The following is a 68,800-nucleotide window of genomic DNA, read 5'->3' as shown; positions in this document are numbered from 1 at the left end:
ATAGGTCTAAGCATTCATAATTTATGCTAATTTGATACTTTGACTTCACAATTTTCGCACTTGTGAATGTTTCTCACACATGTCTACAATTTTAAATTTATTTTTTTAACTCTAGTGTAACAAGATTATCTTGGCATGTACTTTACTATTTGATATCTAAAAATTTTTATTCATTACAGAATACTTAACCATTCATCTTTCAATTAATTTGCATACAGTTATGTAAATGTCTCAATTGTTTCCTTAAAACTCAAAACAAATAATTAAACCAATATTGTCTTAATTTTATAATTTTTTTACCCAAAAAAAAAAAAATTTTTAAAAATGGTTTGGGTCGCGGGTCAAGTTGACCCGTAAAAAAACATGGGTCGGGTCATGGGTCAACCCGTTTTTACTTCTGGTAAAAAAAATCAAGTTCGGGTTGGGTCAAAAAATTCTAACCCATTTTGCCATGTCTACCTACAACAATGTCAAATGAACCTTGAAGCCCATTGCACTTCGAACTTGCCTTCAAAGAAATAACTTTAATTGAATTAAGTTTTATCATGATAACTAGAAAACCTTATTATGTGTCGATCTCAAAAGGTATTCTATGTGCTCTAGCTAGCCCTAAAAAGATACAAAAATAATGTACCTTTGTTCGACCCCATCCAAACGGCCTTTTTTTAAAACGGATAAAATGAGTGGAATAGAATAGATTGAAATGATTTTTAAAGAATGTTCTAATTATTTATTTTCATAGGAGTTTGCTTGGAATAAATTTTATGGCTATGAGGAAACGCAATGGAACATTCATTTTTTTAATGAAATAAAGGTCAAGTATCTATTGATAGCGATCAAGGAATCAGTTAGTTGAACAGCACGGATCACGATGATGTTGAGGGCCTGAAAGATAAGAAATAAGAGATCAGAGGAGACCGGGGTTGGCCGGTCAAAAATCCTCCGATGATGAAGTTAGCAATTCTCTTCTTAAAGAAATATAGTGTCTGGAAAGAAGAAATACTTAGCCTTTTCTTGTCAGAGATTCACCCCCTTTTATAGGTTTAGGAAACGGTTATCCGTTGGATAACTTCCCCCTATTTCACGGAGTCCGGAGCGTACAACCTGATAACCGCTACAGTGGTTATCTTTTCATGTCAAAACTGCCTTGGTCTCGTCCTAAGTGCTATTGGACGAGAAATGGTACATCAGTCAGTAGACGTCGTCCAGAGGTTTCTGTGGACGACAGGCGGGTAATCTATGCCTTGTGAACTAAGGACAACTTACCTTTTCTATGGACGACATCTATGGACGAATAAGGAGTTGGCTATTTTTTTAGACACCATCATCTATTATACTCAAATTTTGAAAAATTATAATAAAAGTTGAAGGGTACTAAGTAAACTTACATATTTCTTTCTTTTTAATTCCTTCTTTCATCTCTGACGATTGAATAAGAGATTTTGGGCTCAATCCCCACTTACACTAAAAACTGATTGGTGTCTTAGTCTGATGATAAAAAGCTATCATTAAGAGCGAACGCCATTAGTTGAAACTCTCTCCAAAAAAAAAAAAAAAAAATTCTTTCAAAAATCTCAAATATACTAGGAAAAAAATGCATTCTATTCATTTAATTCGTTTCATCCTTTTTTTTTTTATGATATATGCTCATTCAATTTAACTAGATTGTTTATATAAACTCTCCCGCATGAAAAATGATCTTCTTCATTTGAAATTGATCTTTTTCATATTTTAAATTAAAATCTTATAAATCTAAAGGTATATAAATGGTTAAGTTATTTAAAATTTTAAATAACATAACAATATGTACACAGTTGGATTTAAGAAATAAAATTTTAACCATGAAACAGACACAGATCATTTCCAATGAAATAACTTATCTCCATTTTCTAGTGAATTGAAAAAGATCACCTGCATCTATTCATCTTCCCACCCACATGGTGTAAATTGTTTGACGCATAAAAGAGGTAAAACATCAAAGATAGCATGTCATGTGCAATTTGCACCAGAGACTGGAAGCATAAAATTATAAATAGAACAGGACATAAAGTACTATATTGTAATTAAATTATAAAAGAATATTGAAAAGAAAGGGGAAGAACCTGTTTTCCAGGGCAGTGAAGTACTATTTTTTTTTTCTCCCAGAATCATTTTCCTTTTGGTAATGAGATTTTTTTTTTTTGGAAAGCCATAATCATGAGCCAACTGCGTAGACAGTTAAGGTCAATGCATGCCAATCATCTTTTACCATATTTATTAATGTTATCGTTATTGATCGCATCACATGCAAACAATAGGCCAATTTATTATTTTAGTGACTCATGAAGAGCTGGAAAATAATAGGGACATGCCTCGAATATTCAGTAGAGACTAGGGGGTTGTTTGGATTTTTTTTTTTGTCATCGCTCATCACTCCTCGCTCAATTTTCGTCACTCATCACTCATTACTCATCACTTAAAATACCCAAATTTCCCCAACTCCACCCATTTGGCACTCATCACTCAGTTCTGCCGTTACTTTTTGTTTCAAAAAAAAAAAAAACTGAAAAGTCAAGCTTTGCTTCAAAAGAAAATTAAAATTCACAAAAAACCCAAAAGTCAAACATTGCAGCTGAATAGTAAGAGAGTTGTGAGTTTAATTATAAAAATGCCATTGAAAACAGAGTTATGGAAACTGAAAACACCTAAAATGTGTTTTTAGTTTCCTTAACTCATCACTCAAAAATCAAAGAATTGAGTGATGGAAATAAAAACTGGAAACAAAATCCAAACGGATTTTTCAGCCATGAGTCCCACCATTTTTGAGTTATGAGTTATGGAAGCAGGAAATCCAAATAGCCCCTAGAGAGTTCTAATTTTATTTTATTTTATTTTATTTTTGGCTACAATATTCAGTAGAGTTTTTTGGAGTCATAAGAGGAGTCCAAATCTTCTATCCTAGTCTTTCTACTCCACTATAATTCTTTTTAAAGGGGATATAATTCTTTTTAAAGGGTATATTTACGATTTCTAACACACAATAATAAGGTATGGGATCATTTATCCTACAAAGAGCATTGAGTTGTGTACGGTGGGTTCTCAATATTCTCTTAATGAATGATCATAGAATACAAACAAATTAAAATAAGTATTGATTTGTGTACTTATGCACGTGTTTTATAACTAAAAACATGAGTTCAACCCACAATTTTTAAACACAGAAATATATGTAATAAGTTTTAGCCAAAGGCCTTTTGACAACTAAATGTAATTATTGGCATATTTGGCTCTCCCAAAAAAGTGAACTTATACTCAATCCACCAATTTTATCAATGAAAGCAAGCTTGACTTTCCGTAGCAAAGAAATTAAAATAAGTATATACTCTAATTTTGAGCCCACAAAAAAATAAATAAATAAATAAAATAAAAATAAAAAACCTCTTCCGAACAACATATGATAATGGAGTAGGACTATTCAATATTCATTCTAAGGAGCAAGGATAGTGCATTTAGTGCTGCCACTTCGGAGATCCACAACTTCATTGTCACATATATGCCTAGCCCCCTTTGAATTGACACTTTGCTGGTATCTCTAGGATGATTACATAGATTGCATGAGCCCTTTTACTCAAATTTCAACTTTGTAATAAAAGAAAATAGACCCTCTTAAGGGGAACTCAATCAGGACAAGATAAGGCACCCAAAGGTATCAGATCAGAGCCTATGAAGCACGGGTGCATTTCTAGATTCAGGTGCGGGTGCAGATGCGAGTGTGGGACTTGACAATTTTTGAAAAAGTAAGATGTGGGTGCGACGGGATGCGGCAATTAAAAAATTATTAAAAATATTTTTATATAGTGAATTCAATATTTTTTATATAAAAAAATTTAAATAAAGGGGTAAAGTTTATTATTAAAAAACAATTATTTATGATTTGTTTTTAATAAAATCAATATTTTTGGTAATTGTAAACAAAAAACCACCTTTCAAGAAGGTTCCTTTACTCCTTTTCCAATTCCCAAGCCTACCCACTTGAAATAATGACTTTCTCACCCTTTTTTTTTTTTTTTTTGAGAATCAACATCAAGAACTTTTATTAACTAGTTGCATAATCTAAAACAACAAGTTGTTCAACATCAGATGGAACATGCTCCATCCACACTAATAAAGGAAAAAGAAATAATAGCTCTCTTAGCTAAAACATGGGCAACACAGTTTCCCTGCCGCCTAGTATGAGAGAAAGAAAAGGTTCTGAGTGAACCCACAATAGACAGAGTGTCTTTTATAATCTGACCAATGCACGGGTGGCTCCAATCCGCTGTCCGCAATGCCCTGTACACAACCTCCGAATCCCCTTCAAATTCCGATACAGATATGCCCAATTCCATAACAAATTTTGCTGCCCGTCTTGCAGCTAAGGCTTCTAGCATTAACACTGACCCTAGGTATGTAATTTTTTCAGCAAGGGCTGCTATGACCATCCCCTTTGCATCTCGCACTACAACTTTGATACCTGCCTTGCCCGACTCATTGAAAACAGCCCCGTCATAATTTGTTTTGAATAATTCACCCAGCGGAGGTCTCCACCTTACTCTCGCCTTTGACAGATTTGTTACGGTCTGCGGAAATTTCACCTGAAAGTCCGACAGATACTCCTTGGCTGCGTTGAGAATTCTCTCCGTCGCTATTCCCTTCTCATTCAGTCTCAACCGATTTCTGTGGTTCCAAATAAACCACGCCACTACTGCAAACAGCTCCAGATCAACAGTCTGCTGCCCCATAAGGTGAATAAGCTCCTGCATATCTTGAACTCGAGGATGCTCTATTCGGACCCAGCCGAAATAGGGGCTCCATATTTGCTGTAACAACTCGCAACTCCAGATGGCATGAAATGTGGACTCTTGTTCCGTGAGGCAAGCACAACATTTAGCATCATCCAGGATCTTCCTCCTTTTCAAATTTTGCTTTGTGGGCAAAGCATTAGAACATGCTCGCCACAGGAACAATTTTATCTTATTGGGTACCCGTAGTCTCCAAATGCGTTTCCAGAAGAGAGCCTACTCCAACCTGTCCGAGCTAGATGCGGCACCCAAGTCTTCATCCTCACACAAGAGCTTATACCCCGTTTTGACTGAGTATTCTCCATTACCACAAAACGGCCATAGTAGACGATCACTCTATACTGTCCAACATAGTGGGATGGTTTTTATCCTGTCCGCCTCAAAGCTTAAAAAATGCTGTTGTAATAGATTCTGATTCCATTATTTTTTCAGCAATTCTGGTCGACAATTAGAGATGAAGTGGCGGAGGCTGTTCTCACTTGTCTCAACACAAGCTCTATACCTCCATCAATAAACCGGACATTTGTCACTTTCATTCCAAAGGTCAAAAGTCCGGTAAGAGTTTCTGAATACCGCCCTATTGCTCTATGCAACATTCTTTATAAGCTTATATCTAAGGTGCTAGCAAATAGACTCAAAAAAATTTTACCGTATATTATTTCTGAATCTCAAAATGCTTTTCAATCTAGTAAAGCAATTACTGATAATATACTAGTTGCTTTTGAGACTTTGCACCATATGAAGAACCAAAAATCCAAGAAATGGGGGTTTATGGCTATGAAGTTGGACATGAGTAAGGCGTATGATCGGGTGGAGTGGAGTTATTTGGTGAAAATTATGGAGAAGTTGGGTTTTTGTGAGAAGTGGGTGTCCATTGTTAGGGAGTGTATTAGCACGGTGTCTTACTCAATATTGGTGAATGGAGAGCCGAGGGGAGATATTAGACCTTCAAGGGGTCTAAGGCAGGGGGACCCTCTGTCTCCATATCTTTTTCTGTTATGCTCAGAAGGGTTGAATAGAATGCTACAAAAGGCAGCAACTGATGATAGTATAAGGGGCTTCTCTTTATGTAAGAGGGGGCCAAAAAGCTCACATTTATTTTTTGCAGATGATAGCCTATTGTTTTGCAGAGCCACTTTGTCAGATTTACAGGTCATTCAAAATATTTTATCACTGTATGAGACTGCATCGGGCCAAAAGCTGAACCGGGAAAAGACAACCATTTTCTTCAGTAAAGTAGTTAGTGAAGATACCAAGATCCTAATTTCCAATTATTTGGAGGTACCTAAGGTAAAAGAATATGAAAAGTATCTTGGTTTACCGGCCGTGGTGGGGAGGAAGAAGAAAGAAAGCCTCAGCTATATAAAAGAAAGAGTATGGACCAAACTCCAAGGGTGGAAACAGAAGCTTTTGTCCCAAGCGAGTAGAGAGATTCTACTCAAAGCGGTGGTGCAAGCAATACCCACTTTTGCGATGAGTTGTTTCAAACTACCAGGGGGCCTTTGCGATGAAATTGAAGCGTTAATCCGGAAATTTTTTTGGGGACAAAAGGGGGAGCAAAGAAAAATTCATTGGAAGAAATGGGAGGTTTTATGTAAGCCTAAATCCGAAGGGGGGATGGGATTCAAGGACTTGGGAAAATTTAATGATGCTATGTTGGCAAAACAGGTTTGGAGATTACTAAAGGACAACCACTCCCTATTTTTCCGGGTTTTTAAAGCAAAATATTTTCCAAGGGGGTCGATTTTTGAAGCTCATGGGACAGGGGGGTCATATGCCTGGCAAAGTATTCTTAAAGCAAGGAAGGTGATTTCAAAGGGTATGAGATGGAGGATAGGGGATGGAAAAAACATAAATATTTATAATGATAATTGGCTACCTGGGAAAGGCTCGGCCAAAGTGGTATCTCCCCATGTGCATGCACTGGAAGGTGCACAAGTTGCTGCTCTCATCAACCTGGACTTTCTCACCTACTTAATTTATATTCTTTTATTATATACTTTTATTTTTCTTCCTCACCTCTTCTAAGTTCTAACTATTTCTTTGTGTCTTCTCGTCTTCTTCTTCCTTTTCTCTTTTTTTTTATTCCTCTCACAAGACCACATGAAGCAGAAGAATGGCAACTAGCGGCCATTTCGGCCTGTTTCGGCAATTGTATCGGCCGAAACTAGGGCGTATCAGCCTGTTTGGCGATTGTTTTGGTTGGAATCAAGCCGAATTGGAGTGAATCGGCCAATTTTGGCCTGAATCAACGCAAATAAAAAAAATAAAAATAAATAAATAAATAAATAAAAGAAGAGAGGAGAATCGGCTCGTAAGAACGAGTCCGGTGCGAATGCGGCGGCTCTGGAGCCACACCCATGCTTTCTTGATCAAAGCACTACAAGAGGATAGATTGAAATGAAAGCACACAAAAAACATGCCAAATGATATTTGGTGCTGGTTTTTTTTCCCTAATTAATTTTTGAGTCAGATCCATATTGTGTGATTCCTGATCAACTAGATCTGTTTTTTTAAGTAGTTCTAGTTTGTTGTGTTCTATTCTTTTTGGGATATGAATAATGATTGTCCCTTTACTTTTCTAAATTATTATTATTTATTTATTTATTTATTTATTATTTTTTTTTTTTAAGTCACACCAAATCACCAATACATGGGAAGTCTAAAAGCCATAAGGGCCAATAAGCGAGCCTGCAATATCTATTGGACAAGCCAGAAAGTAAAACCAATCTTCTATGGAATTTTGGACTCGAGAATTAATATAAGCTCATATCTGTGATCTGTGTAATGACAGCTTAGAAGTGGTTTCCTCCCGAATGTGCAATTATAAAGCCCATAATCCCATCCAGAGAACTCTTTGAACTTTCTTTTTTTTGGATTGGCATGAGGGGGATTCATAAAGACATATACATTGCATGAGTTTTACAGTGTCATCTCAATTTATTGATGTAAGGAGGGGAAGAAACATTTGAACTACATTTCATCTATCATTCAGAAACATTTTGGCTGAGTAGTTTTTAAAACCTCATGATATCCATAAAGCCTAGGTTTGAAATCATTAACCAGCGTTTTGGGACTATTTCCAAGAGATAACTACAACTAATAGTTCTCACCATGAATTCCTGACTCATGAAGTATTGACTATTAACTTAGAGTACTTGAAATAAAATGCAACAACCTACACCATTTGATTTTTAACAAAAAATTACTTAATTTCTAATATCGGCCTCATCTAGGATTCAAATCCCCCTACCCCCGAGTTGTAACTATCAAATTATAAAAATTAAAAAAAAAAAAAAAAATTTGTTACTGGCTTTATAGAATATCGGCCTCATCTAGGATTCAAATCCCCCCTCCCGAGTTGTAACTATCAAATTATAAATAAAAAAAATGTTGTTATTGGCTTTATAGTTATTTTAATTGTTATTGTTATTGTTGTTGTTATTGTTGTTATTAGAGGGACATTTATTCTCCATCAATTATACTATTTTATTTGTGTATTTTTTTCCCGTTTCAAAATTTAGTTTTTTATATAAAAAAAAGTAAAACATATTGCATTCTAAATGTATGTAATTTCAATTTCAGATTCAAAAATTAACAAGTATATACTATTTTATTTATAATCACAAGTTAACTAGAGAATTACTCCCTCCATCCCACTTTGTTTGTCCTCTATTCCATTTTGGGATGTCCCAAAATATTGTCCTATTTCTAAAAATAAAAGTCACTAATTTACTAATGTTCCTATTATACCCTTATTTTATTAATAATTCAATTTTTTGATAAATTTATTTAAGGGTAGTTTTGGAAACTTAAACATTTTTAAAAGGTAGACAAAACAATAAATGATATTTCTTTAAAAAGTTTAACTTTTCAAACAGGACAAACAAAGTAGGATGGAGGGAGTATGTTTATTACTATTGACCTACAAATTATAAAGCAAGATCATAAAGTAAAACTATTTATATTATAATTATTCAAATGATTTTTTTTTTTTTTTTTTTGTTGTTGGGGTGGGGGGGGGGGGGGGGTAGGGGAGCAAACACATAAAAGTCAGAACGAATCAATGGTGAAATATATTGAATGAAAGATCTATATATATATATATATAGAGAGAGAGAGAGAGAGAGAGAGAATTCACCAGCAAGGAATTTTAAGGAAATGAAATTCCTCGGAAATCCAAAGAGCCCTTTTGAGAAAAAAAGAGAGGTGTGGAGGTGGTGGTAATGGTATTGGAATGGAATGTTCAGACCCTTTGGGGATGGAAACTCAGTTTTTGTTGGATATATAAATGTGCTTTTTGTTTTTGTTTTTCTATTTATTTACTTTTACTTAATTTCGAAGAGTAAGAGGCGGGAATATATAAAAGGACACGCACACACATATGATAATATATTGTATGTATGAATTAATCAATGGAACTCGGAATTGTTTTGTCCGCCTTACCTTGAATCCCTTACCCCACAATGAAAATGATAGAAAGTACATATCATCTCACCTAATTACCATGTTCCTCATCTTCTATGATCTAAAACTCTACTTCCTACAACAATGTCTAATGAACCTTGAAGCCCATTGCACTTCGAACTTGCCTTCATAGAAATAACTTTGATTGATTTGAGTTTTATCATGATAACCGCCAAACCTTATTATGTGTCGATCTCAAAAGGTATTCTATGTGCTCTAGCTAGCCCTAACCAAAGAAACAAAACTAATGTACCTTTGTTTGATCCCATCCTAATGGCTTTGTCTAAAATGGATAAAATGAGTGGAATAGAATAGAATGAAATGATTTTTAAAGAATACTCTAATTATTTATTTTTGTAGGAGTTTGCTTGGAATAAATATTATGAATATGAGGAAATAGAATGGAACATTCTTTTTTTTTTTTTTTTTAATAAAATAAAAGCCAAGTATCAATTATACTCAAATTTTGAGAAATTATAATAAAAGTTAAAGGGTACTAAGTAAACTTACATATTTCTTTCGTTTTAATTCTTTTTAAAAATCTCAAGTATACATGAAAAAAAAATGCATTATATTCATTTTCATAAAAATGCATTATATTCATTTTCATTTCATCATTTTTTATGATATACTCATTCAATTTAACTAGATTGTTTTTATAAACTCTCCCACATGGAAAAGACCTTCTTCCTTTGAATTTGATCTATTTTATATTTTAAATTAAAATCTTATAAATCTAAAGGTATATAAACAATTAAGTTATTTAAAATTTTAAATGATGTTACAATTTACACATAGTTATATTCAAAAAATAAAATCTTAATAATAAAACAAACACGGACCATTTCCAATAAAACAGATTGTCACTATTTTATAGTGAATTGGAAAGGATCATCTTCCCTCCCACATGGTGTGATTGTTTGACGCATAAAAGAGGTGACACAACAAAGCTAGCATGGCACGTACAATTTGTACGTGAAACTGGAAGCATTAAAACAGAGCCTGTTATCCGGGGGAAGAGATGTTTTGTTCACAATATTTTCACAACAAATTATAAATAGTTAGTTGTTATTAATTCTAATTTAAACTTTTTATTAAAAGTACTTTTTTACCCTACCAATAACAATCCGTAACAACCTGTTATATAGGATTTGTTGTGAAAATGTTATAAAAATGTTATAAATATAGCATTTCTCTATCTAGAACAGTTAAGTACTATTTTTTTTCCCTTAGAATAATTTATATTTTCTTTTGGTAATGATTTTTTTTTTTTTTTGAAAGCCATAGTCATGAGCCAACTGCTTAGACAGTTAAGGTCAATGCATGCCAATCATCTTTTACCATATTTATTAATGTTATCATTATTGATCATATCACATGTTTGCCATTTTAGTATTCTAGTGACTCGTGAAGAGCTGGAAAGTAATAGGGACATGCCTTGAATATTCAGTAGAGAGTTCTAATTTTATTTTATTTTTATTTTTTTTCTACGATATTCATAGAGAGTTTTTTTGGAGTCATAACAAGGGGATATAATTTTTTTTTTGTAAAAGGGTATTATTTTATATTTCTAACAAACAATAATAAGGATGTGATCATTTATCCTAAAGAGAGCATTGAGTTGTATACGGTGGGTTCTCAATCTTCTTTTGACGAATGATCATAGAAGACAAGCAAATTAAAATAAGCACTGATTTGAGTACTTACACACATGTTTTATAACTAAAAACGTGAATTCAACTCACAATTTTAAACACACATATGTATGTAATAAATTTTAACTAAAGGCTTATTGACAACTAAACATAATTATAGGCGTATTTGGCTCTTTCAAAGAAGTGAACTTAAACTCAATCCACCAATTTTATCAATGAAAGTGAGCTTGACTTTCCCTAGCAAAGAAATTAAAATAACCAAATACTCTTATTTGAAAAAGAAAATAAAACCTCTTCCGAACAACCTATCAGGTGATAATGGACCATTCAATATTCATTCTAAGTAGCAAGGAGGACAGTGCGTTTAGTGCTGCCACTTCGGAGATCCACAACTTCATTGTCACATATATGCCTAGCCCCCTTTGAATTGACCCTTTACTGGTATTTCTGGATGATTACACAGATTGCATGAGCAATTACATTAATTTTAACTTTGTTATAAAAGAAAATTGACCCTCTTAATTAAGGGGAACCCTCAATCAGTACAAGATAAGGCACCCAAAGGTATCGGAGCACTACGAGAGGATAGAGTGAAATGAAAGCACACAAAAAACATGCCAAATGATATTTGGAGCTGGTTTTTTTCCCTAATTAATGTTTGGGTCAGATCCATATTGTGTGATTCTTAATCAACTAGATCTGTTTTTTTTTTTTTTTTTTTTTTTTGTTCTAGTATGTTGTGTTGTATTCTTTTGGGGTATGAATAATGATTGTCCCTTTTACTTTTTAAATTATTTGTTTTTTTATTATTATTTATATGTCACACCAAATCACCACTAATACATGGGAAGTCTATAAGCCCTTAGGGGCCAATAAGTGGGCCTGCAATGTCTAATCTATTGGACAAGCCAGAAAGTAAAACTAATATTCTATGGAATTTTGGACTCAAGAATTAATATAAGCCCACATTTGTGATCTGTATAATGACAGCCTAGAAGTGGTTTCCTCCTCAATGTGCAATTATAAAGCTCATCATCCCATCCAGAGAACTCTTTGTACTTTTTTTTTTTTTTTTTTTGGATTGGCATGAGGGGGATTCATAAAGACATATACATTGCATGAGTTTTACCATGTGATCTCAATTTATTGATGTAAGGGGAGGAAGTAAAATTTGAACTACATTTCATTTAGTATTTAAAAACATTTTGGTTAATTGGTTCTTAAATTATAATTTAAAATGGCTTCAATTATGCCAAGTATCATTTCATTTATCATTTTGACCAAGTTTACATATACAAATTTGAATATGTATTACTTCCAAATTGTTTGAAACCATTTTAAGTCAATCTAAAACTACTTCTACTCTATTCAATGTAGATTTTATGTGAAACCACTTAATTATTTAAAACTAATCTGGATCTCTTCCAAAAACTATACCATGTTTTAAAAATTTAAGACATTCTCCTCTCCTCCCATATGTGTGTTAAAATACTTAGTACTCTAAAAAAAAAAAGTTCTAAAAATGAGTTTAATCAATAGTGTATTTTATTTTTTATAATATAGCAGAAGTTAAAGTGTAGCTCAAGAATATTTTTAAGAAATTACATTTCTATATAACACTAAATACCTATATTAGAATGGGCATGCGTTGAATTCAATAACCCAACGCCTGTGAAGGCTTAACGGGGACTTTTCTCGATCATATATCTTCTTCTTTTGATGAACCTCAATCATACATCTTGAAGACACCAAGCCAGCCTTGAACATTAGTCCTAAGAAAACACAGCATTGATTAAATTATTCTACTGGCTACTATAGTGCCACAACAAAAGGACAACTACACTTGACAAAGTAGAGCATCTTTTGGCTTTGGCCATTACAAACTTTAAAAATATGTAATGCTGCAAGAATCCCATTGAAAGGGCTTCTTAATTTGTATTAACCAAGGGAATCAAACTTGTCTCATTTGTCATTTAATAACACAGAAAAATGATAACTACCATTCAAGCTCCATCTAAAAAACTGGTCAATAAAAAAAATATTTTAAAAAAAAAGGCCAAGTTCCTAGCATCAAAAGGCTGATGCAATTTTCATGAAACAGGAAGTCATAGCATCAAGCTTAGTAGACCTCAACATGCCATTGTTTGTTCTTTTTGAGCTGTGAGAGCTTCTCTTCCCAATTCTCCCCTCGTTGGTCTGCAACTCTCTTAAGCGTTTCTTGGATCCCAGGCATCATTCCCTTAAGACCACAGAAATAAATGTGGGCACCAGTATCCAACAGTTTGAAAATTTCATCACTGTATTCCTCAATCTTGTCCTGAACATACATCTTGCCTCCACTCTTACTCTTTTGCTCTCTACTAAGGGCCAGGTCATAGCGGAAGTTATCTGGATAGTCCTTAAGATACTTTTTAAATTCATCATCGTAGAGGAGACTATCAGAATTGGCAACCCCAAGGAACAGCCAAGCAAGGCCATTGAACTTGAATGTAGGAACAGCCTCCATGAACATACGACGAAGATAGCCTCTATATGGAGCAATGCCAGTTCCAGTAGCAATCATTATGTGGGTGGCATTTGGGTTGTCTTCAGGCAAAAGCATTATCTTGCCAGAGGGACCTTCCATAAAATTCAGATAAGAGAAGATAAGAAGCCAAGTCTAGACCAAAATTACAATGAAAATCTATGATAAACCAACACCAGAGAATCAACAACATCAAATAAATTTATCTATCCATTCCTCCAAATATGGTGATCATGGATAAAACAAATTGAGCCACGGTATATCCTAACTAAACAAGCATTAAGACAAACTGCTAAAGCAGCACCAGCATGAACCTCTCACCCTCCACCTTATTCATACAAAGGGAAGGAGGCATCATTTGAGCTAGAGCTCATTAACTGTAGAAAACATAAGCAAAACCTTAGGATAATAAACCAAAAAAGGTTAAACAAAGCAATTTAACCATAAAAAAAAAATTGGCTAAAATGCACTTTACAGCCTCTAGAAATTTTAAATAAAGAGTTTTTAAAAAATAAAATAAAGTTTCACTTAGGATAAGAACAAAATCCTTGGCATAGGGTAAAAAGTCTTCCCTTCAAATTGTACTCATTTATGTGCCAGATTTGGTTGGAAAAGGCAGGTAATGTTTTAACTATTTATGTTAATTATGAATAACATGCTAGTTAAGCCCAATGATACATTACTGTAGTTAAACCTAAATAAAAGAAAAACTCCTTTAGCTGTAAAAACTTTTTTGGCACATGATGTAAACCTCTTTCTTCCAAAGGGAAGGAAGAAAATATACTGAAATTTAAGCACATGCATGTTAAAATTACCAGTCAAATAAATTATATGAGAGTTTATTTCATCTTTCCTCCTGACCTTCAAATGCTGATATCATCAAAAGCAGCTAAATGTCAAAGTTTGATGAAAGAACCATTGACCAGTAGATCCTGATCCACCAGTTTAAATTAAACAAATAATCCGGGCTATTGACCATCTGGACAGTAGCAACTAGTTATCTTGCCCACCTTTTACTACCTAAATTACCCCTATCAAATTATGAAACTGCATTAATAATTTGTTCATTTTATACAGCTGAAAAAAACCCTATATGGTGTTTAAAATAGCAATGAAAATCACTTTTATCCACATCCTAAACCACCAATATCATGCCTTCTGTTGCACAAATTTCAATTGGGAACCTATATCAAGCTGCAGATTCTCTGTTAATATCAGCTAATCAGTGCATATGAAAAATTAATTATGAAAGATTTCGTGAACAAGTGATGTGATTCTTGACTACTTGTGTGGGAAGTTTTCAAAAACATTAAATATGTTTTTTATGTAAAGCACACCCTACCTGTGACCCTAACTTTATCTCCAGGCTTTGAGTTGCATAAAAAATTGCTGCATACACCATTCTTGGAAGGATCCTCCTTTCCAGTCTCAGGGTCATAATAAACAGCACGACGAACGCAAAAGCTGGCTGTTTTGCCATCAAAAGTGTCTCCATACCTAGTGGAGGCAATTGAGTACAAACGAACATTTTGTGGACTCCCTGGTTTCTTTGGGTTTTCACCCTGTGGTGCAACGAAATGATTATATAGATTTTACAACGGAACGCTTGTACTTCACAGATACAACTATTAGCATGGCAAGAACATTATTATTAATATATGGATAGAGATATGAATTGAGATCCTCTGTCAAATGGAATTGAATGCAAAAACTAGATTATCATTATTATTAATTTAACGCTCTTATCCTAGCCAGCAGCATGACAACATCATTTATAATGCTATAGATCTTGGTTATAATAAGCTTAGAAAGAGAACCTAAAACTCCAGAGAAGCACAATGCAAGAGAATAATGACCAGATAACTAGTTACTTACAGGAGGAATTATACCATAACTCTGTCCTTCCCAGTATGGAACATTGCCACCATGATCAATCACAATATGGCAAGTCTCTCCAGGGGCTTTAGGGCCAACAATCCTCTCCACAGAAACAATGGTTGCAGTATAAGGTTCCTTAGGCTTGTATGTATTTAGTGGGGGCTCTTTAGCATCTTCAAGGTTTAAAGGGGAAACAGTAACTTTAGGTACACTGGCTTGTTGCACTGATTGGCAAATTATGTGTCGATTTCTCAACTGTGCATTCTTCGTTTTTAAGTCCAATGATAAGGAAGGTGCCCATGATTTATCATGAAAGCTTATGCTATGAGTCTGCAACAAAATGAAGAGCAATTGCCTTGAGAAAATCATTACCCATAGATATTGCAGAGAAGCTCGATTTGTATACACTAATCAGGTAAAATGAATTCTAATGTGAATTATATCATTCATATTTGTCTCAAAGAATCATGTAAACAATTATTAAAACTCTATATACATATACACTGAGGTATTGAGGACAATGCACAGGGATCACTACGCTGAAAAGACAAATCAGATACCTATGACTTCAAATCCATAAGCTTCTTTCCTTAAGTTACAATAAAATTTCATTACAGTGACTTCAATTCTTTTTCTTTTTTTTCATCCTTTTGCTGTTCAAGGAAATGGGGTTTTTAGTGGGAGCAATAGTTAGATAAAAAGACATACAATAAAGTGAATACGGGTGCTGGATTATGTTGAACGACTTGAGTAAAACCACAGTAGAAGAAAACAGTGTATTGTCAATTGCTTTGATAAAAAATTTTCTACAAAATATTTTTTCCCCAGGAAAAGTAAGTGATTTTTCCCCTTGAAAGCTAAAGTAAAAGACATAAACGGTTTTCTACAAGCTTCATTGTAAATAACCCATCAACAATATTACAGTTTCTAAAGAACGGTAAAAGCTATCAATTCAATGAATTACCGCCCATTTGAACAATCTGAGCCAATTGCAATTAAACTAAAACTAAAACTCATCCTCCCAAAATTGAGAAAAAATAATGAGAAAACAATCACAAAGTTGGCTATTAGAACTCAAACTTCCACTACTTAAAACTCGTTCAAAGTAAAAAATTTTAAATAAAAAAAGCTGACACTGAACACTTTTTCAGAAACTTTTACGATTTCTTTATTGATTCATTTGCATGAAAGTAATTGAAGAGAAGGATTTGGATTTCAATCTTTTAGTTCAATAGGGTCGAAATGAAACATAAAAAAGTAGTACAACTTTTTTCCATTTGATCAAATTCACAGATGAATGTGAACTTGAAACAAGACTGCACAACTATTAAAAAAAATAGTAGCCAAACAAGCCCATAAATTTATATGATCCATAACAATAAAATAAAATAAAATTCAAACAAAGAGGTAAGAACTAACAAAACCACTTAAAACCATTAGATTATGGATTTAACAAAGTAAGCATTTTTAAGCACAAAATTAATCAGAGAAAAATAGAAAAAAGATTAGAAAAACCTTAAACACAGATCTCCTAGTGGACAAATCGCTTCCAACAGGAACAGTAACAGCAACCTGAAAAACAAACCCACACACAAAAAAACATTAGTAAAACAAAAGTCAAAAAGTTATAAACCAAAAAGTACACCCAAAAGACAAAGACCCATGTTTTTGATTTGGGTAATGAAAAAAAAGGGAAGAGAGAGACAGATAGATTGAAAGAAATGGGTAGTGAACCTGAGATGCGGCCAATTGAGCCATTGATGAGAGATCAATTCAGAGATATTTGAGAGAACGCTTTGAGAAAGAGAAGTGTTGTCAATAGTATTTATAAGCTGACAACACTACGAGGTGTGACTCTGTGAATGATCCTTTCGATACTGTCAAAGGACGCTCTCATTCAGAGTCATTCATATCATATATACTGTCCCTTTTCTTTTGCTGCCAAATTGTTTTGTGCTCCAATGACCAATCAATGATTGATAGTCTTCAAAACCAGGCCGAGCTCTGTGATGAGGGCTTATGGGGGATTGGGCTCTGGAGTTTTAACTGTCTTTTGGGCCCGCATGGGTCAGCTGGGTGTTGTAGCATCGTGGGCTTGCTGCACCTGGGGTGCGATGATGTTGTAGTAATGGTCACCCACTTTTACTTTGCACAGTGGGAGTTTGTCGATGTCGTTGGATTATTAGAGGATCTTTCAAAACAGGACAGAACAGTGGGTCAGATTGGGATTGGGGAAAGGTTACAATCTGGTTTGTAAAACCCACAAAACCGGAAAACTCAAATCTTGGGTGGATTGGAAAAGGATGAGAGACCTTTCAAATTTCTTTAAAATGGTGACTGTCTTTTTTTTTTTTTTTTTTTTAAAAGGAATGCGTCCTTCTATCTTGAACGACTAAATTCCACACCACCTATGGTTAAGTTACGGTTGATTGGGTTTTATGAGAGGGTACATTCTATTGACATATCTTGAGATTTAGGCTAATGCTAACGAAGTCTAACACATTTCAAAACTAACATATCTGGTTCTTAAAAGCCAACTTAGTTCCTAAAACTGCTAAGAAAAAATAATTAACTGTTTAGGGGTCAAATTGGCTAGTTTTGAAAAGTCTTGAACATGGTTGGCATTAGCCTAAATCTTAGGATATGTTAGTAGAATTTACCATTTATAATAAAATAAAATAAAAAATCTCAAACTATGGGTGGGGTGGAGTTTAGTTGAGTCAATTTGAAAAAACAAATGTCATCATTTTAATGTAATTTAAAGGGTTTCTCTCTAAACTAGTTCAAAAATGCATTTTGTCATTGAAAAAGATCCAACAGCTTTTCATATCTAATTGTTTGGAAAATGGAGAGTGAGTTAGTGAAACTATGAAAGAAAGAGAGGCTGAAATTGGGTTTTCTCATCTATTTGTTTTAAAACAATAATGCTAATACCACACTTTTTCACAATTATTCTATGTGGCATATTATGATTGGCTATTGTCACTATCACATGGACCCATTATTTTTTTTCACTACTCATAATCTACCACATAAGACAGTTGTAACAAAGTTTACGTGGAAATGTGTGGTACTAGCTTTTTTGGTTTTAAAACAATGAGATCAAAAAGTGAGAAGGTGAATGTGAAAGAAAGAGACGAGCAAGTGGAGGGGGTTTGCTTAGAGGGGAATGGGTTTATGGTTTTGCTAGATCTCTTAGGGTGACATCTAAAATTTTGGCGGAATTGTGGCATTAAAGGATGGGCTTACTATTGCAGTATTGCCCCACAGCTTGGAATTAGATCCCTCTTTTTTTTTGGTAAAGGGGAATTTAATTAAACAAAATCACGGATTACAAAGTCTTGGGTATGAAATACCCTAAGCATCTGAAAATAATTGATACAAAATAGGAGGAGGGGGATGAGAATACAAAACAAAATTATCACTAATGCTAGATCATCCCTTAGCCAAAAGATCCTCCCTTTTTGTGGAACTAGATAGATGTTATTTTAGAATGTTTTAGAATTTCTTTTTAACTCATCCTTGCAAAATTTTATGTTGGAACCTATCCTTAATGACCCATTGAAGATATTCTCCAACATAATAGTCCAACACATATTCGGAGAAACTAATCAATATATTGATGCACTTGCTAGATTAGAGACTTCTCAATCTAGGTTCAAATCCCCCCTTTCCCCTCTTGTGATAAGCAAAATGAATAAAAAATAGTAATAAAAATCAAGAAAGATAAAATAACCCTTGGGTTTTAAGTGTTGTTACCAAAAATAAGAGAAGATTTATGATAATTTTCCAGATTTTTGAGGGAGAGAAAATCTAGGGGCTCAACAAAATCTCAAATCCTCTTTTCTCACTTGCTAGATGAACCCAAGGAGATAGCAGAGCAGTTGGAAGAAGTTGAGTTCAATCGTGTCCAAAGATAGGCCAACAAGGCAGCCCACAACATTGCTAGACATGCAAGACATGTTAACGAGTTTTTGGTGTGGATCGAGGATGTTCCTCCGCAACTATTTTCTATAATTGAAGTTTATTCAACTTATCATCAATAAAATTACAGTGTTCTTTCTCAAATTTTTTTTTTTTAAATTTTAAAAATTAAAAAATTATAAGTTTAAACAGTGTAATACATGATCTATACATAAACGTTTTAATGGCAAGTCTTGACAGATATTAATAGGATAGATTTATGTGAATAGAATTTCATTCATTTTACATTACAAGTTGATAAACGGAGTTTATCCTATACGACTGGTAGAAAATATATATAATTAACCCTTTTATCATTTTAATATATATATTATAAAGGCGAGTTCTTTTTAAATATGGAAACCAAGAAAACTAAACAAAACTTTTTAATGTTTTTTCTTGTCATTCTAATAGATATAAATTTGTACAATAAATGTATTAGTGAGATTTTATTAATAATTAATAATAGTAGAGAGTTCATGGGATTACTTGAAAATTCGGTGGATAATTACTTTTAACCGTTTACTGTCTTGGCTTAAATGCTGTAAGCAGTAAGCACCTTATTATTTTGGTATTTACATAAAAGGAAAAACTTGTTTCTTAGGTTCTTTTTTAAAAAAAAAAAAAATTTCAACCATATGACTTTTTTCTAATGAGATGAATTTTTTTTTTTTTTTTTACAAGATAGAATTCTACTCTGGCCTAATCTAAGTGTATATATGTGTGAAACTCCCTCCTAAAGACTTGAATCCCAACCCTTGCCCCCCACACCCCACAAACACTTATACTTGTGGAGTAACCATCGCACTAAGGGTGTGCGGTGGTCGAAGTGTATTTTTAGTTAAATACAACTACATGACTGAACCTTAAATAGGGAACCTTAGGAACATTTGACTATTGTACCTAAATATGTGATTCGGATGTTGTAGGCATGATCTATTGGGTAGACATTGAGGAGATTTATGATATTTTACCAAACATGATAGTGAAGTACTGTGGGAAAGAAAATGACAGTATACGTGAAACATTGAAGAGTAAAAAACATGGAAGAATTTGTCAATTATGAAATTCTTATTCATACAAAAAAAATAAATAAATAAAAAATAAAAAAACTAAAATTTGCCAAGAAGGTGACTGCTGAATAATTTGAGAGATTTGACTCTATGTATACTGCGATCTCCAATCTCTTTAATTTTTGTAACATAACAAATAATTTGGTTAAAAAAAATTTGTAAAACTAAAATTTTGAGTTTTATCCTCATGTCAAAATGAATCTTGAATAGATGCCTAAAAATGTTTGCATTATTACTTTGACAAAAAACATTTGTTGACATTGAGTTGCCTCTAGGATAAGGTTTCAAGTGAGGCTAGCCATTTTTAGAACTATCTTCTTCTTTTTTCTTTTTCATATTTTGGTTTAGAAAGTTAGCTAGAAACACCTTGTTTATAGATTCTATAAAATTGCTGATTACTGTTGAGTGTTGGCGAATTTAAATCAATTTTGGATATTTGGGAATTAAGCTGAATAGATTATAGACACTTCACAACAAGTCTAGCTACCAGCAATAGCAATATTTCGGAAAATGACGCAAATTACATTTGTGCCACTGGACTTTTAGGTGGATGATTAAGGAAGCCAGAAACATGTGGAGAAAATTATTTGGTACTTTTGGAAGGTTTAGGCTTTGTTTGGTTTAAAAAAAATGGTCACTCATCACTCAGTTTTCATCACCCATCACTCATCACTCAATTTTCATCACTTATCACTCATCACTCATCACTTAAAACACCCCACCCCGTTTGGCACCATCACTCACTTGTCATCACTCAATATTTTTCAACTATTTGTGGGCCCCATACCTGTACCTTGTGCAGCTTTTACTTTCTTTCTTTTTTTCCCCTTCAACCCCCAGTACCCAAACTCATCGAGTCCAGTGAAAAAAAAAAAAAAAAGAAGAAGAATAAGAAGAAACCCAAAAACCCGAACCTAGTGAAAGAAGAAGGAAAAAAAAAAAAAAGAAGAAGAAGGAAGAATTGAAGACCGAACCAGTAAAAAAAGAGGAAGAAGAAGAAGATCGAACCCAGGAGAAGAAAGGAATAAAAAAAAGAATCAAAGGTCAAAAGGTGCGGTTGTGGGTCCCTCCATGTGTATTTAATTACAAAAATGTCATTGGGTTATGAGTTATAGAAACTGAAAACAGCTAAAATGTGTTTTCAGTTTCCATAACTCATAACTCAAAAATCAGATAATTGAGTGATAAAAACTGAGTCACGAATCATGAGTCATGGAGTTCAAACAAGTGCTCTTCCGTGGACCCCACCAGTTTTGGATCATGAGTTATGAAAACAGGATGATATCACTCAAAACTCTCTTCATCCAAACATCACCTTAGTAATTGGATTAAGAAAATGCTAGCTACTAAGGTTCACCCTCTCCCTTCCTCTTGGTTGTTTGGGAAACCATGAACCTTTAACAATACACCTGTCGATGCATTAGTAAAAAATGACTTCTTCTTTTTTTTGCAAAGATGGAATTTAAGCTCACAGTACTACATTAGAAATTTAGAACCTGTATTCTTACTCTTTGGATGATGATGATAATAATAATAATAATACTAGGAAAGGACTCTATCAATGGCTACCTCTACGAAAGGTCCAATAATGCTACAAACACGACAAAATTCAAAATTATTGAGATGATATTTTATGATTAATACAATATCACTTTCACAGTAGATCATAATTAACATTACTTTTCTTGTGCACCAATCACCTTAATAATTGTGAAAAAATTTTGTCTTTAGAGTGTATTTGGCATGATCGAGCTTATAAGCTCAGTTTTCATCTTTTAACTTTTATGTACAGTTTCTTAAAACCTCACTTTTTTCTGTTTTCTCTCACATTTTCAAAACTTTTTAAGGTACAAGCATACTTTAGCACACTTTCAACAAAAAATTTTCAATTTCAGCTAAATAAACTATTCCCAAATAGAGCCTTAACCTCTTAAGAATTTAAGGATTTGTAGGTGAAATTATAATGAAAATAATATTTTGGTTATAATAAAATTTAGAATTTAGAATATGTTGGATATAATGTAATGATAGTTGTACGTGATATGATATGATATGATTTAGATATAAATTAATTAAAATTATTTTAGTGTTTCAATGCTGACAATAATTGATTATCATATAATTTCACAATTATATAATAATTAATATATAATAATGAACCCTTTCTTACTTGTTTATGATGTCACTGTGTGGTCCATAAGTTGTTCCTTATTCATTTGTCTTTCCAACTATTTTTATTTATTTAAATTAGATCACTATGTTTTGAACTATGTTATTCATATATTTATTGAATTACTTGATGATTTATTTATTTTTAGTTGTATAATTTATTTCCCTATAATTTAGGTTTTAGAATAATTTGGAGATTTCTTTCCCTTTGTCTATATTAGTGGTGTATGGGGCATTATGATTTGGAAATTCAATCTGCACATGTTTTGTGCAAACAATTCTTAAAGTTCAATTATTTATGAAAATAATTTTTATTTGTTAATTTCTCAAAATATACAAGTTGAAACTACATCCCAATGGTGGAAGTTATGGTTTATTGTTCTTTTTAGTTTTGCAGAATCACTAACCATAAAAATTCTTCAAATCAACTAAAAATCAAAATCTTCTTCTTCATGTGGGTGTTGGAAACACAACCCACTTTACGAATATCAATATTCAACTAAATTATAATATGTCTCTCATGTTTTCAAAGGGGAGGCTTTAGGGCCTTGGATTAAAACCATGGACATGTATTTTGTTCGATTTTGAGTTTGTTAAGTTATTATATTATTTAATTGTGTAGTTTATATTATTTGATTGGGTTTTGTGTAAAAATAAGAACTAGGATGTTGGATGTATTGTTAAATGGTTGGTAAAACAGATAAAGTAGTATTTGAGCATGTAAAATAGGTCTTTTTTTATATCCTCAGATGTGAATGCTCTTATAGTTGCTAAAAGCCTTTCTAATTAATATTCTCATTGACTATATTGCATTTTTGTGTTTCAATTCCGTTGTCATTATGAGAAATGAGAGGCCAGTAATATCTCTAATAGATAACCCAATTGTTGATATCATACCACCTAGATCAAGTGTTTTACAATATGTTTATGTTTATAAAGTTTTATAGAAATATTGTAATTAAAACATATGGTTTTCTACCTTTGTAACCCATTAGGATTTGTTAAATGGCAAATGAAAAGCAAAGTTGATATGTTAGAATTGATTAAGCATCTTATTAAAATATAACAACACAAAATTTAGATATGAAAAAATAAGAAGCCATTGAGCACAAATATAGTACAGGTGTAAGTTAATTTTTCTTTACCTTAGGATTTGAGTATTTGGGTTCTATACAAATTTGTGTATTCTAGCATATCCAAGCCTACAAAGGTAATAGGTCCAAAATTTATAAGGTGTTAAAAAATGGTCGGAATTTTAACAGAAGTAACCTTAAGTAAAGGCCGTAATATCCCATTTTACAATAGCTATAAGACTTTGTCTTGCAGAGACTCTTCCTTCACAATGTCTAGTATATTTTTAAGGAAAAGCTTTAATATTAAACATAACTCTATATAAGTGAGTTACCTTTCCAAATATCCTTTCTCTACATTGTTTGTGGATTTCTTAGGTAAAGTCCTTAATATTATGTTTTAGACTTTGTCTTAATAAGAGTTTTGGTTTTAATATGGCTCCTCTGTGAATTTCAAAATTAACTAAATTTAAAATGTACTCATTAGGAGATTATTTAATCAATATAGGTTAATGCTTAGTAAATTTAATAATAAATGAAAGTTCTAAAAGAAAAAGGCATAGACTTCAAACAATTAATGATTTATTGGAGCAAGCATTCATTAGTTATTTGTTGGTGGAATTGATAGAACGCGTTAGTTCATATGGTAAGTTCCAAATCATAGCCAAACACTGTATTCATTAGAATTTGAGCAAATAAAAAAATAAGGTCAAATATCTTAAAGAAATGAAACTCTTTTGAAAGGTTAGTTGTCTCTCATATTTACGGTATAAAATTGTTTTATACATTAAAAACATAAGAGGAATTAAGTGTAAACACCTTAATGATTTCATATATTGGTTATAGAAATTTTAATATATTTTCATGCTTCTATTTGAATAAAAAATAACATATGTTTGTAAGCAGAAAAAAGAAATCAATGTTTATGGTTATTGTGGGGGCCGGCCCAAAAATGATGGGCTATTCCAAACTCAGGCCCGTCCGAGGAGCGTACTATCCGAGGAAGAGCCTCGTATGCAGCATTACCCAATCCCAGCAGCTCCAAGGAAACCCGTCCGAGAAGTAATTCGTCCTCGGACATCACGAAGCCCAGACGAGAAACTCTGCTCAGCCATTTCAGCTCACCTTCCCCAACATATAAAACGAATTAAATTCAAAATATCTCACGGAAGGCTACCACCACATTAATTGCGCCCCAACCACCCTCTTGGCCGCATTAATGAGGAAAAGACTCCTGAACAGTACCGCCTTGGCCTCTGCAACTCACAAAGGGTCTGATGAGGGCGTCTGATGGGACAGGTGCTCGAGTGGATGCTTGGATGACTAACAGGTGTAAGGCTGGGATGAAAAGAAGAAAAATATATAATGTAGTGAAGTCCCTCAAAGAAGAAGGGGGAGAATTGTAAGAGGAACAAAAGAAATAAAATCAGACTTGAGGAATCCTTCTTTGCGTTCTTATTTCCTTTCTGCAAACAGTACACTACATGCATTAGACCTGCTAGTTTCACTGAGGCCAAGTTCTTTAACCCATTCTCTACAAGTATTTATTGTGGGTTGTGCTTTGGGCCAAGGCCTGATCAACAGAAGTTGGGCCAGGAAAATCGTGCAACCACAATTGGCGCCGTCTGTGGGAAGAACTAGGGCATCAGCTAGTGCAATGGTCAAGCATGTCAGAACTAGACCCGCACCAAGAGGATCCTCACCAAGCTAACTCCCAACGGACACGACATGCCGAGTCCCAGAGGCAAAATAACCCAACTGGCCCAGGTGAAAGGGGGAATCGTGAAGGGAGTGTGCATACTACCCGGACGAGCCAAAGTCACACTTAGATAGGAAGTCACGTGTCTCAGAGGCGAAATAGTCACCAGGCCATGCAGCGAGAGATAGATGACCTAAAAAGGAAGTTACGACGTGCGCAGCGAAGACGATCTCCCTCTGACTCAGGCGAGTCTTCTAGTCCAGAAGACGTGAGTTACAGACGAAGGTCAAGGACCCCACCAAGCGAAACCTTTTCTTACGAAAAGGAACCACGCCTTGTACGAAAGTATGAGCGCCCGTCCAGCAAAGGTTCGGGGAGCGACGCCATGAAGAAGGCGTTGGATCAGGTTTCAAGATCACCCTTCACGAATAGAATCGAAGGGGCTAAGATGCCAAGACGCTTCAACCAACCGGCGTTCGCCATTTATCACGGCAAAGCAGACCCGGTGGAGCACGTGAGTCAGTTTAATCAAAAGATGGCAATTTACTCGCAAAACGAGGCCCTGATGTGCAAAATCTTCCCCTCTAGCTTGGGATTGATGGCAATGAGATGGTTCAACAGCCTGAAGACAAACTCCGTGGGCTCCTACAAGCAGCTCACTCAAGCTTTTTGCTCCCGTTTCATTACAAACACTAGAGTCCCTCGACCTCTCAGTTCGCTGCTGTCCTTGTCCATGCACGAAGGAGAAACCCTGAAAGCGTATTCGGATAGGTATTGGGAGGTGTATAACGATTTAGATGACAACCATGATAACATTGCTATCAGCACGTTCACAAGCGGCCTCCCCACTGGGCATGACTTAAGGAAATCCCTCACTGGGAAACCAGCTACTGACGTCCAACAGCTGATGGATAGGATCGACAAGTACAAAAGAGTGGAGGAGGATCAGCTGCAAGGGAAGGGCAAGGAGAAGGTCGTCCCCTTTAAGGCAAATGATTTCAGAATGGAACGTCACAATCCTGGTCAGCCGAGGAGAGATTTTCCGCGACAGGCTGGGCAGAGCACCCCGCAAACAGTGAATGCCGTATTCAGAGAGCCAGTACAACAGGTACTGGAGAAAGTAAGGGATGAACCCTATTTCAGATGGCCGGGAAAGATGGCTGGAAACCCTGCCAACCGTAATCAGAACCTGTACTGCCAATATCATCAGGACCACGGGCATACTACTGAGGACTGCAGGAGTCTGTGGAATCACCTAGATCAATTGGTCCGAGAAGGGAAGTTACGTCACCTGCTGCACCCATCAAGCGGCCATCCCGGCCAAGCAGCACAAGAACCTCGAAGGGACGTGTCTTTAAGACCCCCCACCGGGACGATACATGTCATCCTCGCTGCACCAGGAAGAACTGAGCCGCCCATCCCCAGGGTATTAGCCGTGGATCATTTCCCCTACATGGGCAGGCAAAGAGAGCCCAAGAGGTTAAAAAAGGGAAGCTCTTTGATACTGGGATTCTCGGATGAGGATAAAAAAGGAACAATTCAACCTCACGATGATGCCTTGGTGGTCACCTTGTGGATTGGGGGTTTTGATGTTAAAAGGGTGTTAGTAGATTCGGGAAGTGCGGTGGAGATAATGTACCCCGACCTCTACAAGGGGCTAAACTTGACGCCAGAAGATTTAACAGCTTATGATTCCCCCCTCCTCAGCTTTGAGGGGAAGCTTGTCACACCAAAGGGGCTAATCCGACTGCCCGTACAGACTTGGGGTAAATTAATACTTAAGCCGATTGTTTATAAGTTTTAAACAGAACCCAAATCCTGCATGGCTCCTCGGACCACAAACTTGGGGTAAATTAATACTTAAACCGATTGTTTATAAGTTTTAAACAGAACCCAAGTCCTGCATGGCTCCTCGGACCACAGACTCTAGGGGAAGTTATTACTCATGACAAGTCATAGTTTTAAGCAGAACCTAAGCCCTGCCTGGCTCCTCGGACCACAGACTTTTGGGGAGATTATTACTTGTGATAGATTGGGAGATTGTTACTTAAAGGAAATCACTTTTAATACATGCGCACCGTCTAGCACCATCGCGACCCTCGAATGAGCAACCCAAAAACCCATTTTCATTTTGACCGTTTGCCTGTATCTACCTCGTTGCAAATGTTTAAAAAAAAAAAAAAAAAACGCTATTGACATACACTCTTAGTAAGCAAAACGAACATTTTATATTAATATTCCGAGTACATTAAAAGGAGAGGTCCTTACAAAAGAATGAAAAAACAAGACAACTCTCATAATAAAAAAAAAAAAAAAAAAAAAAAAAAGAGGGGGCTAAGCCTTAGCGGGAGAATCTTCTTTCTGCTCGGGTTGAGGAGGAGGAACCTCAATGGTAGAGTCTGTGGCAGGATCCTTAGCCACATCAGACACAAGGACGGCATCAGGCACCGCCAGGTCTTGCTCCGAAGCGACTTGGGCTTCATCAAGACTAGCTCGGATCTCCGGAGGATAGAAGATGCTCTCGGGCAGCCTTAGGGCCGAATCCGCAGGAACTCCTACAGCGTTGAGAGCATGAGCCCATGAAATGTCGCAGTACTCCCTGCACACCTCAGGGATCTCCTCGGACAGCCTGGCCTCAGTCTCTTCGGCCCCAAGCTGGCGAGCAGCATTCTTCTCAGCCTCTGTGGCCTCTCGGATCAGCTGGGCCTCCTCCCTTGCCAGCCTCAGCTCATCCTCTACCTTTTGCAGGGCAGTCCTGAGATCCTGCACTGCCTGCCTCTCGGTGTTAAGGTTAAGCTGAGCCGTGTACAGTTGTTTGCGCTGGTCCTCCGCCTGATCCTCGGCACTCTTCAAGCCAGCCTCTGCACTTTTACGTCGGTTCTCCGAATCCTTGAACTCAGCCGTGAGTTTAGTGTGATCATGCTTTAGGGACCCCAAGGCTTTCTCCACCTCTGTCCGAGCCTGGGTCTCAGCCTCAGCCAGGTTGCGGCTATTACAGCAAAACTCCTCAACCACAAAGACCTGCTGAGTAATCTGCGGACAAAACAAGAGCGTCCTTAAAAGAAAAGTATATAATCTAACAGGAGCAAGTAAATGGACAAAGCAGTAAAAGGATTACTTACCAGCGCGAGATCCCTTTTAAGGGATAGGAAGAGCTCGGACTGAGTGCACCGCCTGTAGGCCTCCATGTCCCGAGGAAGAAGTAGGGGCTGCTCTAAGGCCTCCGCCACGTACCCTGCCCGGCCACGATTATACTCTCGGACCGAAGCAGTGTAAGGAATGGCGAGCCCATCCAGCTCCAACTTTGGGTCCCATGGACGAAGGGCAGTGTGCACTTCAGCAAGGTTCCCCTCATCCCTACTGTCCGAGGAGGTGCCCCTTCTGCTCCTTGGCGCCCGTGTGGTTTTCTGCTGCTTGGCCAGCTGGACAGCCACCTCGCCTTCCTCAGGCGTGTCCACCGGCCTCTTCTTCTTCAGGTCCGGATTAACCTTAAGGCCAGGGTCCGAGACACCCTAGGGGACCACCGGGGGAAGGGTCTTGGCCTGAGATGGAGTTGGCCCCTTCGAAGATTGACCCTTTGGTGACTGACCTTTCCCCCTGGAGGACATCAACTCCTTCAAGGACTTCCCTTTTCCTGCCATGGGCTCGGCCTCTTCGTCTGAGGTATCGTCCGAGCAGATAACGATTGAGGGAACACCAACTGCAGAATGTCGGTCCTGCTCGGCTTCAGGATTGGAAGACTCCCCTAAAGGATTTTGCTGAATTTCCTCCTCGAAGTAAAACTCGTCTATTTCTGCCTCAAGAGAAAGACGGGAAGATTCAGTTTCTTCTTCAATCAGAGCAGCCGCGCCAGGCTCATTTACCGGAGGAAGCTGCTCCGCTAAGTAAGGATTCCTGACCCCAGGCAGCACTACTGGTGGCAAATCGTGTGGAGCTAGGAACCCGTTTCGGGACACGTCGATCCTAGCCAACCTCGGACTGCCCGCCCTTATAGCGTGACCAACTGCCTGGAAAGCACTGCTCAGAGGTTGATAACCCAAAACCAGATGGGCCGCACGCAACTGTCCGTCCCCGGTAACGTAAATCTCCGACCTGAGAAGATAATTCAGCGCTGGCACATTCGTAAGGTCTATCCGAGGAGCGACGTGAATTTTGTCTGCAAACAACCAAGAAAAGTGAGGTCAGATCATGAAATTTTCCAATTACAAAGAAAGCCAGAAAAAATAACCTCCCAACACTAAATCCTTTCCCCAAAAAGGATCAATCCTAAAAGCGCCGCACCTGGGTTTCCTGCCCGAGTTGGACAGTGAATACCGTCGAACCACTCCCCAGAAGCAATGAGGAAGTCATCCTTCACGGTCTTATTGGAAACTGGAAGACAAGAGATCAACCTAACAACCTCGTTCCGGGATTTAAGATAATACCCATCATCCCCGAGGCGGTGGCATTCGTACAAATAAGCCACATCAGTGGGGCACACTGATACGGCGTCAACCTATGGTTGAACAGGTATTCCCTTGTGATCCTGCGCATGGGAAGTGTCATCCCTCCCTCTATGAAAGCAATCATGGGGATAACGACTTCTCCCTCAACTCTATCAGTCAATATTCCTTCAAGAGGACAGTGCCGCAGCCCAACCCTCGGGGGAATGTGGTATTTAGCCCTAAAGGCTTCCATAGCGGCAGGAGTTTTTACTAATTTTTCGAATCTACCCATCTGAACTGAACTGAGGAAATGAAAGTAAAGACTGAAAAGAAAAGTAGAGTCCGAGGAAGGAATTGAAACGGAGAGAAAGGCGAAATGTACTGGTACCTTCACAAAACGCTCAAGGGGACGCCTGGGAATCTCTCTTGGACGAAGCGCTTCACAAGAACGGCTACGGCGGCGTAACGGACGCAAGTGTTCGTATATCTCTGGGATTCGATGTAGTTCTCTGGAGCCTTTTGGGGTTTGAGAAATGCAGATGAAAAAAGAAACTGAACCCCGCTGACGTCTTATATAGCAGGGAGGAGAGAGAAAAGATCATCCCCGCCTAGAAATACGGGAAGAAACGATGGCCGTTCGATCCACGCCAAGCCGTTGGATGAAGGGAACATAACGCCTCCAGAAGTTAATGGCCACGTCTCGTAAATTGTAGCGCGTCAAAAGTAACGGTCCGCACGCGGGCCCCACGATCTCCTTATTCCCCTCCACTCACAAATATCAAAACCCCGCTTTTCTCCTCGGAGTGAGGTTAAAACCGCAGTTTTGTCGGGCTATTGTGGGGGCCGGCCCAAAAATGATGGGCTATTCCAAACTCAGGCCCGTCCGAGGAGCGTACTATCCGAGGAAGAGCCTCGTATGCAGCATTACCCAATCCCAGCAGCTCCAAGGAAACCCGTCTGAGAAGTAATTCGTCCTCGGACATCACGAAGCCCAGATGAGAAACTCTGCTCAGCCATTTCAGCTCACCTTCCCCAACATATAAAACGAATTAAATTCAAAATATCTCACGGAAGGCTACCACCACATTAATTGCGGCCCAACCACCCTCTTGGCCGCATTAATGAGGAAAAGACTCCTGAACAGTACCGCCTTGGCCTCTGCAACTCACAAAGGGTCTGATGAGGGCGTCTGATGGGACAGGTGCTCGAGTGGATGCTTGGATGACTAACAGGTGTAAGATTGGGATGAAAAGAAGAAAAATATATAATGTAGTGAAGTCCTTCAAAGAAGAAGGGGGAGAATTGTAAGAGGAACAAAAGAAATAAAATCAGACTTGAGGAATCCTTCTTTGCGTTCTTATTTCCTTTCTGCAAACAGTACACTACATGCATTAGACCTGCTAGTTTCACTGAGGCCAAGTTCTTTAACCCATTCTCTACAAGTATTTATTGTGGGTTGTGCTTTGGGCCAAGGCCTGATCAACAGAAGTTGGGCCAGGAAAATCGTGCAACCACAGTTATGGTTATGAAACTTTTGATTAAAAATTTTATTAAAAAATACTTTTAATTTTCTACATTTTTAACCTGTTAGGATTTTTGAAAATGTATATGAAAAATAAACTTTTTTTTTTTTAATAATTCATTTGGCAAGTTAGCCAAAAAAGAAAAAAGAAAAGATATGAACATAAAATTCACATATTTGAAAAATGAAAAGCCTCTAAGTGTAGTCATTTCATGTGTAGCTTAATTTATTTATTTATTTATTTATTTTTTATATATTTACCTTACCTTTAAAGTCTTTGAGTTTCAAACCATTTCAATGTTGGAGCAATTATGACAATGAAGTTTAGGAGCAAGCATTGGTTGTTTGGCTGCATGAGGACTCATATTTCTCTTTTTAACCATTGTAGAAACCCCCTAGGTGCCCATGGCCACATCTTTGGTTGGCACAATTTTGATTCACTTGGGTGATGAAGGAATGGAATCAGATAAGGCTTTGCTAATGGTTTTGGGTAACATTCCTTACCAATGCATTTAAAAATCTCTACTACAAAAGCAATTAATAAGGTATCAAGTAAAAGGGAGACAAAAAAATTGGCGAATCCACCTTTCAAGCCAAGGCTTGAGGCTAAATAAATAAAAAGCTCAAGCTCTAAAGTGTGATGAGGTAGTCAAAGTTAGTCACACCATACAATAAGAGTGGTATGATGATTTGATCATATTATATGCGTTTACAAATTTGAAAATTGCATGCTATAGTGACTGATATAGATAGACATGTTCTAGAGGGGTAATAAGGGGGAATCATGAAAAATTCATTGGGTAGGATGGGAAAAGCTTTGCTTGCCAAAATGCCTAGGGGGATTGGCTTTTAAGGGCAATGAAAATTTCAATTTAGCTTTGTTGGGTAAACAAGTGTGAAGGCTCCTTCATAATGCTGATTCACTCTTTTACACAGTTTTCAAATCCAAATACTTCCCCAATTGCTCGATCTTGGATGATGAAGTGAAGCAAAAAGGCTCGTATGCCTGGCAAAGCATTTTGAAAGCTAGGCAGGTTGTGATTTTGGGTTCAAGGTGGAGAATTGATAATGGTAGATCAGTGATTATTCGGAAGGACAAATGGCTTCCAATTCAACACACTAGCCACCACCTCAAAAAAATTTGCCAAACAATACACGGGTTTGTGCTCTTATTGATGAAGAAAATTCATGTTGGCTAGAGGATCAGATACATGATGAATTTCTCCCTCATGAAGCGAGTTCAATCCTCGGTTTGCCCCTCAGTCATTGTAGAACTACTGGCAAACCGATCTGGTCAGCCAATAAAAATGGCATTTATTCAACCAAAATAGCTTATCAGCTTCTCAGTAATGCGGAAAAAATGCTAAATCGGGTTCCTCAAATCCAAATGCTCACAAGTCTTTTTGGCAACAAGTTTGGTCACTCAACGTCCCAAGCAAAATTCGACATTTCATTTGGAGGGTGATGAGTGGCGCATAAATGGTCGTCCTTACTTGCAAACCGTCCATAATAATGATGAGTAAGAGTATTGACGAGCGTAAGTACATTAATTCTAGACAACATTCAATGACTAAGTGACAAATGGGCACAAAACCATTACTATCATCTAATGATGTGCATTTAAATGGCCATTATAAACAGAAAAAGGTTGGGATTAAGTGGTCATCATTGAGCCATAAATCCTCCAGTTGTGGAATAATGTAAGACTGAGCATTTATTCACACAAAGGCTATATAAAGCCAGAAAAGACAGGTAAATGATTCATATTGAACACACATACAAATTGCTTTACAGATTACTTATTTCTAAAGAGTTTAAGCTAATTGAAGCATCGGAGGGTCCTTGGTAGGCCCCAAACTAATGTTATTATCCACTTAGTGTTTTCTCTTACACAGGATCTCTAGGTCCTCCATCGTACTGATGAGGCGAAATCTTGCTTCATCAATTTGGCGTCGTTTGTGGGAAATCGACCATAAGTCGTTGAATTCTCTACTAACTAATTTCCTTAGAACTGATGGACTAAACCATGACTGCATCGCCGGATCTAGTGGTAATGGCTTAACAAATTCAAGCACTAACAGCTACTATGCAAGAATTGATGAAACAGAATGAAGACTTGAAATAGAAAGTACATCCAGAGGGCATGAGTACATCGCAGTCACGGCGTAACCGTAACAACAATGACGACGAAGCCCGCAGCCTAGGAAATAGCAGAAGAGAAACTTTAGAACACACTGCGTAGTCAACTCGTGGCAGCGATCAAATGATGAAGAATATGAGGAAAGAGTTAGAAGAAGTCAAAAACACTATGAAGGGTAAGACAGCAGTAAATCTTGATGGCATGATCAAGAGGACAGATTCACCCTTCAGCTGGTTTTGGAGTGTCCCTTGCCTCCCAAGTTTCGTTCTCCTCAGCTGGAAGTTTATGACGACACTAAGGATCCCTTGGATCACATAGGGGCACTCAAGACGATATTAAACCTCCAACAAACCCCAAATGAAGTCATTTGTAGGTCATTCCCGACAACCCTTAGAGGAGCAGTAAGGGTATGGTTCAGTAAGCTACTCACGATGTCTATTGCAAATTTTGACCAGCTGAGTGACTCTTTTGTTCATCATTTCATTGGGGGGCCAATGCCATAAGAGGCCTACCTCTTATCTTCTAACTGTGAAGCAACAGGAAAAGGAAACCCTGAGAGAGTATGTAAAATGCTTCAACAAAGTAGTATTGAAAATTGACAAAGCAGATGATTAGGTGATAATGATGACCTTCCAAACAAGGTTGAACAATCTTGACCTCGTCTTCTCTCTAAGAAAGACCCCTCCAACCTCGATGATGGATTTGTTGTTCCAAGCTCAAAAGTATATGAATGGAGAAGATGCACTAACTGCAAAAGGACCGACAGGCAGACAAAAGAAGGAAGAAAGCGCTAATTCCCAAGGCAAGAAAAGGGATTGCAAAGATAATCTCTCGGAAGCCAAGGCTAGCAAAAGTGGTCCATAGACGTCATCAAAGAAAAAACTGAATTTCACTCATTTGCTGATGCCCATGGACAAAATCCTCATGCAAATTGAAAGCTTGATTATGTGTTAAAACACAAGAGCTGTTTAGATCCCCAATTAAAAATTACAGCTAGATTGCTTTTACTCTAACTTATCTAAGTGCGGAAACAGGAGTAAATGAAGAGCAATCAACCAATACTACTCTAGTGCATAAACAAGAATAACAAACAATAAAAGTAAAGCACAAGAGTAAGGAAAGAGAGATGCAAACACAAGATAACATGGCAATATGTTATTGAAGAGTAAACCGAAGAACTCGGCAAAAAACCTCTCCGTCGCCTTCCAAGCGGTAAATCAATCCACTAGACAATAAGTTAGGATACACGAATAGCAAGAGACCCTTCAAGCCTAATCTACCAAATGTACTTAAGCCCTCCAAGCTCCTACTCCAACAAGGCTTCTCGGAACCGTGTCTTGTCTAACTTTCTAGATCCCGCAATACGCCCGATTGCATTTGCCAAGCCTTACCGGCTTCTTTTGGCAAATCCCCAAAGCTTCCCAAGCTCCAAAACACTCTCTACACTCTATATAGGTGTGGGTTGTGTTTGGGTACAAATTTCCTCTCAAGGTATGACAATAGGAGAGGGAAGAAGAAAATGTTAGAATGATTTCTCACTAAGGATAAGTAGCTCTCTCTCTAAAAGATGGGTGTGTGTGTTGTAGAAAACCTATCTAGGGTTCTTCTCTCTAAATGGCCTCATTTACATTTGTGGGTAATGGGGGTATGTATAGTATAGGTGAAGAGTAAGAAAGTTACACATAAAAATCCTCCAGGCAGAATGTTTCGCGACTACCTCGCGAGAAGGCCTTACTCACGAGACACTCGCGAAAATGATAGCTTGGCACAACTCTTCAGCTTCCAGTCATGTGCTCCTCACATGCTCTTTTCGAGGAAACCCTTCTCGTGAACTCCTCGCGAGCTAGTTGAGAAATGCACTAATCTTCAATTAAGCTTAAGTCTTCACCAACTTAATACTAAACCAATACAATAAAATCCTACAAAATACAAGGTAATAAATTAAAGCAATTACAAAACTTTTTGTCATGAAATAAAGCCAACATAAAACATAGTTGTAAATCACAATTTTACACAAATAAAGGACTTGCATTGAAATGGCCCAAACCATTGAGCTCATCCTCAAAGCAGAGAAATTCAAAGAAATATTGTCGTTTCCACAAGGATCATGGTCATTATACTAACAAATGCTGAGATTTGAAAGAACAGATAGAGGAGTTGATCCAGACGGGGAAACTCCAAAAATTTGTCAAAAAATATTATCAGGCTCGCCACCAGACGGAAGAGAAGTCTATTGACGACCATAAGGAAGAAGATCGGGACAATCCTAAATAGACCGTGGGAGAAATAAAGATGATCACCAGAGGACCGGTTGTTGGGGGATCATACAAGTCCTTGAGAAAGGCAGTCCAAAGACAAATTAACAATATTCATGTTAAACACTCAATAGCAAAACATCATTGTATCGGGAATGACGACATTATTTTTTCTGAAAGAGACGCAAAGGGAATCAAGCAGCCACACAATGACCCCTCGTTATTATGCTAACCATTGAAGGGTACAACACCTGAAGAGTATTAGTGGACAATGGAAGCTCAACGGATGTAATGTACATAACGGCATTCCTACAGATGAAGTTGGATCCAAAACACCTCAAACCCTTCAGATCTCCATTAGTCAATTTCAGTAGGACCGCGTTTATCCAAAGGGCATCATTTCACTACAGATTACAGTAGGGACTTACCCAGCCCAAGTGACAAGAGAGATAGACTTTCTAATCGTGGACTGCCCTTTGTCTTATAATGTGATTCTTGGACGACCAACCCTTAATCGCCTCAATGCTGCAACTTCCACATACTGCTTGAAAGTAAAATTCCCAACTCCCCACGGTATTGGAGAAATCTGTGGAGACCAACTTTTAGCCAGGGAATGTTACTAGGCATTCCTGGCATCCAGAGAGAATCACACCTGGATGGTAGAGGAGAAACCACCCAAGCCCAAGGAAGAGGCGGAAAATATAAAGCCGGTGGAAGGAGACCCTTCCAAAATTACCAAGGTAGGAAAAGAGCTCCAACAGTCCTTTAAAGGACGAACTGATGAAATTTTTGAAAAATAATCTAGATGTCTTTCCATGGAGCCATAAAGATATGCCAGGGATTGACAGACAAGTGATATAGCATAGTCTTAATGTCAACCCAATGAAGAAGCCCGTCCAACAAAAGAGACGAGTGTTCACCCCAAAGCGGAATAAAGTAGTTATGGAAGAGGTGGAAAAGCTCTTAACCGCAGGATTTATTCGAGAGGTTTACTATCCCGAATGGCTTGCCAATGTTGTCATAGTAAAAAAGTCGAACAGAAAGTGGAGAATGTGTGTGGACTTCACAGACTTAAACAATGCATGCCCCAATGATAGTTTTCCCTTTCCCAGAATTGACCAACTTGTTGATTTGATGGCTGGTCATGAACTTCTAGCCTTCATGGATGCTTTTTCAGGTTATAACGAGATCCTAATGAAGAAGGAAGATCAAGAGAAAACTCCATTTGTCACTAGCCAGGGCCTATATTGCTATAATGTCATGCCGTTTGGACTAAAGAACGCAGGTGCCATGTACCAAAGATTGGTAAACCAGATGTTCAGTAAGCAAATAGGTAGGAATATGAAGGTCTATGTGGACGACATGCTAGTAAAAAGCAAAGAAGCCAAAACCCACCTTGAAGACCTCCAAGAGACGTTCGATACTTTGAGAATGTATAGAATGAAGCTTAACCCTACAAAGTGTGTTTTTGGCATCTTGTCAAGAAAATTCATTGGTTTCATGGTATCTCAGCAAGGAATTGAAGCAAATACAGAGAAGGTTAGAGCCATACTTGACATGACTTCTCTCAGAACAGTCAAGGAGGTGCAAAGGTTGACAGGATGAGTGGCAGCATTAAATAGGTTTGTCTATCTCTTTCTTTAAAACTCTTAAGCAGGCTTTCCAATGGACGGACGAGTGTGAGGCAGCCTTGTAGAATCTCAAAGAGTACCTAGCCAAGCCTCCACTATTGAGTTCGTCAGTGGAAGGAAAAGATCTGTTTTTGTATCTAGCTGTGTCACAAACAGCCATTAGCTTGGCGTTGATCCGTGAAGAATCCAAGGTGCAACGACCCGTGTAGTAAACAAGTTAGGCTTTTCAGGGCGCCAAAGCGAAGTAACCACAAATAGAGAAGATGTCCTTCTCATTAATTGTCTCTTCAAGGAAGCTTCGTACATACTTCCAAGGCCATGCCATCATGGTAATGACGGATCAACCAATCCGAAAAGCAATGAGCAAACCAGATGCAGCAGGGCGCATGGTCCAATGGGTTGTTGAGCTAAGCCAATTTGATGTTGAATACAGGCCAAGAACAGTGATCAAAGCCTAGGCCTTAGCAAATTTTATTGTTAAATTCACTTTTCCAGACCTAAATCAGGAAGCAGAGTATTGGATGATTTGCGCAAATGGCTCGTCTGTTGCAAGGCTTAAAGGCATCGGTATCATTATGACATCGCCCGAGAAGGATGTCCTTAAGTATAAAGTTCAACTCCAATTTCCAGCGACGAACAACGAAGTAGAGTATGAAGCGGTCCTTACTAGCTTGAGAATTGCAAAAGCCTTGGGAATCAAGAATTTGAAGTTAAGGACTGATTCTAAGCTGATTGTTGGGCAAATAACCAATAAATATGAAGCAAAGGAAGAAAGAATAAAGAGGTATCTCAAGCTGACAACTCAACTCATTAATGAATTTGATGATGTCAAATTCGAGCAAATCCCACGGGAAAACAACTCAGCTTCTAACGAGGTCGCTAAACTAGCATTAACTGAAGTTGCATCAGCAACGACAGAGTTGTTCGTAGAATTCCAGAAAATCCCTAGTATCGACAGATTGCAAACCTTCTCAGTCCAGTGACCAAGCACCTGGATGGACCTAATCCTTTCTTACATCAAATATGGCTAGCTCCCATCTTACCCATCAGAAGCAAAGAAGGTTAGAGTCAGAGTAGCTAGATTCAATGTCGTGAACGGTGAACTTGACAAGAGAGGATTTTCGCTACCATACTTGAAATGCCTGATTCTTGGTGAACTTTACAAGAGAGGATTTTTGCTACCATACTTAAAATGCCTGATTCTTGAAGAAGCAATGTATGTGTTGTGAGAAATCCATGAAGGCGTATGTGGTAACCATTTAGGACCTCAATCTTTGGTGAGAAAGATGGTTGGCCAACTATGCAAAAAGACGCAGTTGAACTCGTAAAAAAATGCGATTAGTGTTAACGGTTGGAAATGTACAGCACATTCCTGAAGAACTACTGACAAGCATCTCCTTACCTTGGCCATTCTCCACCTAGGGGATTGACACCATTAGTCTACTCCCTCGAGGGAAGAAATAAGTTAAGTTCCTACTCGTTGCTATTGATTACTTCACCAAATGGGTTGAAGTAGAACCATTAGCAGTAATTATTGAAGGCAAGATACAGAGCTTCGTCTGGAAGAACATTGTTTGTAGGTTTGGAATCCTAAAGACAATCATCTTTGATAATGGTCAACAGTTTGATAGCTGAAAATTTAGGGAATTTTGTGCAGAGCTAGGAATAAAAAACCACTATTCATCACTTGGGCACTCACAGGCTAACAGGTAGACGGAGGTAGCAAATCATACTTTGCTCAAACTCATCAAAGCACTACTTAAGGGGGCAAAGGGTGCATGGCCAGAGGAGTTACCAGGGGTACTATGGGCTTAATTGGACAACTACAAGAACACCAACAAGAGAAACACCATTCAAGTTGGCTTTCGGTACAGAAGCAGTTATTCCTGTTGAAGTGGGAGTGTCTAGTCTTAGGCAAGCTCATTATGATGAAGGTTCAAACAATGAAGAGCTGAGACTTAACTTGGACTGTTTACCTGAAGTTAGAGACGAGGCAGCCCTAAGAATGGCTCAATATCAACAGAAGATGGCAAAGTACCACAATCAGATGGTAAAGCTTAGAAGGTTCAACCCAATGATATGGTATTGCGAAGAGTCTCGGAAGCCACTTGGGACCCAGCCCAGGGGAAGTTAGGCCCTACTTGGGAAGGTCCATATAAGGTCGTCCGTTACTCAAGAAGAGGAAGCTGCTACCTGAAGGACCTCAACGGCAATCCATTGCCACATCCCTAGAACATGGAACATCTTAAGAAGTACTACCAGTAAGAAGTACTTGGATTAATAAGCTCCGTCTCTAGGAGTACCTCGCCTGACGATGCATCAGATAAAAGAGATTTCATTGTTTTCTTTTACCTTTAAGCATTTTTCCTTTCAAGTATTTTGGTCGAGATATTTTCAGTAATTTCCCTTTTAATCCCCTTATAAATAAGGGTGCATGAAATAATAAGGCTTCATAGGGCCATCTCTTTTTCAATAAGTTTGACAAAGCCTCAAGGTTAAGTTTACAGACGAGATTGAGCTAAGAAAGGGAGATATCCATGACCAAATGGTAAAAACTCAAATGATGGGTTTAAATCATAAACATGGAAAAACTCAAACGACGAGTTTAAATCATAAACATTGTAAAAACTCCAATGACGAGTTTAAATCATGAGCATGGTAAAAACTCAAACGACAAGTTTTTATCACAAATATGGTAAAAACTCTAGCAATGAGTTCAAACCATAGACACAGTAAGAATTCAAAATGTAAAGAACCATCAAAGTACGTCATTAATGAAGAAAACTCCAAGTTCAGATCATGTATTCCTAAAGGAATATCATGAATGGTCAAAAGAACCTCAAACAACGAAGTCTGATGTTATAATGAGAACTTCAAGGTTTAGGCCATAGCAAAACTTTTGGAGCAAAGACTAAATAAGTGAATAAAGCTTAGACAAAGGCATTTCTTATAAAAACAAAGGCTTCAAAATATGAGGCATCCAAAATATTCATTGTTTCTAAGTTAAAGCCTCAAAACAGGAGGCATCTATTGTGTTTGAGTTAAAGCCTCAAAACACAACGCAACCAGAGTCTTAAAAAAAAAAAAAAAAAAAAAAAAAAAACTAAAAAGGTTATTAAAAATCTTCTTTCAAGGAGCAATGAAGACCTCCTTAACATAGCCCTTATCCATGTGAGCCTTGTCCACAACTCCACCTGTGGCAGTACCATCTCTTTCAGCATCATTAGCGACAGTTTCACCTTCCTTCTCTTTAGTCTCGTTAGAAAGGATCTTAGTGTCAATGGCTTTGAAATCAAGGTTTGCAAAGTCTGCTATATGACTATGATGCTTCATTATCCACCTACGAAGAAGCTCAAAGCCCTTGAAGTACTGGATGAATTGAAGATCAGAGAAGCGAACAGACTCAAGAAATTTGGTGATCACCTTCTCATGTTCTTCATCTGTCTTCAAAAAGACAGCTTGAACTTCCTCGTCTTTTTGAATGACGAGCTTCTTCTCCACCTTCAACACGTCCTTAAGCTTCTTCACCTTCTCCTTAGCCTTTGTCACTTGGTCCATTGCCTCGATCAAATCCTTCCTCAACCTCGAGCTCTTGGCCTCAACTATGTGAACCTTTGAATTGGCCACCACTACCTTCTCTTCATTGCTCAGATAGTCTATTGTCAAGCGCAGGGATTCTTTGAGAACCTGAAGACGAAAAAGAAGGGTCAAAACTTTTAATAGGTGTAAAAATTCAATGAGCAACAAAAGTAGCTGAGTAAAATACCTGCACTAGTTTGTGAATGTGACGACTGACCAGTTCGTGAGAAGGGATAGACGAGAGACCTCTGAGCTTGTCATTAGTAATAACGTTGTGAGCTCATCCAAAGGTCTTGGTGGGATCTTCCCAGAAACTTTTGCCAACCTTACCCTTCCCTTTTGAAGGAGTGGTTGGAGGTGTAAAGGTCGTCATCTCGAAAGAAGGTGTGGGAGAAGATGGGGTACCAAAAAGAGAGAAGGGGGCAGGAGTTTTGTCTAGCTTGCATTTCTTCGATCCAGGGATAAGCTGGGACAAAGGCTTGTTTTTCAAGCTTTTCACATGGGCATATTTGTTTTTGCTGTACCTAGTAGCTATTTCTACAAAATAAAAAGTTAGAAGGCCAAGCTCTTATAAAGAAAAGGGAAATAAAAGAAGAGAAGGTAAGTTAAACATACTCTTTTCTTCCTAAGTAATCTTCTTTAACACAAATACAGAGGGTTCAGGTCCAAGGAAACAGTTGTATAAATGACGTGGGTCTACCAAGTTGTCAAAATCGTCGATTGTGAGGGCAAACTCAAGAGCGGCTTGAACTCGTTCTCGATAACGATCTTCCAATTTAGGATGATCAGAAACTATAAAACAAACTGAAAAAGAAGAATAAAAAAATGATAAGCTAAAACAGTTGGTCTAATGGAAAGGTAGAGGAACGCACCAAGAGAGGGAATTTCCCATTTCCGTAGGAACCATAGGACCTCACCCCACAGGTCATCAACCATGGTTTCCAATCCAAATCCAAAAACAAAAAAAGTATCATGACATCCAATCACGAAAAGAAGTAGGAAAACTACGGACGATCCTAAACTCCCTACTCCAAGGTAAAAGTTCAAAATTACCCATAGTGGGTAGAAGGTTTTAAGTGATATAAATGGAGGAACTCGTTTAGGGTTATCATGTCCCCATCATGGGTGGATACCCAAATTGACATATAGCCAATAATCGTTCTCCAAGCATTAGGGACAAGCTATCCAGGTGCAACATTAAGAACAGAAAAGAGTTGCATGATGAAAGGATGACCAGGAAAGCGAAGGCCACACGAAAAAGTAGCCTCATAAAAACTCACCTCGCCATGGGCAAAGGAGCAAGCCTTTTCATTTGAATGAGGTAATCTTGTGACAACCCCTCCAGGGAATTGAAACATTTTTCTTATAGTTTTCAAGTGTCTCTGCTCCAAAGAGCAAGATTCAAAGAGAGCGTGGAAAGGGATTGAAGTCGAAGAAGAGGAGGGTTTTGAAGACAACGAGGGTTTTGATACAACAATTTCAAAATCTTTATCCATAGACTCACTACTTGAAGACAAACCAGTTTCGAGTTTGCTAGACCTAACCTCATGTCCCTATACTCTATGGCAATCATCTCTAAGTGATGTGCAATCAAAGAATGACGAATTAGGAGTATAGGGTGGTCAAAACAGGTCTAAAAGCTCCACAGTCTCGAGGTAAAAAAAAAAAAAAAAATCCTACTTGAGGACGATGCCCACCAGAAAACTCTAGAAACACCTCTAATCTAGCAAAGAAGAATGAAATAGAAGAAGCTTCCTACCTAATGAAAGAAAAATCAACCATTAATGGAGTTTTGAAGAAAATGAGTCTTACTGTACTGAATGTGCAGAAGCTCTCTTTTTTTGAAAAATTTCAGACTTTAAATACAGCATACGATGGAGAAGGAGTATATGAGAAGCTTTTGCTAAAAAGGGGAAGCAAAATCAATGCGCGGGAAACACAAGGAAAACACACACGTGCGACCAATACAAGAGGGAAATGTGGCAATCACCTGACAGGAATATCGCCTCACATTAAATGTGATAAGACAAGAATCTTGGGGCACGGATAAACTGACCCACCAAAAAAGACTTTCCATATTCCTTTGCTCGTCCAAACAAGGGACGACAAAGGAATAAAGGGGGCAACTAAGGAGCAGCGTATAAATGGTTGTCCTTACTTGCAAATCATCCATAATAATGACGAGTAAGAGTATGGACGAGCGTAAGTGCATTAATTTTAGACAGCATTCAATGACTAAGTGATAAACGGGCACGAAACTGTTACTGCCGTCTAATGATGTGCATTTATATGGCAATTACATACGAAAAAAGACTAGGATTAAGTGGTCATCATTGAGCCATAAATCCTTCATTTGTGGTATAATGTTAGACTGAGCATTTACTCACACAGAGGCTATATAAAGCTAGGAAAGACAGGTAAATGATTCATATTGAACACACACACAAATTGCTCTACAGATTACTTATTTCTAAAGAGTTTAAGCTAATTGAAGCATCAGAGGGTCCTTGGCAGGCCCCAAACCTGGGCCATTATCCACTTAGTGTTTTCTCTTACACAGGACCTTTAGGTCGTCCATTGTATTAACGAGGAACACGGTTCAAATTATACCTTTATTTTAGAATATGTTCAAATTATACATGATATTAGTTTACACATTTTTTTTAGACTTTATATGATTTAGGCTCTTCATTTTTTGCACCAAATAATTTATATGCCACAAAAAAATAAAAAATTATATGGACACATGGCACAGAATTAGACTCCAATTTAGAATCTAGTTGGATTTGGGCTCTTTGATTTTTACATTCAACTAGTGTGTAACCCCATGCATATGCACGGGTACAATTAAAAACAATCACAATAACATGGTTCAAATTAAACATTTAAAAAAAAAAAGATATTCAAATTATACCTTTCTAAAATATGTAATGGTTTCTCATTTTATGGGACACATGGCATAAAATTGAGAATCCAATTAAAATATAATTTGATTTTCTCTAAGATTTAGCTTTTAATATATATATATATATATATATATAATTTATTTGGCACAAAAAAAAAAAAAAAGATGGAATACGTGGCCCAAAATTGAAAATTCAATTGAAATCTAATTGAATTTTCTTTAGTAATAATTTTCTTATAAAGTCAGATTTGATAGTAATAATTCATTTATGGATACATCACATTTTTTGGTTACTTTATGTCACATTTTTTTTTTCTTGTGTTTTAAGTCTCTCTTTTTTTTTTTTTTTTTTTTAATCTTTATTGAATGCTTTATATAATTATGTTGGATTGTACCAATATCACATGGTAACTGCAACATATTTATTGGTAATCTTGTGTCACCTTTATGTTTTACCTATACAATCTCTTTTAGTTGTAGAAGGAAAGAAACAATGAAATTGATATATTTTAAAGTTATCATGAACTTGGATGAAATTTGAGGTGGTAAAAATTAAATTTAGATAAAATCTTATGGACCGAAAAGGTGTTTTAGCCAAAATTAACAAAAACAAGAGCATCGGAAAAACAATCTTACCTAATAAAGCAACTTTATGCTTGCACTTTGGAGATTGGATTTCATTTTGGTGCCAAATAGACGACGAGTGCTTCATCTTCAGTGGAGTGGATAAGCTTTTTGATTGAAGAAAAGGATTGGTGAAAGTAAAAGAAGGAATATGTATAATGGAAAAGTGAAAAGAAAAAGGAAGAAAGAGATAGATAAAGAAAACGAAGGACTAACCAGAACATTTCTCATAATCCTATGGCTGCTTATTATCAGCTACACTTAGGAGTGTCAAATGAGTGGGTTTGGGTAGGTTTGGGGTGGGCATAATTGGATTAGGTATATAAAACTCATTTACTCATTAAAACCTATTTAACTAATTGCTTCTAATTCAAATCTAACCCAACCCAATTATTATAAGTAAACCCCAACTCACCCAATTACCCAATTATCAAAATTACCAAAATGCCATTAAAGTGAAAACTCCAACACTTTCTTGGATTCCCTTTTCCACTCTCTCTAGTCTTCACTCTACTTTCCCAAAAAATCAAATTAAACAAAAGATACAAGCTTGAAAAGAAAATCGCTTCAAATTGGATCATCCTTCTCCTTTTATTTTCCCACACTTTCTCGCATGCAAACAACACTATCTAAACAACAAAATTTATTTTTTATTTTAAAAAAAAAAACATAAAAAGGGGCTTAATTTATTAAGCATTTAGCTTCCATTTCTTGCACTTTCTCAGCAACCAAACAAACAAAAAAGCACTGTAAGAAGCAGATATGGTTCCTAAGAAGTGAGACTTGGTGGTCTGAGACCAAAAAAAAAACGCAAATCAAAACCAGATTAGAAAAACCAGAAAAACAAACAGATTAGAAATATGAGCAAAAACGAGCAGAAAACTAGATCAGAAAAACCAGAAAAGTGCAGAAATATAAGCAACCCAGATCAAAACCAACAAATTGAGAACAACTAGCCTGAAACACAGAGAGAGGCCGAAACCCACACTCGAAACACAAACCTGAAATGCAAACAAAACCCGAAACCTAGCTTGAAATCATACCGAAACACAAACACAAATGCCAAAACCCATACCAAAATAGAATCACAACCCAAAACCCAGCCTGAAATCCACTCTAAAACACAAACACAAATGCCGAAACCCCCACGCCGCCACATCGAGAAATCCACTGGTTTCTGTGCTGTGTTTGTTGTGCCTCATTGTTCTCTGAGAGAGAGAGAGAGAGAGAGAGAGAGAGAGAGAGAGAGAGAGAGAGAGAAGTGTTTGGAGGCCAAGAAAATGAAGGAAAATGAAAACCCTGAAACATTGAAACGTTTGAGGGCTATTTTTATTTATTTTATTTTATTTTATGGGAAGGGCTGCGTTGAATTTGGGTATATTATTTTTGGGTTAAATAGGGCTCAATGGGTTTTTAGTTAAAACTCAATAATCACTGGGTCTAATTAGGTTGATGCCTATTTAACCTAACTAATAATTGGGTGGGTTTGAGTTTGTGAGAGTGCTTTTTTCTTTAGCACACAGGCCTAAGGATCCTGGGCCAAATAGTTGTGTTTTAGTGGACTGGGCTTGGTTCACCGCAGCTAAATGGGGGCTGATTACGAACCAAGTTGTGCGCAAGTCACATAAATCTCCTCAAGGCAAAAATGCGATTCCTCCCCGGGCGTACTGTCGTGGGATCCCGGGACGTATTGTCGTGGGATCCCGGGGCGTATTAGGCCTGTAAGAACCCAGAATCTCTGGTTCTGTGCACTATACAATCTTTCTCCATGCTTGTTATGCAATGGAGTTTTGTCCTTTCCTTTTACCTCTATAGGTCCTACACAAGAACAACTATACAATGCACATATCTTCAAATAATTGTTAGTTTCTTAGATTAGGATATATATATATATGTATATATATATATATATATTAATACATATACATATATGTAAATGAATTTCATAAGGATGATTCAGCCACGAGGATCCTGGCCCCAATTCTCACAGACTTATGCTTTTGCACAAGACTTGTGGGATTTGGAACTCAAGTCTGAGTGGCTTTGCTTGGGCAGGGACTCAGCTTTACAAGCAAGAATATATATGTATTGAGCAGCAAGAAGCAGTAAAGAAATATGCAAAGTAATTGTTAGAAATTCTCAAATCAATATGAGATATTTCATTATTTTTCTTGATTGTGGATTACAAATGTGCTCACTAAGACGTGATACAAGGTTCAAATAAGCTCAAAAATTACAGACTTTGATGGCTATTCAAGCCTCTAAGACTTGCAAAGTTTGAATCCTTTTGAATCCAAGTATGTGCTATAGTGGCTGCTTCTGGGATACCGGGAGACATTCCTCTGTTTTTCTTAAATTTTACAGAGTTCTAATGACTCTGTTATGATATTCTTCCTACTGAAAATCCTCCTCCTTCAACATGGGTTTTCTCTTCCTTTTATAGCGTGTTTTCTAGGGCTCTAAGGTACTAGTGATTTCTCTCTTTTGCCCCTCAGAGCTTGTGCTGTGACATTTTCTTAGAGGCTCGTCTCTTCCTTTTTTTCTCATGGTTTTCATCTTTTAATACTGTTTCTCTAAAAGTCACTTGCTGACTTTCCATTCCGGTGCGTCCTTGGAGAGCTAACCTTCACCCTTTCTTCTTTCAAGGCTTTTTACCTTTTAGACTAAGCTTTTTGGTTGTCCTTCTTGCTGTCATTTTTCCCAAGTGAGCAGAATCCATTCCTGCTGGGTTGAAAGTTTTCCCAGCCACTTCCCTTTATAGTTCTTCATTCTGGGTTTCTCAATGTACCAGCTTTTTATTCATGAATTGTCACTCTCCAAGTTTGTGGTTCTTTGCTGTACCACTGGGTGCTTGAGAAGGACATCTCTGTTCTTCATTTCTTGTATTTCGTGGTACCTTTCTTGAGTTGTCTCAATCCTACAGTAGCTATCCTGCATTACCTGAGGATCCCGGGCGTCTGGCAGACTCTGGGTATCCCAACCCTCTGGCAGCCTCTGGGTATCCCGGCCCAGTTCTTTCACTGAATTTTGTTGGACTTTTTAATGACCTTTTTGCTGGAAATCTGAACATAAATATGGCCTTAATGTTGATTCTTCTTGCTGCTTGAATTGGGCATTCTTTACTTTTCATGGAATGTGAAATTTTAGCCTTCAACAGAGCTCAATTAGAGTGGATGAGTTTGGGTGGGTAAGTGAGTTTGAGCTTATTTTGCCACCCCTAACTACACTTGTACAATGGTAGCGAATATGGAAGCAGATAGATAGGAAAGCAACAACATAAACAAGGATAAGATTTATTGTAATATATACTATATAATTTTAAAATGAAGGCTATTAGCCCTAACATTTTTAATTTTTTTTTTATAAAGATCATGTAGTATATCAAACTATGATGAATGTTATATGATGATTGCTTTTTTAAAATTATACCAAGACATTAATTGGTTGGTGTTGACGGAACTGAAATCCTAAATCTCTTATATGAGAGAGAAAAAAAAATTTACTAGTCAAATTAACTAAAACCCATAGAATAAAAATAGTTTTAGATAAAAGAAACTTCTTTGTGCATGGTAGAGTAATGTTAGAGACTCATTATTTTTAATTTCCCTCATCATTCATTCAACTCATTATTTTTCATTTCTCTCATCATTCATTCGTTATATTAATATCATATTAACACATTGTTTTTTTTTTTTTTTTTTTTTTTTTTTTGAGGGGCATATTAACACATTGTTTTTTTTTTTTTGAGGGGGATTAACACATTGTTAAGAGTCTTATAACTCAATTTCACAACTTAAAACTAATGTTTTTTCCTTAAAAGGTATAGGGTTTAAATCCCTTATTTTTTAACTAAAAATGTGTTCAAAAAAAAAAAAAAAAAAGAGAGAGAAAACGTCAAATTTACTTTGGTCACCATTTGTCATTAATTGCAAAAACAATGGTGTAATATATACTTGACCAAGTTTTTTTTTTTTTTTTTGAGAATCTATACTTGACTAAGTTTATCATGGGTTCTGTGCACTACCTTGACCATAAACGTGACCAAAAATTTCTCTTTGGTTTTTTTATTTTTTTTCTTGGCAAGTTCTGCGGTGCAAAACTAACCACGCATTTAAGCAAGGAAGACTAAAAATTTAGACTTTTCTAGGTAGCATACAATAAAAAATAAAAAAAAATTACATGACTTTACTTTTTATAGGCGGCAAAGCAAAAGAAGTTTACTTTATTGGTGCCAAGCAAACTGGAAAATAAAATAAAAAAATATAGATATCACATCAAAATTACGTATTTGATCATCATATATGATGACGCCTATATATCCTCTATCTCTTCCGTGGGCCCACTCTCATCTGATCCGTACACTTACACAGAACCAAAAAAAACAAACAGCAACAACAACGGTCAGCGGTCAGCAGTCACTTCTCAAATCCTAACCACAAAGTCAATCTGCCCAACATGTTTTGTGGCTCAGATTTGTTCCATTCTTTGCCGTCAGTACTACTTCGCTGCCCGAAAACCCCATTTATAATTTAACGGGCATGATCATTGTCTGGCCCACCAAACTTGCTTGACATTTAACCGCACAAACCCGGTTTGAACCCGATATATCGGGTAAAAACCCCGATATATTGGAAAAAAGTGGATGGTAAAAAAAAAGGATTTAGGGGGAATTGGAAAAGGGCAAAAAGGAAGTGTGTCGCTTGGATAGGTAGCAGTGAAGTACAGCAGAGCGGTTAATGGAATTCCAATTCCCGGAAAAGTTTTTCCTAAACAGAATTTTTTATTAATTTTCGAAAAGAACAAAAAAAAAGTTGTAGAAGTAGTAGTAGTAGAAGAAGAAGAAGAAGAAAGAGAATTGTTATCAAATTACAGCGGCCTGGGAAGAAGTTTTCCCTGTAAGGTAAATTTCGAAATTCCAAACCCTAGTTTGTTCAATTTCCAAATTTTTTTTTTAATAGTTTGTTTTCGGAAGCATGATTGGTTGCTCAGAAATTAAAACTAGAACAAATGGAAAAATTGTATAGAGTTTTGAACTTTATCTATCTCTGGTGCTTGTTTGGTTGCTGAGAAAATGAGAGTTTGTAATTTTTTTTTTTTCGTTTTCTTTTGATGGTTTCTGGGCAACCAAACGGGTAATTCGGCGAGTTTTATGAATTGTTTTGAATGTTATTTAATTTATTTATTTAAAATGGTTTGTAAGTTAATTGAGTTGAATTACCTGAGTTTAGATGAATTTGAGCTGATTTTTGGGGCTTACATGGATAATTCCAGGTTTTTGTGTCGTATTATAGTTGAATTTTCGGGTTTAAGTTAGTTTATTGAATTGATTTCTGGTAATTTGATTGAAATTTGATTTGATTTGATTTGATTTTTTTTTTTTTTAAATTTTTGCTGAGGAACTTGTTATTTTGACAGTTAAGGTTGTAGATTAATGCACTATTTGTGTTGATACTGAGTTAGAATTGTGAACAAGGGAATTAGTGGTGTTATGGTAAACATCACTCCTTAGTTATTTCGTATTTTATCAGGTAATTATACCCTAGGCATGCCCAAAGCCTTGTAGCTGAACTGAGACATCCAGAGTTTAAATCTCCCTTCCCCCAATCATCGAATTATACACCAAAAAAAAAAAAAAAAAAAATTCAATCTAGGCATATCATATAGGAATGTTGATAAAGGCCAAGTGTGTGGCAAGAGCTGATTGGTTGTTAGATGGTTGAACTAAGGTAATGGAGGAAGGGAATGAGGCATGTAGGGAAGAAGTTTGTGGAGCCACCTTGTGTCTACACATTTTAAAGTGAAGGTGATAGCATTTAAGCTTTATCCATTGAATCAGAAAGATTTATTCTATTCATGTCTGCATAGGTACTGTCTTTTATCAAATCAGAAAGAGTTATTATGGTTATGATCGTATAAGGTGAAAGCTATGGTTTGTTTTAAAAGACGACAGGTATAATCAAAATTTATGGGTCAGTTTTCATGAGACATCCGCATGGTTAATTTGGAAATTGAATGTCTGTTAAATTGTTAATTAATTACAGTTATTAGAGAAAAAAAAAAAGTATTATAAGTTTTAACAGACTTATCCCAAACCCAATTATGTTTGTCATGCTTTAGTTCTCTTGAAGTCAACCTTGCTTTATGGCATATAGTTTCTTTAATGGAGTTGATCATCATACTTCTTTTTATATAAATTGTCACTGGCACATTAATGGTTTACTTCTCATGATTCTTTCAATAAGTATGATAACAAGCACAATTAAATTTAATAAAAGCAATTTTTATCTTATTTTTCCTTTATTTATTTATTTATTTTTTCCATTTAATAGATATGTTTTCTTAGTCTGCTACCAAATATGGATTAAACTATGTTGTGCCATATAAGGATCAAAGTAGGCTTTTTACCAATTGCTTTCTTGACATTGTTTGAAATGAGAAGAAAATATATGTTCATCTTTTAAATCTTAGATACTGTCTTTCGTGAGCAATAAAAAATTCTAAAAGATCTCTCTTTAGCTTGTGGTGGTTTATCTTTTGTCAATACCTAGTACCTTCATGTAGTGGCTTCTATTGAAGTTGCAGTGTGCTGGATGATGTTGTAATGCCCTTGGTGTTGAGGTGCTAATATTTGTTGTGATTATCTGAACTGCAAGAGTTGGATGAATATAAGGCTGTGTTTGTTCTGGCATAAAATGTCTTCTGTTGAAAATGCTTTGGAAAACATTTTCAGGCGTTTGGCTTGCACTTAAAATCACAATTTTTCCTATACACAAGATCTAACAAATAATTTCATACTACCTATTGCAAATAAAAAAACCCACTATAGATTTCTCATAACAACACAAATCAACTAATTTCTCATGACAACACAAAAAAAAACCTTAAAAAAAAAAAAAAACCCATAATAGGCTTTTGCAATCACAAGAAAATTGGAGGTTACTCATCAAATATGAGGGAAAAAAAAAGAAAAGAAAAAAAGAAATTGGCAGCTTCGCTTGGAGGGGTGTAGCAGATCAATATACTAAAAGCACTGGAGTGGCAATAGCGTGGGTTTCTTGGTTGTGGGTTGTTGGATTGGGGGTTGCTGGGTTAGGATTTGGCTGAGTGTGGCACTGAAATATGTGGTAGCAACAGGGAGGAGAAAGGGTGGGTGGGTGGGTGTTGTGTCTGTATCCGTGAAGGTTATTTTCCTGGTCAAACAGAAATTTTTTTTGGTTTGACCAGCATTTTCAGCTGGATCAAACACCCGAAAATGTGGAAAATGCTATTGGGGGAAAACATTTTACGTTGAAACAAATGTAGCCTTAAGTGAAGATTGAGGGATATGCATCATTTGTTGGGCTTAAAAATTAGCAAGTTTATCAAGTTTCCAATTGATTTCTTGTTTTCTTCCTTTCAGCCATTGGCTTCTTCAGTAATACAAAAGAATATCAAAATGGTTTACCTGCCAATAAATTTCCTAATGAAGAGCTCTGTGTGCAAATACGTTGGTCTAGATCATTATAAATTTAATGTTATAAATACTGAATGTAGCTCAATTAAAACCTTGTCTCATGTTGCACTTTCTATATGCTAAGTTGACTTAGTCATTGGATATCATAATTCCTTAACATGACTATTGTGCTATGTTTCTTTAGTCATCAAAATGGAGGCAGTTTGCCTTTGTTTCTGTCCCTGTATAAATCAATAGATTATTTCCATTGACATATGGACTAACTTTGATAAAATCATCATTGTTAGGAGCATATTCCATGTTTTTATGGTTAAATACCCTAGAGAAGATATACTTTCTTCATCTGCCATCAACCCTAAACAGTTTCATCTGCTATTTGTGAATGTGTGGATTCTTGATTTCTATATGAAAAATTGTCTGTCCATCTTCTAGTCTCTACCACTGTATGCATGGAAAAAAATGTAGGGTTTTCTGATCTTATTGAAAGAACATTCCAATAGTACAAAAAAAAGGAAAAGAACTGAATGATTTCATTGTTGATATGAATTGTTTCTCTTGAAGCAATTCACCTTCTATGAACCTTAGGTTTTTCCATTATTTAATGACATAATGGAGCTCTGATGCTTTTGCAATGAACTAAATTGAGTCCTAATATGTCTCAGTCCATGAATGATTGTATATACCATAGTAAGTAGCTGTAACTACTTGAATAAATTTAGTTTCTAATATCAATTATATCTTTTTGGTATTTGTTAATCAACCCTAGTAATTGTTTTTTGATAGGTAGTTAATCAACCCTAGTAATGTCATGGACGATAAGCATAATACATGTTTTTTGATCAGTGGTATTATTTATGTGTAATATTTTAGTTGGTTTGTGGTATACTTGTGTATTCCAATATTAAATTAAATTAGTTTCTGTAGTTGTATTCTCACTGCATTATTTTGGTGCTTGGCATTATGGTGCTGAATATCAGTTTTTTTCCCCTGTTCTTTTTCCTTAGGCACTTTCATAAATGTTAAATATTAAGCATTTAACCTTTTGATACTATTTAGTGACTGAAAGGTCCTAGTTTGGACCAATGAGCATGATTTTGGTGACTAGGATCTCTTTTTTAACATGTCTCTGGAATGCTTTGGTATTAATTTAACAGTGTCGGTTGTGCTGCCAGATTTGACTGTCGGGATTCAGGATTTGGGGTGCATTACAGCCTCATGACTTCTTCTGTGAACGATCTTTCCGGTATTTTCTAGAAAATCTGGATTCAAAATCTTATATCAGTGCTCCCCTTTTAAAAATTCTGTTTTGATCTTTGTGAATAGATTAAATTATAATTCTAATATGCTGTAATTGAACCGGCATATTTAGTGTTATGAGCTTCAGTCTAACGTAATTGCCTCTACTTTGTTCCCTAACTCTTCATCGTCTGTTATATGGAAATTACACTATTTTTTCATTTAAAATGTAGAAGTTTTTTTTTTCCCTTCATCATTATCAGTTCCATAGAAACAGAATAACCGTAACAAGAGAAAATCTAATTCTTTTTTAGCTCATGCTTTTCCAAGGATTTGATCCTAGGATCTTCAGCGTGAGTTCGCTGCTACCTTACCACCAGATCCAAAGTAATGCAGGACAAACCAAAATGACACAACAATAAAGAATGAGAAGATGAAGGATAGTTAACCTATAGTCGGTATCTAGGCCTGCTTGGAGTTAACACCAAGCAAGAGAGAACTGATATGAGCAGCACCAGACCATTGGGACAATTTCAAGAGAAGTTTTATATATCATCAAACTAATCCTCTCTTATAGGAGTACAATGCTTTGCTTAAATAGAATACCAAACCCTAATTCTAACTAACATAGGAAACCCTAATTCAAATTGACATAGTAAACTTAATTCTAAGTGACTTAAGAAATCCCAATTATTAAATTATAAAAATGACTTTGACTATAGCACATTAAATAAAAGTACTATTAAACCTAAAATACTAAATAAAATACAATTGACCAATACATAATACAATTGATTCCAAATTTAAGTGAGTCTAAATTAAAAGAAATCTTTCCTTGTGCTTCCCATTTCACAAAGACGCTGTTCACATTATAACTATAGCTCTTTTTCTTGTGGCTTAGGGCAGGTCTCAATCTTTGTTAACAAAGGGCTCTTTTGTGCACTGTTGTTGGCAGTTTCATTACCTTCCGTGGTAATATTTTTCTAGTTACTAACTTATCAAAAAAAAAAATTTTAGTTATTAGATTAGAACTTGAATTACCCTGATCTCAGGTCACTTTCTTACCTCTTGAACCATGGTCAAAGTGCATAGCCATCCATGGTAATTTTGCTTTACAGTGTTCTTATTGTCTGCTTACATGTGTTGCCCTTATGCTATGATAATTATGTTCAAGAAACTTACCTACATCTCATTGTACAAGTTGAGTCACCAGGCTGATTATTAGCTGGAGTCCCTCACTTCAGTTGTAAAGCTTGGTGCCTTTACACTTTGTTTTACTGGTTACTAGTTTCTTTCTTTGGTCTAAACATGTTTTATCTTGTCTTTCTTGTATTATTTATTTTTTATTATTTTTTAAAATTTTACGTAAAATACTTATGTTCTGTAAATTAATGATTGTCCAGATAATAGTGAAGCTGATGAGCAGCAAAAGCACTCAGAATCCCAGATACATTCTTCGTCTCCTATAACTGGAATGTCTCACCCTGGTGTTACTGCCTCTAATGTTCAGTATCCAACACCTCCACAACTTGGAGCAGGACCTGCTATGGTACTACTTTTGAAGTCAACTTTTAAACTGTTTGTGTTATTATTAGCATATTCCACATTGAATTTTTTTTTCCAATCAAATAATCTGTTTGCTACATATATAAATTTCTTAAAAAAAAAAAAAGGTTGAAGCTAACCTGGACATAGTGTTGGGCGCTTGGGCTTCATCGGCCAATTGTATTATGATAAACAGTCTTTGTTAGATCCTTAAAAGAGACTGATTCCCTACTCTTTATTTTTGTTAAATCCTTCCCTTGAAACCAGGTTCCTTACTGTCATTCAATCAAGTTCCAAATATTCCTAGGAATCTTCTTTGTTCCTGATAACCTTCTAATAATCCTCATTTTTTATTTTCTGAACATATCTGTAACTGGTAATTATTCCAGCCTTGCAGTCATGAATGTTGTGAATAAAAATTGTGTGTCATAGTAGTGTATATGTTGATTTTATCCTATTTTCTTTCTTCTAAAACTTCACATTTGAATAATTGAAATGTGTTAAATGATACACCTGAAAAAGGATCTCTTGATGCTTATATTATTTGATATATATTAATTTGTGGGTATCTTCCTTAGTAGACTCAAGATGATTGTCATTCAGGATTTGAAGTTGCAGTAGGAACACAGCGGTCAAGAAGTTTGAAATCAAATATTGGGAAAAGATACCATATATGGTGAGTTACCGAAGCAGAGTAATCAATCAAACCCAAAAAAGAAAAGGAAAAAGAAAAGCTAAAACAGGTTGAGAGAGTGAGAGGTTTCTAAGGAGACCAATAGACTTTCTCATTTCTTTGGTATTGGAGCGATCAATGTACAATTGTTATCTATATTCAGGAGCATGGTATCTAACCTTGGATGCATGCAGTGAGAGAAAAAAGTGGAATGCAAGGATATAAATAGAAAAAAAGAAAAAGAAAAAAAGAATCTGAGGTAAAAACTTAGTTTATTCGGATAATTTAGGTGGAAATAGAATTGGTTTTGAAGTAGTAAAGGTTTGATGTGGCCAGCAATTGCTGTCATGGTTGTATGTATGAGCTCTCCTTAAAGGATACGTTCACCTCTATTCTTTTGCTATTATTAGGAGAGCAACTGTGGTGAGCCATATGGATTGGTCAGGAGGAAGTGGCATTGGAATCTAAGATTCAATAGGACCATCCATGATTTAGGAATTGGAGGCTGTGGATTGGCGGTTTTATGCTCTTAATGCTATTCATGTTTCTGGTGTTAGAGAGGATGTGACATGTTGGTGACCAATTGGGAGTACTAGATTAAAGGTGAAAACTTCTTTGACACACTTAACTTTAACATTTCTTCTACATAGGTGTATCATTTTGCCTTCTCTTTTCTTTTTCATTCTTTCATCTTTTTTTTCTTTTTCTTTTTATTTTTTATTTTTTATTTTTATCATTTGTTTACTGTGTACCACGACTACACCCCTCCATTGTCACACTGCGTACTTACAAACAGTTATTGTGTTTCATTGTTTGAGAATGTTCTAGTCAGTGGTTTTCCCTGGGTGATGCATATCTTGTAAAGAGTTGGTAGTGGTGAAAAGCACCACAAGTTGTGTTAAGGCAATTTATGAAGTGTTGGTGTTTTGTTGTAAAACAGGAGTTTAAGCTACTACACTCTTGCTTCAATGGTGACTTTGATCCTTTATCTTTCACAACTCATGACAAATGGGTTGTATATCTTTTCAATTAATGTTTCTTTTAATGGATGCTAATGATGATGAGGAATTCATCAAGCTGTTGATTTTACACGATTGGAACCATATTTGGTTTTCGAATTGTCTTACTAGACGGCGGTCCTTGTTTACTACATCTTAAATAAAGGGTCTTTTTTTTTGGTTGTTGATAAGTACTACATCTTAAATAAATAAAGTTGTAATGAGTTCTTTTATTTTGTTTGTATGTGTTTTACTTTAGAATGAAACTAGAGAAAAGATAAAAGTTGGGTTGCTTCCGGAAAAAATTAAGCTCTGTAACTATTTGTAATCATGTTGCAATTTTGTCATTGATGAACAGGATTCTCTCAGCTAAGAGTGACCCTATTTTACTTTTAGGTCTCACCTTTATTCTATCATTGGAACATGATTGTGTTTTTAAGGTAACAGTAAGACTGCAATGTTATAGATAGAGCTGGCATAATTATATCTAAGTTATAGATAGTTAGGGTTGCATAAGGGGGTAAGTTTGTGGAAAAGCATTTGGAAGAGCTGGGAGTTCTCCGGACATGCTACTTTCATAGTGAGGATTAGGGATCGAGTATGCTTTTGGAATGGTCCACTGTGTGGGGAGATTATGTTAAATTGTTTGATTTCTAAGCTTTTTTGTGTTGCACTGGATAGGGATGCATATATGGCTGATTAAATGAATTGGTTCAATAGTGAACTCCAATTGTATAAGGGCTGTACAGGATTGGGAACTTGGGTCAGCGGATCAGTTTACTGAGTTATTCAGTTAACTTGAATAGGGAGGGCATTGATTGGTGAGGTAAAATCTTATTATTTGGCTCTGATAGAGGTTTAACGGGAACCATTCCATGGAGGAATATTTATCAGGCCAAGGGCCCTAACAAGTGGGGATTGTTTTGTTTGGACAGCAGCAAGGAGAAAATTTTTGACAATGGACAATCTGAAAAAATTGTGAAATATTTTAGTGGATTGGTGTTCTATGAGTAAATCAAATGCAGAAGAATTGGAGCATTAAGCAACCAATGCAGCGCATTATATTTTCAACCATCTAGCCAACAGCTCTACACACATTAGCTAAGGTAATCTGCTTTGTAGTGTCATTGAGTGAGGACTGAGGTCACATGTTTTTGCTTTTATAACCTGGGTACTAGGGTTCCCTACTTCCCTCTTTTATGGTTTGATTGTTGTGGACTTTGCAGAGGGAGAAGAATTGCTGAACTTTTGAAGATTTGGAAAACTCGGCGGTTCAATTGAAGACGTATTTCACTAGATCATTGTTTGAATGGTCTAGTGCTTTGAGTTATAGTGTCACTCTTTCTTTTGTAGATTTCACTCGATTCCCCTTTATTTCGATTGTAATTTGCATGTGTTGCAATTTTAGGCTATCTTAAGTATGCATCCTGTGTACATGAGGTACTTCCTCCATCTTAATAACATTATATTAGTTATAAAAAATAAAAATAAAAATAAAAGGAAAAAGAAGAAGAATTCAACCTTTTTTTTTAGAGCAGTCAACTGAAGGTGGTGATGTGTATGCTCTCATTTCAGAATGTTTAATATCAATTGCAGGATTTGAAAAAAATATGAATTGGCAACACTGAAAATCATGGAATAAAAAAGAAAGACTCAAGTAGTATTTTATGTTGTCATTTCTTGATCTGATTACATGTGAAAGCCATAACTCAAATGTTTGCATTACAATAATGTCTCATGATTAATGAAAGCAGATTAGAACAATAGGCTTAGAAAAATTTCTTTTGTAGGTGGTTGTAGTAGCCACCCCTCTCTACCCCCAAAAAAGAAAACCCCCCTTTCTCCCTTTCAAGGTAGCATAAATTCTAAACTTTCTCTTGTTCATTCTTGTATTATTAAAAAATGTTTTGGTGGCAACAGTTCTTATTGAAGTTTTATTACTGAACTAGTTGACAGAATGATTGTGGTTTCTCCCTCCGATTTTTTTTTTTCAAATTTAAATTTGGAAGTAAGTCATATCACACACTTAACTAATTCCATATTGGCTTTTCTATTGAAGGCACCGGGGGCATACCCGTACCCAGATCCTTATTATAGAAGCATCTTTGCTCCCTATGATGCACAACCCTATCCTCCACAGCCTTATGGTGGGCAACCAATGGTATGCTCTCTTTGATTCTATCTGTCGATACATTGATAAAAAAGATGGCATATGTTGATCTCTAATTCTTTATGACATATGGTCATTGTTGATATTGAGACCACACATTGCTTATGACCATCCACCTTACAATTATTGGATAATTACCTCTCAGGTCCATCTTCAGTTGATGGGAATCCAGCAGGCTGGTGTTCCTTTGCCATCAGATGCAGTTGAGGAACCTGTATTTGTGAACGCAAAACAATATCATGGCATCCTGCGACGTCGACAGTCTCGTGCAAAAGCGGAATCAGAACATAAAGCTATTAAGTCTAGGAAGGTATGTTATAAGCCACACGTTTCTTGCCTCTTTTATTCAAAATTGTGTTGAGTTTGCTTCATAGGCTACAATGGCATTCTGGCCTATGTGGGGTTAGTTTCTGGGGTTCAATCCCTCCTACATATGCTGAGCAAATAAATAAATAAATGATCTGTGGGTTGCCAAATAAATAAATAAGTGATCTGTGAGGTTGCTTGGCCTTTTTTATCCTTTTAAGTGTTAGTCTTATTTGGTTCTAATTGTCTTTCAATTTTATATTATTTAAACGTAAATTGATTTATTGCTCATCACTCAACTGATCTTGCAGCCATATTTGCATGAATCTCGACATTTGCATGCACTGAGAAGAGCAAGGGGATGTGGGGGTCGGTTTCTCAATTCAAAGAAAGATGAGAATCAACAAAATGAGGTGGCATCAGGTGACAATTCGCAGGCCAATATCAATCTCAACTCTGATAAAAATGATATTTCTTCCTCAGATGGCACATCCTGAAGTTTTACTGCACAAACCAGTTATTGATCAAAGGTGTCCTTTCAACCAAGGCTCAATACCAGTCCCAATGGTAGCAGTATTGCTTCAATCTGGATCTATACTTAGAATTCAGTAGCATGTATAGGTTAAATCTGTAGGCAGTTCGTAGGGTGGTTGCAAGATGAGGCAGAAATAGTGTTATTGATGAACAGTGACTGTTAGCTTCTCCGATGGATTTCTCGTCAGGCTTCACTTCTTTTTTTCTTTTTCTTTTTTCTCTCCTTTTGAGAGTGATGGTTAAATATGCTGTGTGGGTGTTTTTATGCATTTGAATCTCTGTGGCGAGGTCAAGACTTCCTAACACAAAATTTGAGTTGTGTTGATTGTTTGGTTTGGTTATGTTTAATTAGCTTGGCAAAGATTAGATTGGTTGTTGCTCTATGGTATCAGTCTGATCCCTGTGTTGTCAGCTGGGAGAATAAGTCAGAATTGTTTAATTAAAATTGTTGGTGAATCTAGCAGGTGATTGTCATAGTACTATGTAATGTATTTGTACAAGTTGCATGTAAGTCAGAATGGAAGTTTTAACATTTTGTATGTACAACTAGAAATGAGCTAAAAATATAGTTCTCCATGAACCAATGCTCATTTGATTCAATACAGGCTTGTGCAGTTAGGCTGGAAAATTGTTGCACTTGTCAGATGGGACCGGAAGGTTGTTGCACTTGCAGGGTCTAGCCATCTTAGAGAATTGCGGTACAGGTGCCTACTAAAGAAAGAGTTGGTAAGGCATTCATTCAAGGTGTGGATTGATTTGAGGCATTGAGAAAAGAATTAAGCAGGCCTGAGAAAACCATGCATTCAAGGCATACCCATTCAATTGATCTTTAGATAATATAGTACAAGGTCTACAGCCTTTATACAACTAACTATGTAGTTTCTGAACTACTGTGTTGGAGATGAGGGCAAAAGTAGCTTTGAAATAAAGGATATTATGTAACAGGTATATGTAATGCGTTGGTAAGTGACAATGCGGCCTCCAGAGATACCCTGAATGTGAAAACCAGTAACTCAGAACATCAATGGGATTAACTGTCTCCAGCGGATTAACAACACTTACCAATCTATTCAGTGTCTCCCATGGTGTTTAAGTATATGCAGGAAAAAGTTGCTTTTGATTTATGTCAAACAATATTCATTCCTTTTTTGGTTAAGAATCAAGGTCAGAACTCAGAGGCAGCCTTTAATTATTTTATTTTTGTTTTGAGAGTTGGGCAGACTTTAATTAATTAGCTTGGATAAGTGGACAACTTCAAGAAACCATAATTTTTTTTTTTTTTTTTGAGAAAAAGAAGAAACCATAATTTAAGTGGAATTGCTGAGCCCTATTACTACTATTAAATATTAATAGTCATAGGTCCATCATTTCGGGTATTTATTAAAATGAGTCAAATATGGCTTTGTAGCGTTTTGCAGTCATTTAAACAGTTCTTGTTTCTAAATGAGTTAATTTGGTGTGACTTTATGTTAGAATTTTATTTTCTCTTGTGTGCGTATGTGTTTGTTTCTAAAAAAATGTTCCTATTTCTAAATAATACTCATAAAACAAGTCTCATTATATTTTCAGTTAAAATTTTAATATAAAAAAAATGTTTAACCTGCATTGTTTGCTAACAAAATTAGATACAAGGACCATTGACTTGTTTTGACAAAGTGAGAGATTAAATTGACAAAAATTAAACAATAGGAATTAGGAGCTAATTTGATAATTGAAGTAAAAGTTAAGGAACTAAATTAAATTTTAGCAAAAAAAAAAGAAAAAAAATAAGGCACATTGTTACATGCGCTTGTGCTTGTGCTTGTCCAAGTTCAATTTAATTTTTATGATGAAAGTTTGGTCTCACCCAAAATTCTTAATCTAAGAAAGAATCAAACAATTGTCTTTTACTCACTAGAGTCTTGTTTAGTAGTAGCTTATAATTTTTAAAATAAGGGTAATAATTAATAAACACCTTTTGTATCACTTAATTAAACTTTTAAGATAAATAGTAACTAGTTGGTAATTGGTGCAATGAACGATAAAGTTAAACAAAATATTTTTTTTTCTATCTTTTATTTTTTGTCTAAATATAAAATTTAATAATTATGGTAATTACTCATAGGTATTTATAATAATTTTATTTTCATATAAAACCATATATATTTGATAATTCAATAGTTGAGTGTGAGAGAATTTGAATCATGTAGTCACTGCTAGAAACACAAAAGGGTGCTAGTTGAGCTACAAACCTACAGTTACAAGGCTCTTGACATGCATTCTACTATTTAAAGAAAATATAATTTAGTAGGATTCTAAGGAATGTTTTAAATATAGACTAAATTTAAAATTAGTTTAAAAATATAATAGAATAATGGCGTATAAAATTATAAGGTCTCAAAAGTTTAAGTGACAAAATATTAAGAGTTCAACCAAAAGTTAGAAGTCTTTAATTTTATATATGTTATAGATTTATTATAATACTATTAGAGTAAGTGGGTAAGTGGGGTTTTAGGTCTATATATATTTTTATTTAGTGTTAAAATTTTCACATAATAACTAAGGCTCCACTTGTTTCAACATAATTTTTTTTTTTGGGAATATATTTTCTAATAAAAAAAAATCTAATGGAAATGGCTTGTTTTATAGTGTTTGGTTGTATTTTTAAAATGTCTTGAAAAACATTTTTGGTGTTTGTCTTGTACAAAAAATCACAAAATTTCTTTTATATATACGCAGACATACATACATATATATAAAATAAAAACTTTAATTCATTCTATTAAAATTAATACAAAACATCTAAAATCAACCTAAAAAAGAAGCACAATCAAAATCAAATTATTGGAAATTACATTAATATGCACAACCAAAATAAGAGTACCAAAAAAAAAAATTAACGAAAATTATCAACTAAACTTACACATTTACATACATAATTATAGATACTTGAAACCTCCAAAAATACACTTGAGAGTTGTTTTTGTGTTACTTTTAAAATTTTAGAAGAAGGTCTTGACATTTTGAGATATATCATGGTCATTTTGGAGGTTTTGAGAGGTGGTAATTGTTATTTTGAGGTTTTGGGGGTAATTTCTCATTTTGGTGGTTTAATGGTATTTTAGTCATATTGACATTGAAGGTTTCAAGGTTATTTTTATCATTTTGTAGGTTTGGAGAGTATTTTAGTTATTTTGAAGGTTTTCAAGAGGTAATTTGGTCATTTTGAAGGTTTTTGCGGCATTTTTTTAGGTTTTAAATGTATTTTGATAATTTTGGAGATCTATGACTATTTTTGTCATTTTAAAGATTTCAAGGATGCACCAATCATTTTGAAGGTTTTGGTATCATTTTAGAGGTTTTAAGGATATTTTGGTAATATTTCTATTATTTTGGTGGTTTTTGTTATCTTGAGATTGAAAATGTTATACAATATTTAATAGGTGTAAAACATTTTTCAGCCCTAAATAAGGGTTTTTTTCTAGTCAAATTGGATGCATGCCAAACAATTATCTATCATATTCCTTTGGAGGGGACCCTTAACATTAGTTATATATTAGAGCTTAAGTACAGATCATAGGGAAGAAAATCATTTTATTCCCTTTGACACCCTTTTTTTTTTTGTGAAATGAGTCCCATCAAAACTTTGAAAAAGAGAAAACCATCATTTAATTGACCACCACCTAATCTTAACACCCATGTTCACAACTTCAAACCCATGAATTCTCAATTTATTGTGACTCCCAAATTTTTCTCCATTATTGTACTGAAAACATGAGATTAAAATATCTTTTCGTGTGTAATTATTGAACCTAAATGACTAAATCTATACCTTAATGAAAGGTTTATGAGATAGGACACCCTAACCCAATCTGTAGCATATGAGCCTTCTAAGTAAACTTTGATTCCAATGGACCAAATTAAATATTCACTTATAGACAAATAGAATATAATGAAAGTCTGTACCTCAATCTTCATCACACTTTCATATTTTTTTCCCTCTTTTGTTTTTTATAAGGAAAATGACATTATTTAGATATATTCTCCCCATGTGAATTTCCTATCCTTTAGTGGAGAAGAGGAAAAAAATGAGAAACTTATTAATTAAAATAAGGTCAAAAAGTTGGCCTTCACTGTTGACCACTGTCAATGATTTATAGGCGTCATTCAAACAATATGATATATTGTTCAATTATCTCTTCTACAAAGATGGGGTTGGGTTCTCAAATTTCAACGGGTCACTATTACCTTCTTTTGTTTCACGTTATCTTATTCCCGATGTTTCTACCTTGAAATCATTCCAATTTTGCCTAAAATTTCTAACGTTGTTTGGGTTTGTCTTATTAGAAATTGCATGATTTTTTTAACCTCTTACACTGAAGTTGGTAGGTGATGGATCGAATAAGAGAGGCTCTTTGGACTTGCACTTGTTTTTGGTTTATTTTCTCTTCCCCAATGATGCTACTTTAAACCCACATGACCAAATACAACAAAGTTTCGGTAAGCTGTAAACCAAACAATCCCATCACACACACACACACACAAATAAGGTGGGGTTAGTGAGTTTTGTCACCTTAATTTACCTATATTATTTATGAGAGCTCTAATTTTAGAAGAACTCACTTTCTTCAACAATGCTTTGCACATGTCAATCAAATCAAGAATTAAAAAGGAATAAAAAAAAAAAAAATTAAAGATCAACCTATTGACTATTTAGGCAGGATTCAAGGTATTAGTGTATGTGTCAATGTATATCCTCTAATTCCACCCCACACACACACACACACACACACAAAAAGTATCTCAATTGGACTTAGAGCGAAATTAGCATTATATTAATTTACCACTAAATTGTCCATTTAGACTTCAGGATTACTATTTAGTATTTAAGCACACCATTCATGAACCGATGATGAGTCGTATCACATCAATTATTGTTGATATATGCAAAATACCTTTTGGTTCTTTCTTTTGGACAACCTTCTATTATTTACAATATTATTTTCTTGAAGTCAAATAAAATGGGAAACTTACGCAGATCACTGAAAATTGTCACTACATGTATCATTGGAAGTTGTTAAATAATAGTAAATCATATGAAATGTTGAACGTACAATTCAGGAGGTACTAGGAATCACATTTGTCAGGATTAGCAGTGATGGTATCCAGAAATAAAGATAGGAAATGTGACCCAAATATATAAATGAAAATGAAAGTTTTAGTGACCAATATACCAAGAAAATAAAAAGTATAGAGAAGCAAGTCAATATATAGGAAGTAATTGCGACCAGAACTTCAAAATAAGAAACTTTAGAATGAATAAAATTATTTATGCCATCTTATACTTCATTAAAATTGCAACATGTCACATGTACTTCCATTTTTCTTTTCTTTATAAAGTAATTAAAGTTAAAACCAAAAAAAATTCAAACGAACGACATGTTATAATTGATGAAAAATAAACTCAAATATTAAGAGTGGGACAAAAAAAATTTCGTTTTTCTAGAATTACCCAATTCTGTCGTAGAAAATAATTTGAATCTGTAATAGGTATTTTTTTGAGTAATTACCTATTGCAATGGTTTAAAAGCGCCATAATAAGCCTTGTATTAAAAAAAAAAAACTCAATTTCACAGAAAATAAGACCTATGCCGGCGCTTCAAACCGCTGCAATAAATACATGTGTTCAGGTATTCTTCAAAAACGCCGTTATAGTCCTCTCAAATGCCAGTATTGACCATAACTATGCCAATACTTACAAAAGAGCCGCTGTAAGCCTTTGTTTATAATAGCAGTCACTAAAACCGCCATAATAGGTGATTCATAGTGGTGGTTCTAGAAAACGCCGTTATAGGTCAGCTTTTTTGCAGTCTTGTGGTTAGAGAAAAGGAAAGTAATATGAAAATCAGTTATCGCAATTCCTTCAGCATCTTAACATTTTGTTTTGGAATTCATAAAAGAATGGAATGAGTAAATTATAATGGAAAGTAAGGAGAGAGTATTCTAAAGCCTTTAGAAATAAATACACGAGTGAGTAATAGTTTTCCTGGGTCTTCGAGGAATAAAGACCATAGTAACATGCATGATACTATTTGATTTGTTATGGATTTATATTTAAAGTTATCATGTACAATTGCCACTAATAAATAATAAATTGGCTTACGATCATATATCATCATGCCACATCATCCGTTAATGGGGAATAAAAGTGTTTGTCACTTTTTACTGGAAAGCACATATATACATTTGTGTGTTTTGGTGCAAAAAGAAGGATGCTAATTAATAGGCTGCTTGTCATGAAATTGTAAAGTGACTGCGTTATATAACCAAAAATCTATCCGATCAATTCAAAGAATTAGTTTAATATATTTGTTATTACTTGTTTGTTTTACACTCACTCCCACTACAAAAAACTGGGGCTATTCCAGCGTTTTTAAACTGCTGGGATAGTTCCAAAAGGCATTGGTATAGACTAAAAAGTCTATCCCAGAACTTTTTTCCCCAACACTTTGTAATGCTGTGCAACGAGAAAAAAAAAAAAAAAAATCCATATTCATATTTGGAGTTCAAAATTGCTAAAGATAGAAAATGAAATTAATGAATGATAGAATTTTCTTTCAACTTGATTTGAACAAATTAAAGTTCCTTCAATATGTGTCAAGTCAAATAAGCATATACTTATACTTTTAGTCATGTAACCCTACTTGATATATAGTCAAATAAATGACTTATTTAAATTATTTAATAAATTATATAATTTAATACATATAGTCTTAGAATCTTCATGCAATGAAAGAGATTCTCTTATCCGGTTTACATGAAAACCTTTTTTTTTTTAAGAAATATTGTGAGCATGATTTAACAGTGAACGCTCCTCAAGAATTTAGCGCTTCTTTTACTATCTTCCAACACAAAATAGAGACCTATGAAGCACATACACATGAATACGAGTATAGCTACGGGTATGGATACAACATGATAACATGGAAATTTTTGAAAATTTAAGATACAATAGGACAAAAATATGCATATTAATTAATTATTAAATATTCATTTATTCATATTTTGAAATATTTTTAATCATTTATTTTTGCATATAATGTTAAACATATATCAATTTAAGAGTAATAATTCATTGTCACGTAGTATAAGCTGCGTTTACAAACGCAATAATAGGAAACGTGGCTATAGCCTATAGCTACGTTTTAGGGTCTATAGCCGCGTTTTAGAAACGCGGCTATAGCCCTCATTTCTTGTAGTGAAACGATATTTACCATCGCACATCCTTGATACGATAGTCATTCCACAAGTATAAGTGCTTATGAAGTGTGGGAGGTAAGGACCGGGATTCAAGTGTCTATGAGGGAGTTTCGCACACACATATACACTTAGATTATATTAGATTAGAATTCTTTCTTGTATAAAAAAAATAATAATAATAAACGATATTTAGAAATTAGAATACAAACCAAAAATAAGATTCAAAAGAGTCAATAAAAGATAACTATGTAAGTGTTTAAAATTGAAACTAGAAATAAATAGAAGATAAGTCATAAGTGTCCCTCTTGTGTTCTGCAAATTTTCAGGGAAAAAAAAAAAAAAAGAAAAAAAAAAAAGGGCTGGGACATGTGTAGTGTCCCAGACGTGCCCCATGTTCAACACGGGTACAACACCCTAAATGAAGTATCATTACTTCCTAGATAAATACATATGTAATTAATAAATTAAGTTTCCACCACAATGTTTTGATTTTTTATATTTTGAAAATTAGCTTATATCCTATAGCGATTTGATTCCCAATCTACTACGATAGGCCTTGTATAATTGAATTGGGTCTTTAGTAACCGTAATCAAAAGAACCAATGTTAGTTAGATGATACCTAGGAATTCTGTAGCTCAATTAAAATTTTCTAGTACACGTGTTCCAACAAAGAAGCTTATGTTTTAAATCCTTTTCCCGACTATCAAATTGCTTTAAGAAAAAATTTACTTAAATGATAATGAGGTGTTTCTGTTTTGAGAAGAAAAATAATAATGAGTTATAGATGCTTAGAAAAAGCAGCTTCCTTTCTTAGATCCTATATTATAGTCCAGGGGCTATAACTGTGTTGGGCCTGAGTTTGAGTCATCAACTCAATCACTGCGTGCTTGAAGGGGTGGCAGCATAATTTATACATAGCTCTTCTCGCTAATTTCTCTATCTTTGAAAACAAATCGCCTATCATTTCATAAGTTAATTTAGACCGTCGGCAATCTCTCAAATATACACGACAAAAGATGACATTATAAGGTGATAAAGCTTTTTAAGATTAACACTGTATCTGTTAAAAAAAAAAAAAAAAACACTAATTAGCTTACAACATGGACCATAAATTTACGTGCATGGTAACTTGAGAAATCTATTTATAAGTACATGGTTCATATCAGACAATACAGTACAAGCCATGACTAATTAAAACAGGTTTAAGAGAAAAAGTCACTAAATTTAGTTGTAATTTAATCAATACCATGCAATTTCTTCCTTACAATAATTTACCTTATGGAAACGTATGAAAATATATTATATATAGCACGGCCATTATTTGCATTGCGACCAAAAGTTGCCAATACTTTTGAATAAGAACATGAAGATTCCCAGTACAAATAAAATACTATTATATAATATATAAAAAAACACAATAAACCTTGAAAGGAAAGAAGACGACTTAATAAACATAATAATGCTTCTCTAATCCAAAGTCCATACTCACATTGGGGGGAGAACAAAAATGCATGGTGATGCATGCCATGTTGACGGCTGATTAATGCTATTAATGTTGCCATTAATTGCAGTCTCACTCTTAGTTTTTCCTTGAACTTTTCTAAGGTTTTGACAAATTGAATTCATATACTTTAATACCACTCTTAATCATAGCAAGTATTATATGATATTGTGTCATAATTAGTAGCAAAGATATCAAGATTTTCCCTCAGATGAGCATCCTATCAAGCTGGGTTCCTCTCTTTTCCTTTCTATCCATGTCTCTACCTTTACACCCTCCTATCATGCATGGACCCCTAACAATACATACACCTCACACAGACAAAGAGAGAGAGAGAGAGAGATGTAAAATGGAAGCAAAGGCACACAAATCTAGAGTGAAAAAATTGTGGTGGGTGGGGTATGTTTTGCGAGTCCATAACAATCTTTTGTTGCATGACAAAATGGGGTCACCCACCCTCCTAAATTCTCAATCTCCACAACCTAAAAAAGAGAAGAAAAAACCCTTTTGGGTCCCTCAGACGGGGCTGGAAAGGGACTTCCACCACTGTTAATTTTGCAAAATCACGCAATCTGATATGGGAACATGGCTCAGTGGACCTACCCCAGTGGTGGGGTCTTGGTGTCCTGGACTAGCCCATATTTTGTGTACCCCTTCTCTTCCAAAAAGAGAGTTAAAAAGAAAGAAAAAGAGAAGCAAAGGGGTTCATGATAATTATATAGCCAGGGAGACAAGAAAACACCAAG

General features: G+C 35.7%; 2 protein-coding genes and 1 long non-coding RNA gene across 10 annotated transcripts; 2 read left to right on the top strand and 1 right to left on the bottom strand.

Moving 5' to 3' along the window:
• Positions 1–12,834: 12,834 nt before the first annotated feature.
• Positions 12,835–17,255, bottom strand: LOC126726668 (ferredoxin--NADP reductase, root isozyme, chloroplastic). Its single transcript, XM_050431995.1, has 5 exons — positions 17,079–17,255; positions 16,860–16,916; positions 15,342–15,674; positions 14,809–15,028; positions 12,835–13,561 (listed from the first exon to the last, which is right to left on the bottom strand). Exons 1-5 carry the CDS (start codon positions 17,100–17,102, stop codon positions 13,062–13,064), a joined length of 1,134 nt encoding a protein of 377 aa, XP_050287952.1. The 5' UTR covers positions 17,103–17,255; the 3' UTR covers positions 12,835–13,061.
• Positions 17,256–49,042: 31,787 nt separating this feature from the next.
• On the top strand, positions 49,043–59,845 carry LOC126726666 (nuclear transcription factor Y subunit A-7). Of its 8 annotated transcripts, none has more exons than XM_050431987.1 (8): positions 49,043–49,298; positions 53,006–53,094; positions 53,989–54,059; positions 54,140–54,188; positions 54,491–54,636; positions 58,363–58,464; positions 58,619–58,783; positions 59,091–59,845. In XM_050431987.1, exons 2-8 carry the CDS (start codon positions 53,067–53,069, stop codon positions 59,274–59,276), a joined length of 747 nt encoding a protein of 248 aa, XP_050287944.1. In that variant the 5' UTR covers positions 49,043–49,298; positions 53,006–53,066; the 3' UTR covers positions 59,277–59,845. The 8 variants fall into 8 exon arrangements, with proteins under 8 accessions (XP_050287944.1, XP_050287945.1, XP_050287946.1 ...); XM_050431988.1 differs by having other exon boundaries at positions 49,044–49,298; positions 53,024–53,094; positions 53,989–54,056; XM_050431989.1 differs by having other exon boundaries at positions 49,044–49,298; positions 53,024–53,094; positions 54,173–54,188.
• Positions 55,915–57,835, top strand: LOC126726667 (uncharacterized). Its single transcript, XR_007656023.1, has 2 exons — positions 55,915–57,409; positions 57,530–57,835. It is a non-coding gene; the product is annotated as an uncharacterized LOC126726667 (long non-coding RNA).
• Positions 59,846–68,800: the final 8,955 nt, after the last annotated feature.

Source organism: Quercus robur, chromosome 5 (genome assembly GCF_932294415.1).
Source record: "Quercus robur chromosome 5, dhQueRobu3.1, whole genome shotgun sequence".
NCBI classification, from domain to species: Eukaryota; Viridiplantae; Streptophyta; class Magnoliopsida; order Fagales; family Fagaceae; genus Quercus; species Quercus robur.
The sequence above is the reverse complement of the archived record's forward strand: the minus strand, read 5'-3'. Positions and strand labels throughout refer to the sequence as shown.

Excerpts from the sequence above, each read along its gene's own strand:
- LOC126726668 (XM_050431995.1), bottom strand. The coding sequence starts at position 17,102 with ATGGCTCAATTGGCCGCATCTCAG. Across the intron at positions 16,917-17,078 it reads CTCAATTGGCCGCATCTCAG|GTTGCTGTTACTGTTCCTGT; the intron begins GTTCACTACCCA and ends TTTGTTTTTCAG. Across the intron at positions 15,029-15,341 it reads GTTATGGTATAATTCCTCCT|GGTGAAAACCCAAAGAAACC; the intron begins GTAAGTAACTAG and ends GTTGCACCACAG.
- LOC126726666 (XM_050431987.1), top strand. The coding sequence starts at position 53,067 with ATGACTTCTTCTGTGAACGATCTTTCCG. Across the intron at positions 54,189-54,490 it reads AAAGTGCATAGCCATCCATG|ATAATAGTGAAGCTGATGAG; the intron begins GTAATTTTGCTT and ends ATGATTGTCCAG. Across the intron at positions 54,637-58,362 it reads TTGGAGCAGGACCTGCTATG|GCACCGGGGGCATACCCGTA; the intron begins GTACTACTTTTG and ends TTTCTATTGAAG.